Here is a 71,829-nt window from a genome sequence, read left to right as displayed (position 1 = left end):
TGTTTATCCATGTTTCTTAACTTTCTGTATAAAGTAAAAAGGTACATCACCTACCCCTTTTTGCTTCTTTTTACATTGACTCATGTGGAACAGAGGATTAGGGAAGTGATAAGTTGATGCCTGAGATTTAGAAAAAAAATCAGCTGATATCCTCCTGTTAGAATATGTCTTGAATAGTTTTTATTGGAAAACTGCCATGTGTTGTATGTACCTATCTCTGTACCTAGGACTCTGGTTTTGTCTTTTCATTTTTACTCTTCCCTTTACTCGTTGTATCAGAAAACTATCAATATAAATATGTGAACATAAGAGAGGTGATTCAAGCTCTCTAAAATATAGTCTCTTTTATTTATCTTAAGTCCCCTCTAATTGTAATTATTATTGATTTATCTTTGATGGTACAGAATGGACATTTTTGTAGATATCATCCCGTTGAAGAAATCTGGGAAGGATGTCCCAATGCTGTCTCTTATTGATGACGGTCAAGGGATGAACCATGATGAGGTTATGAAAATGGTATCTTTTGGACATAAGCAATCTGATAAAGTTGACAAGGATCACATTGGCAAATTTGGTGTTGGTTTCAAAGTAGTTTTCTCTCTTATCTTCTCTTTCCTCTCTCTGCCTTGGGATTTATCAACTTTGTAACTTATATCTGGTCTTTCATGACAGAGGATTGGATAAATGGCTTATTTCTTTTATGTCTGAGGCTAACTAATGGTCTTTTAGGACGGGATTGGATAAATCTCTTCTATCTTTAATATCTGGGGTTTATTTAGGTTAACTGCCAGGGCTTGCCTTTTGATGCATTCTAAGAGTTGGATGGACTCACATGCTTTGTAAATTTCAATTTACGACTTTGTTCTGTTCCATGCTAATTTTGAAGAAAATATAAATTATAGTATCTTTTCAAACTTAATTAGTGAATTCTGAAGTGTTGTTCTTTTTGCCTTGCTTCCATAGACAGGAGCAATGAGACTTGGGAGAGATGTTCTGGTTCTAACACAAACAACTAATTCCAGATCACTAGCTTTTCTTTCACAATCATTGAATGAAGGCAAAGATGTAAGTTACACCATATTAAAAAAAATCACCATATTAAAAAAATTGACCCTGTAAATATACCCTGTGTTGATTGGAATTAATTGACTCCTCCAAAAGTTGATTCCATTCTTTTAATTTTTGTTCTGTTTAAAAATTTTATTTGAGTGCAGAATATTGAAATTCCCGTAGTTAGCTATTGTCGACAAGGACAACGTATGGAGGTTGACCTAAGCATGCAGTCTGAAGCTTTGGCAAAATACAATTTGAAAGCTATCAAGAATTTTTCACCATTTAACAAGTATCTTATTGGTGAAAAGGCAGCCTTGTTTGGTACCGGTACAGGAACACAAATATACATATGGAACTTGGATGAATGGGGATCAAAGTATTGTTTAGAATGGCATGATGGATTGAAAGGTGGGAGTTCTTTTCACCAAGGTGACATTGTTATCCGCAGCAAAAGGACTCGTTCTCGTCAAGGGCAGATTAGTCAAAAGGTTTGACATCTCTTATACTAATGATTTCTTCAATTGATAATATGTTGCTTTTGTCATGTTTTCTATTTCCTGCAGGTTCCATTGGATTACTCACTACGAGCTTATTTAGAAATTATATTTTTAGTTCCTCGAATGAAGATAAGTGTACAAAGAACATTGGTAATAGAATCCTTGTGTTCCAATTTGTTTGTAGAGGGAAAGATTGTATTTCAGCCTTCAAAGTCTATAATATAATTATTTCTTTTGTTTTTGCTCAGGTTAAAAGTCGACCATTATCAAAATTCCTTACTCAAACTGTTATTGAAACTGGTGACATATTAGGAAGGCCAGTTGAATTAATCCTTGGATTTAGTCAATTAGAGTGGGAGCGGGCAAACTGTGGAATGTTTTTGTATTGGCATGGTCGCCTAATTGAGGTGAGGAGTTGGCTTGTTGGCTATTGTTGATTATAGGCATTAAAATAGTCGCTGAATACCCTAAAATATGGAGGTCTTGGATTTTCTGATGTTATATGTCCTTGTATGGCTAGGAATTTCAAATTTACGAATATTGCATAGTGGGGAGAGTCACATGCTGTTTTGAAAATGTTGGATGGCCCAAATTGCCTGGTAGCGGGTTTAATACTCCTGTAGTCAATAGTTCTCTGTGTATTCTTTCCGTCATGAGTTTCAGAAGTTCACATTCATAACTGCTCATTGTGTAGACATCTCAGTACAAACATGCAATGTAATGTGGGTTTGCTTGTTCTTTGTATTATATACAATCTTCATCGTGTAGAACTTTTAGTCATTATATTTGCTTCTGTGTTGTGCTTTAGAAATCCTTTATAAGAGCTTCATGCACTCTTAGTTTTAGTAATCAAGAAGAGACAACATTTTGCTTTGAATGAACTTTTATTAGGTGATCCTTGCATTATGATGGAGCTAACTATGTATGCTGAACTTGAATATTTTTCATAAGTAAGCCTAATTTTGTTTATTTTTCTCAGGCTTACAAGAGAGTTGGTGGAATGGCTCATAGTGCAGATGTTGGCCGGGGTGTAATTGGTGTTGTAGATTTGACCACTTTAATGGTATTTATTTTCCGATTTCATGTTGTTTAATATTTCTTTGCATTGGTTTGCTTGTACTCCATCGAGTGAAACTTTGTTGGACTGATGAGTGTATGCTTGCTTCTTGGTTTGTTTCATTCATTTGAGGAGTTGGCATTGGCAACACACTCTTTCAAATATTATTATTTGGTGGAATTCAATTTCTACATGAATTTCGCTTAATGAAAGTGTTTAGAAAGAGTATTGGAACTTTTTGACAAATATATTTGTGTTTGTACAATCTGCCATAATGATAGACAGAGTACTTTTCAATTTTGAGTTACAGGTCACCATGTTAGAGTTGGTCACTTGAATTCTCAGCCTAACTTGAAAAGCTTGTGGTGTGACCAATTTGGAGAAGAGGTGTTTTTGAGAATTCATGTTTTTGGGCTAGGTCTTTTATATGCACTAATATAATATTGCTACAATACAGTTACTTTTTGTTTCAACTTTGGACATTGTGAATTGCTTTACCCCTTGTGGTTTCTTCTGGAAAGCGTGAGAAGTTAAATCTAGGTGCTCGTCATTGTACCTTTATCTAGTGTTTTTCATCATTTCTAATGGATGATTAATAATTTAGTTCGTCTTTTCACAATTAAACAGGCTAAGTTTTCCTATATAACTTTTTCTGATGATCTGTTTTCAAATTTTGATAAAACTTGTTATGTCATTGCAATCAATTGTTCAACAAATTATTCACTTAAATTTTTATTATGTTTGTTGTTATTTTCATTTGAATTTTTTTCGCTCCGTACAACACCTAAATTCTTGTACATTTTTCTTTCTTTTTTGCATAGGATGATGAAGATGGTCGGGTGTGGGTACATAATAACAAGCAGGGATTCCAAGACTCAGAACAATATGCATGTCTTGAGCAGTGGCTGGGTAGAAAAGCAGATGAATACTGGGACATCAATTTTGATGCACTTAAGTTGGTAAAACTCTTCTTTTAAATTCTATCAAAACTACTCTTCTTTTTAAAGTTCTTGTTATTATTCTATCAAAATAAGCCATCATCTGAGGTTGTTTAAATTAATTGAATTTGGTACAAGTATTCAATTTAATTTGTACAATGTCCTCTTAACACAATATGTGTCGTAAGAATGGCACTTGTTTCTTTGTAAGACGTTGATTCCAATATTGTTACGTCTTATTGTTAAACAGGATATTAGATGAAGTAGATGTACACTTCTGTCCTTGCATGAGAAAAATCAGAACTTGGATATGCTATCTTCCTTCCCTGGGTCTTATACTAACTGTTACTTTTATTACTTTCCCAGAACAAAGAAAATTGTGTCTTCAAACCTGATCATGAGTGGGTTCAATGTGACAAGTGCAGAAAGTGGAGAATTTTACCTACAGATTTTGATAGCAGAAAATTGCCTTTGCAATGGTATGTTAAAAGATGTTTCACACAAAAAGTCTGATGTTTGTTTGCCTTTTCCAATGTATGCTTGTTTGTAAATTGGAGTGAAATAAAAAAAAAAGTTTGTTTGCATTTGTTGTGCTATAATCTTTTGTGATTTCTGTTCGCTATTTCAGGTTTTGTTTTATGGAGCCTTTCAAAGGTCAATGTGCATATTCTGAACAGAAGATGGCGCCGGGCATAGTTAATGTTTCCACAAAGAGGTCGGGTTATGCTTGCTTGTTGAAGGATTCCAGTGATGAAAAGGTAGAAGGTGTTATGAAAACCTCTGGCACAGGTTAGACTGTCTATCAGAATAAAGGAAATCTTTTATTTTTCTGATTATTTTTTATAGTACAACACGAAATCATATTAACTTAATTTGATGTCTCATCTGTTCAAATGGAAAAACACGTAATAAAAAAAAGTTAAAAATATTTTAATATTTGACAAATTTAATCATGTCTTTATTGTTGTTTAAATTAGACAAAATTTAACGTAAATAATCATGTTGAGATAAATTTATAATTTAATCTCACGCATATGTCTGAGTGTGAGAAAGTTTTATTGAGAGGCAAGAATTAATAATAAACAAAATAAATTTTTTAGTTAAAAATATTTCTAAATTTATTAGAAAATAGTTTGTACTTATTGTCATTAATTTTCTTCATGATTATATTTAACTCATCACTATGTTGTTGTTACTATCATCATAAACCCTTAAATCACCCATTGACATCACGTCATGACAACTAGAAAACCTCCATGATCATTACTTCTTGAAGTCTCTGGCATGGAAATAGCAATGAAGACGGTGGTGATTGCGGTGTCAAGGGTGATGGAGAGAATACAACGGTTAATGGTGGTGATGATGAGTAGTTAATCACAATCTTTAAGAAAAGTAATATGATAATGGAGATATTTTAAAGTGAATAACTGAGATACGTAACCACTGACAACATACAAGGATACTTGCTACAATAGAAACTGAAATGTTGTGCGAAGTAACACTAAACATACAAAGATAATTGTTAACACATGTCTATCTGTTAAATTGTCTAAAATTTCTGATTGAAGTTGCATGCATAAATGAATTTATATTATTTATTTATTATTTAAAATGCATGTTTAAGTAGGGCAAAGGTTTTTTATGTTATTGTTGTGATAAAATTTAGCATGCAGTATTTTGTTCACAGTTTGTTCAAAATAATTAATTGAAGTTATATGCATGAATTTATATTATTCAATATACTTATTATTCAGGTTTGATGCTCTAAATACATATTTATTTAGCTAAATACTTTAGGTTATGTTGAGATATGATTGAACATTATAACTTGTTAAGTGTGGTCGGTCCAAATTTGACCACATCTTGTATTTAGGTCTGGATGTGACACATCTCACGTATAAAAAATATTATTTTTGTTAGGTTTAAAAGTTAATTAAACGAATTTATAAAAATAAAATAATAACTCAATTATATAGAAATCCATCAAATTTTAAAAAATTGAAAATATTGCGTTACATGTCACGAAACTTTCTAAGATATAAAGGTAGAAAAAAACTTTTATTATATAAAATAAAATACTGTTGTACATAAACATCAATATAAAGAGTCAAAGAGAAGATATTTATCTACAACTACCCTTGCTACGTAATCTTAAATTATTTCTTAATTTGAAAAGTAAATAGCAAAAACAAATTAAAATTTGCTATTAAATTGGTCCATTATAAACAAAATTATAAAACATAATTTTACAAAAACCATACGTAACCTGAAGACTTTGGAATATATGTCATAATTAAAGTATTGTAAATATGATTTCTCTTTTAAATTATATGCATAATCATCTAACTATATGCCATAAAATATGATGTACACTTTGACATCAGTATTGATAAACTATTTTCTTTCCTCAAAACAAATTTGCATGTTTCGAAGTTATCAAAATCTCAATTTAACACTTTTGAGATAAGAAGCGAGTTAAATAACATTGAAGTCAATGTAATCTTCACCCTTCATTTTGATTAGAGTCGATGTTTTATAAGCACTTTAACTATTTGAAGAAATTAGCTCTAATTTGAAATGTTTTCACTTTAAAACTGTTTTTTTAGAATCTTTTTTTTTCTCTGTGAATTTATATGATTAAGTCATTTATGTTAATTTATTTTTATTTTTATTTTTATTTAACACTAATGTAGTATTGTGTTTTATTATGTGTTTTTTTTCTTTATTTTGAAGATCAAATATTGAAGTATTGTTCTGTTTAAAAAATTATGTTTTACGTATATATTATTAATAATTTTTTTCAATATTATTTATTTTTTATATTAGGTTACTCTTGCAAGTTTACAAGTATGGAAATTTCACGAGTTTGAGTTTCATAGTCTTAATCACTATATCTAGTGTATTGTGTGTGACATTGTATATATAATATTTTAAAAAAAATAATAACGAAAAAAAATAAGAAGTTTTTATACAAAATGGAAAGTTTTCATTATAATTTTTTAAGAACTACCTTAAAACTCAGCAATCATTTCTGATTCATTGTCTGTGACATTAAGGTAAACTATTATTATATGTTGATGACATATAAATTAAATTCGTCCAACAATTGAAATCATACAATTTTAATAAAGAAGATACATTATCTTATTATTAAAATTAAATTACCTCTATCATGCTTTTTGTCGCCTTGTTCGTGGTATATGTCAATTGCTGATCTTCTATATAATTGGGTATATAAAAATAGATGCATTAGGCTATTTAAATTATGATCATTCAATATCATGACATGGTATGCTGGTCTTATGTGTTACTTCAGAGGGTAACACTCCTTTATTTTCGCCTCTAATTATTGCTGTACCTTCCACTTGCAGATGATAAATTAATCAATCATGAGAATACCAAATTTCCAGCATTAAAGCGGTTGAGAAAGGGGCAGTTGAAAAATTAATCAATTCTGATGATGCCAAATTTCCAGCATTATAGCTGTTGAGAAAAAGTCATGTGTTTTTAGTTTCGGGTTGGTCTTTTGTTCTTTCTTTAGCCTTAGCTGCCAATTCCTATAAATAGAAATTCCTAATGTAAATCTGATTCCTTTTAGGGGCGTGTCTTCACTAACTCTCTATTGTTCCTCGATTTCTCTATTTTTTGATGCAAACCCTTGAAGTATTTTCTTATCAAGTGGTATTAGTTTTGGTTGATTCTTGATGGCTGATTCAACATGCAATGCTGTTGTTTCTTGCTTCACGATTAGACGCTCGCTTAGCTGAATTGGTGGGATCTATTCAACGTATGTCGGCTGATTCTTTGAAAGATATTGTCCAAGAACTTGTTACACAATCTTCTTTCACGATGTCAACTCTTCTGATGAAAGAACGGTTCACACAACTCTAGTGGAACACAATGACAAACAACCATGCCCAAATACACTAATTGTTCTTTACTTTCATAGAAAGCACATAGCGTGATGGTTCGGTAACAGTTTGGATATGTCTGTATTGATCCTATGATTTACTTGATGAAGTTGTGTCAGATATCTTATGATGCATTTGACATCATCAGATATCTTATGAGTTGTTTTTTTGGGAGGGTTAAAGAAAGATATACAAATGTTTTAACTCACCATTGTCTAGAGACCTTTTTTATTGGCCATAATGTATGAATCCACTAATATCTCTACTACCTCGGATCCTTCTTGGTACCTCGCCAAGAATAAAAGAATTTTAGGGTCTAAACTTGTGTATTTGGAGAAAACATGATTGCCTAAATATGTTGATTGGAGTGGAGCACAACAACTGCTACCTACACGAACTTTAACACCAATATTTATGAATGAAAGAACAAAAGATCTTTGTTATTTTTGTGATGAATCTTATCCGACAAAACAAAGTTTGACTCACTTCAAGTCCATGTTATGGAAGTTTAAGAACTCCCTTCGGATCAAGAAATGGCATAGAAGACCAGTTTGAGCCACAAATTTCATTTAGCGCATTGACAGAGGTGCCTAATTTTTGAACTGAGAGTCATTGGATATTTTAATAAACATCTTCTACATATCTTGTTGGGTAGTGGTAACGCTTTGAAAGAAGTTTGGATGTTTGATAGAAGAACGTGATCCGAATTTAGGCAACAAAATCACAATTTCTTCAATGGTGAAAAATCTTTCTTGGCCAATCTAGCAAACAACTTTCACATCTCATGTGTTTCATACTTTAGGTTGTTGTGACTTAGTTCTCGGAGTAGAATGGTTGGTCACCTTAGAAATATGTAAGGAGTTCATTTTTCTATGTTGCAACTTTGTAATACCAACATTGAAATTTTACAAGCTATTACAGTACAGGCAGAACCACCACCAATTCCACCATCTATTCAAAAATTGCTCAATACATTTGAAGATATTTTTTAGATTGCTATGGAGTTACCCCTTTCAAACTTAGTTTTGATCAGATCATTCTTAGAGTCCTTATATTTTGACAACTGCACAGAATAATGCGCCACTTCACAACTGTTGGTAAAAAAAGTCATTATTTTAATGGAAAATGTTGGTTGAACAACCGGTTATGCAATTGCTCCAGTGTACAACTGCCCAGGTGGCAAAAAAATTAATATTAAAATGTTGTGCGGGGCCCACTATTTTTTTAAATTTTTTAATATTTGGTTAAAATTTTCATTAGGGTTAGGATTTACATTTACCCAAAGTCTCCCTCTATCAATTTCTTCTTTTGGTTTACCTGAACTGTCCCTCTTTCAATTTCTTCTTGTTTTGGTCTACCTGAACTATCTCTCTTTCATTTTCTTCTTGTTTTGGTGTCGTGGTTCAAGACGACACCGTTCCCTCTTTCAATTTCTTCTTCGCAAAGTTGTGGATGTTCTGCAGCTGTTTTGTGGTGTTGTTCGTCGTCGGTGTCGTCATTCGGTGTGAGCTCGGTGGACGCCCTCCATCTCTTTTCACGGTGGTTAGGTGATAAAGGGTTTAGGGTTACCCGAAGTCTCCCTCTTTCAATTTCTTCTTCGCAAAGGTGTCGTGGTTCTGCAGTGGTTTCGTGGTGTTGTTTGTCGTCGTCGTCATTCGGTGTGAGCTCGGTGGACGCCCTATATCTCTTTTCACGGTGGTTAGGTGATAAAGGTAATATATTTTTGATTAAGTGGGTTTTAATTAAAATTGATGATTCAATTTTAGTTTGAGTTTCTTGAAGCTTTTCTTCCTTAAATGCTGAACTGTTGGTTTTTTTGTGTTATTAGTAGAGACATTAATATAAAATTGTTAAATGTTTTTCACAGTGATGAAGTTAGAGCATATAAATTGTATGGTGTAATTGTTGAACAAATTTATTTGTTGGTTTAGGGTTTAGTAGGAATATATGGTTAGGGTGGTTATAGTCCATGAGGTTATTGATTGTGATTGTATAAGTTAGTAGACCATCAACATTTGCCATGTGCTCCATTTCTTGCATGTATTGCATCTTGAGCTTTGAAGCTATTATTAGTAGAGGATAATTGTTTGAAAGACTTTGCAGGCAAGGCCAATGGGCAATGTAAGAATATAATTCCAAAAAGCTTCGTACAAGTAGATTAATTGAAAACAGAACACGATAGGGTAACCTCATCAGAAAAACTACATGCGAATTACTTATTACCCCAACTTTGTGTTGTGCACAGATATGTATTATGTCTTTCATGTTGTTGACAACCTCCGAAATCTGTCAAGGTTTGTAGTAAGTAATATATTGTTGAGAAAATACATAGCATAGCATATGAAATAAGAGGTTTTGTCTATAGTACTAAACACTGTACATACACTTTGAGGTAGTATTTAATATCATACCTGCAAACATCTCACATATCTTTTAGAAAAACCCAAGTGATTAAGCGATTGCAACTCCAAAATCTGTGGAAGCTGCCACCATGCTGTCAATACCCTGATGCAAAATAAACATTACATTAGGCTTTGAAGCTTGAGTAGTGTAATTGTAATTGTTTGTTACCTAGATGTGATATAGACTGTTCTAAGCAGCAGATACTTTTTAAGCAGTCATTGTTATAAAATGCTAAAAAAGAGAGTGTGGTTGACAAAAAGGAATGAGAATATGAATTTGTATATTTAAGAAATTACCATGACATGGTCTTAATTTTGTATAACATCATTGTAAAAATATGAATGTGTGACTTTGCATCTGTGTATGTATAAAACATGTTATTTCTTTGAAGCAAGGCACCAGAATGCAACCAAACATGCCCATGGGGTAAACTGTCATACTACAATAAAATGTTTTTGTTTCCAATTTAACGGTTCATGATTTCTAGCAATACTTTATTCTAGCAATACCCAATAAATATGAAGAAACATAGTTTGCACCATATCCTTTGTGTTGAGCTGTTTTTATCCATCTATATACTGAAATCACAGTATGCAACATGAGTGTAGGGCAGTGCGTAGTGATCACAAATTGACTGAATTTACAGGTTAGTTGTATGTGGTGACCGTAGTAAGAATATGTGGTGACCACATTAGACTTCCTGCACAGTCCCTTTGCAAACTTATTCTGTGAAGTGGTTGTTGGTGTTGCTTTGGGTAGGCATGATGCCGACAGAAAAGGCGTTACATCATATTTTAGATCACAAATTCACTCAACTTAGGGAATTGTTGTATGTGGTGACCTTAGTAGGAATATGTGGTGACCACATTATGTAAATTTGAAGAGCGTGTTAGTGTTGGTTGGGTTGGGCATGATGTGGGCAAAAAGTGTGTTATATCAGGTTTTGAGAGTCTATTAGTGTAGGGCAGTGTCCAATGATAAGAAATTCACCCAACTTAGAGGATTGCATTATGTGGTGACCCAAGTAGGAACATGTGGTGACCCACATTAGACTTCCTGTACACACCCAGTGCAAACTTCTTTTGGAAATGTGAAGTGCGTGTTGGTTGGGTTTAGGGTTTAGGGTGATGTTAGATCAGGTCTTTAGAGGGTATGAGTGCAAGGCATTGTGAAGTGAGCAATTATTCACTCAACTTAGAGGATTGCAGTAGGTGGTGACCCAAGTAGGAACATGTGGTGACCCACATTAGACTTGCTGTACAGACCCAAGTGCAAAGTTATTCTGGAAATGTGAAGTGCATGTTGCTTGGGATGGGCATGATATGGGCAGAATTTGAGTTAGATCAGGTTTTGAGAGTCCATGAGTGTAGAGGATTGCAGTAGGTGGTGACCCAAGTAGGAACATGTGGTGACCCACATTAGACTTGCTGTACAGACCCAAGTGCAAAGTTATTTTGGAAATGTGAAGTGCATGTTGCTTGGGATGGGCATGATACGGGCAAAATTTGAGTTAGATCAGGTTTTGAGAGTCCATGAGTGTAGAGGATTGCAGTAGGTGGTGACCCAAGTAGGAACATGTGGTGACCCACATTAGACTTCCCGTACACACGCAATGGAACTTTATTTTGGAAATGTGAAGTGCGTGTTGGTTGGGTGGGCATGATGTGGGCAGAAAGTGAGTGACATGAAGTCTTTAGAGGGCATGAGTGCAAGGCAGTGTGAAGTGAGCAATCATTCATTCAAATTAGAGGATTTCAGTATGTGGTGACCCATGTAGGAACATCTGGTGACCCACATTACAGTTGTTGCACATACTCAGGGAAATTGTTCTTGAAAATGTCAAGTGAGTGTTCGTCTTGGTTGGGTAGGGGCATTCGGTGGGGATAAACTGAATTAAATTAGATGTTCTTGCACACACACATTTTCAGAATTTGTGGTCTCTTAATTTGTTTATTTTCTTTTGGACAGTTTTGAAAAGGCTTATCCTGGTTGGATGGGGAAGTATGACGGTGAAAGGGATCATGAAGGTTTGATTTACTATATTACTAGGTTGATAGTTGATAGTTAATTATGAAATTGTGTAATTATATTGAATTTAAACATTTCCCTTGCACGTTTATTTTGTAGATTCGAGTAAGACACAAAGTGCAACCTGAACATATTGTTAACATCAATAGAAATTTAACTTCATTGCAGCGGCAAAGAATAGAGGCAACCCCCTTTAAGTGGATGCTCCACTTAGAAGAAGAATTTGACATATCAAGTCCCCTTCTTCACGAATTGATTAGTGGGTGGAGTGTTGATGATAATTGTTTTAGGATCAGACAACATTTAGTACCTTTTAAGGTTGTTGATGTGTGTTTTGCATTGGGGTTGCGAGTGGTGGGTGAAGAATTATGTTTGCAAGATGGTCTTTGGAGGAGAGGATATAAAGATAGATATTCTTTTGGAAAAATTGAGAAACAAAGTTTATAGGAAAAAAAAATGTTGATGAATTCTGCTGATTGTACATACTTCTTTTATTATATGTTTTCTTTTTGCCTAGGACTTCTAGAACTTTTTCTTCATTTCCTTTTAAGGTTTTAGATAATTTAGATGCATTGGATGGGTACAATTGGGGTGGTGCAGTGTATGAGTTAATAGTTTCCAGTTTAACCCGGTCATCCGAGGTATATTATTTTGTAGATTCGAGTAAGACACAAAGTGCAACCTGAACATATTGTTAACATCAATAGAAATTTAACTTCATTGCAGCGGCAAAGAATAGAGGCAACCCCCTTTAAGTGGATGCTCCACTTAGAAGAAGAATTTGACATATCAAGTCCCCTTCTTCACGAATTGATTAGTGGGTGGAGTGTTGATGATAATTGTTTTAGGATCAGACAACATTTAGTACCTTTTAAGGTTGTTGATGTGTGTTTTGCATTGGGGTTGCGAGTGGTGGGTGAAGAATTATGTTTGCAAGATGGTCTTTGGAGGAGAGGATATAAAGATAGATATTCTTTTGGAAAAATTGAGAAACAAAGTTTATAGGAAAAAAAAATGTTGATGAATTCTGCTGATTGTACATACTTCTTTTATTATATGTTTTCTTTTTGCCTAGGACTTCTAGAACTTTTTCTTCATTTCCTTTTAAGGTTTTAGATAATTTAGATGCATTGGATGGGTACAATTGGGGTGGTGCAGTGTATGAGTTAATAGTTTCCAGTTTAACCCGGTCATCCGAGGTATATTATTTTGTAGATTCGAGTAAGACACAAAGTGCAACCTGAACATATTGTTAACATCAATAGAAATTTAACTTCATTGCAGCGGCAAAGAATAGAGGCAACCCCCTTTAAGTGGATGCTCCACTTAGAAGAAGAATTTGACATATCAAGTCCCCTTCTTCACGAATTGATTAGTGGGTGGAGTGTTGATGATAATTGTTTTAGGATCAGACAACATTTAGTACCTTTTAAGGTTGTTGATGTGTGTTTTGCATTGGGGTTGCGAGTGGTGGGTGAAGAATTATGTTTGCAAGATGGTCTTTGGAGGAGAGGATATAAAGATAGATATTCTTTTGGAAAAATTGAGAAACAAAGTTTATAGGAAAAAAAAATGTTGATGAATTCTGCTGATTGTACATACTTCTTTTATTATATGTTTTCTTTTTGCCTAGGACTTCTAGAACTTTTTCTTCATTTCCTTTTAAGGTTTTAGATAATTTAGATGCATTGGATGGGTACAATTGGGGTGGTGCAGTGTATGAGTTAATAGTTTCCAGTTTAACCCGGTCATCCGAGGTATATAACAACCAAACGAATGGCCATGAAATTTGGCAGGTTGCGTTCCTGTTTTGCAGGTTAGTGGTAATTATGAGAAATAATTATGTACTTGAACTTTATTACATTTATTTTGTTTTAAATGAATAACATTAATTTTTTGGGAGCAGCTTTGGGTTGTTCAACATGTTGGCCTTGGCATCCCTGTAGAAAGCCAAGCAATATCTTTTCCGAGGTTTTTGCAGTGGCCGTGTGTAAAGATTCGATCAAGCAGTTTAAATGAAGCGTTCTCCGTTGCTGAGGTATTTAATTGTGTGTTTAAGACCTTGACTAACATTCGTGTATTTTTATATGTTGATCATAACAAAGAAGTTGTTATTGTAGATTGTATGGGATTGGCCAGTGACTGAAGTCGAGCAAGGACTAAACATTGTTAAAGAAGCCCTCGAAATTGGAGAGGAACATCATCAATATACTGCCTATTCTCCAAGTTCGCGGGAGAAAGTTTGTAACGAGCATAATATGTGTGAATTTGTACTTCTTCAGAACAACAAGAGAATACGTGATGTTGAGGACCAATTACGAGTGCTAAAAGAACTAGTGGACAAACAAAACCATTCGTCATGTTCCAGAGCTGTACCTAAGGACAGTACTAGGTCACGTCCTCGAAGGTCACCTCCTTCAGACTCAGGTGGTCGAAGCCCACATCCTATTGACATGTTGAAGATGTATACAATGTTGTGTTCGTTGGTAGGAATTGCTAGAAACCGGTAAGTTAATATACTGAATAACCATTCATTTTCAATTTTTTTTGTATATTGAAGAATTTATGTTCTTGTTATAGTGTTGTTGTTAACATTGAAGGCAACATATTGACCGGTTCAGACCTGCAATCTTTATCTCCGGAAGCCAGAGTTGACAACATGGTATAATTGCAAGTGATAGTTGTTTGTTGTATTATGTAATTGTTTGAAAACTTCATTCGTTGGAATCTGTTTTTAGGTGATGCTCTTTGCAACGGGGTTGTTCATGGTTGATCAACTTCAAAAGAATGGAAGGGTCCAACGTTTTTGCTTTAACCCTTTTTTTGTTGTGAGTGGATTGTGGAATTTAAGTTTTTGTTTTGATATGTATAGTTTCTATTAATAGCACTACATTTTTTGTTTAATAAAGGATCGTGTTATTCAAGAAATGAAAACAACTTCGGAAAAGAAAGAGTGGGACACGAAGGATTACTGTTCGTTTGCAAAAGATTTGATTCCATTTGAATCACTATCATATTGCGATTTTGTAAGTTTGTATTATATAATTTTGTAATGGTTTTGGTGCATATTTATGTGTTTAATTAAGTTATATTATTCACTTTTAGGTATTCATCCCAACGGTGCACAAAATTGGTGGGTGTATGCGTTTAATTTTCTTAGTAAGGAATTGCATGTCTTGGACCCCCTCGGCCATAGAAGGGGACAACACAACAAAATTGATAAAGCCATGGTAATATGATGTTTAGTAAGGAATGAAGCGATGAATTTGGTAATTGATTTCTCATTTCTTGTATTGTACGGTGTAGGCTGTGCAAGTTGACCATGTGTACAAAATTCTTGACAAGTTTGGTGGAGTGAATAGTCCTCCCATCAAAGTAGTCAAACAAAAACTTCCTATACAGCCAAACGGGTTAGTATTGAAATGAAAACTTTTGTTATTTTTATTCATATTCATATGTAATTAATTTTATGTGCTTTCCTTATGTAGTTATGATTGTGGAGTATTGGTTTTGAAATATATTGAGGTGTGGAATGGTATGGTTGAGTATGAGGGGAAGACGATGCCTGAATACAACAGTGTACGTATTTGTTCCTTTGAGTAGTAGAGTACACGTTATGAGTTTTATTTTGCACTCAAAATTGATTTTCAAAAATAATTTCAGGAGGAGCTTCAAACATTCCGTAAGGAAATGGTTTGTAATTGGGTCCTTGATGCACGTAATGCAGAACGAGAAAATGTGTTGAGGGAGTTCAACTTTCGTGGAACTTCAAAATGATGGTGGTTGAAAGTGCGTTGGATGTGAAGCTGCATGTTCTGCAATTGTGTAGTTATTCATTACATCTTTTAGTGTATCCTACAAGCATTGATAAGTGTAGAAACATAATGGATTACATACACTTCCATTGACTTGAAGAATGTGCGAACTTTTTAATGCTGACCATTTATGAATATTGTTGTACCATATGATGCAGCAAACATTCTAATTTGACAATTTTTTTACCAAGTCTTTGTAGTCAATGTTTGTGAAAAATTTATGATACAATTTTAAAATAGCAAACACAAGAAAATTGTGGTCAAGTGTTACAGAATAAGTGGTGATCCATGAAGGAAAATGTGGTCAACTGTAACAAAGTTTCTGCACACAAACTACAATAAAAATGTGATGATGTTCGTGTGAAGTAAGTGAGGACGAGGCCACCTATAGTAAATAAATTTAGAAATTTAACACTCACTCAATTCAAGAGTGTTTTGAATTGAAGAATATGGAGGAGTAAAATACCTCAAAGTATCAATACAAGTAAATCATGTAATAAATAACCACAAGTACAAAGTGTAATAAAGAATCATAAGTGCACAACATGTTCATACATCGCAAGAATAAATTATGACATATGATTGACGCTATAATAATATTATTACACATGTAAAATAAAGAATATAGGTACAAAAAAAATAACATGTAATATATTATAGAATGAAAAAAAAAATTCAAACCACAAAGCATAGAAGGTGAATATGTTATTAATTAGTCTACATTTATATGCTTTTACTTCACATCTTTCATTCTGATTTAAGTTGCCGAAACACTTAGAGTAATAGAAATAAAAAAAGTGGAACAAAATAAATTTTGAAATTTAACCTTCATTCAATTAAAGAGTGTTCTGAATTCAACAATTTTGAGGAGTCAACATACATCAAAGCATAGGTAGAAGTAAAACATGTAATAAATAAGCACAAGTTCAAAATGTAATAAAGAAGAAGAAGTGCATATGCTATTAAGCAAGATGAAATTAATCTTGTCAAGGAAATTCATCCAACAATGGTCTTGTAGGTGTCATCTTAATCATCATGAATTTCTTCATGACTTTCTTCTGATTGTGCAGCGAGAACAGTTTCGTCACCAGGCCATTTAACCAAATGGTCAAATTCTTCAGCGTACCATTTGCTTTCAGCCGAGTGATGTAAAGCATATGAGTGGAAGGAGGCATTCAGGCTGACCATTGCTTTGTGGTTTGCTGCTTGTTGCATTTGAACATGTTTCATGTGAGACTCTAAATTTTTGATGTAATCAAGCATATTCATTTCAGGAACAATGGGTGAATGCAATTGGTTTATTGGGGGTTCAACCGGTTGGTCCTGACCTTGTTGACTTTGTTGTCTTTGCAATTGTTGTTGGTCCTTCTCTAAGCAGTTCCTCTGTATGAATTTTGTGTCAATTGGAGGTCTGATTCTGGTGGAAAGGTTTACTTGTATACCATTTGCTGCACATAACGAAGTAATAAGAGATGGAAACCCCAAGCCTTTTCGATGAAGATGATTAGTCCCACCTTGTTGAAGAACAAAGTGATGAATAGAGTCAGATATCAGGGTTGCGACATCCACGTCATACTGTTTCAGTAAACAGAACACAATATGGCACTTTGCCATACTCAAGTTTGAAATGTGCTTGTTTGGGATTACATTGGACAATAACAACGATGTCCATATCTGAGTCAAAGTTGTCATACTGGACCGAATAATTTTGAGTGGCTTTCCATTGTTGTTAGTCTCATAGGTCCGCCCAGGAATGCATAATAGGTCTGATGTTTCCTTGTTACTCAACGAAGTAAAGTTAGTTCCCCGTTTCAGCATACCATATGTACACAACTCATCTTGATCCAGTTGAAGGGGATTTCCCAAAAAGTCATTGATGGTATTCCTATCGTATGGAATCCACTTGCCTCTTACTTTGGATCTCAGATTCGTGTCACCTTCTTTCACAGGCCACGCATTCGCATAAAATTCAAGAACAACATCTGGATCGTATTTGTCAACCGGCATAGCTAGTTGTCCCCATTTCCTCTGTGTTAGTTCTTCAGCAAATTCAGAGTATTCTCCTTCCTGTAGTTGAACTTGTCTTTCTGCAATAATCGTCCAATGCTTTATGGCTTCATATCGCTCCTTGCGGAAGTCATCCCTGAACAATTTATGTCTGGAGGGTTCGACCATTGGTTGCTTTCCTTCAACGTGTGATGTGGACCCCTTCTGTGTGCGCTTTACTGTTTTTGGAGCCATCTGTGACAAGTTTCTTCATCAAACAAAGCACATTTTTCGAACTAGAAAACATTATAAAGCCATAATCAATATATGAAACAGTTACTGTGGATTCAAATTTGGCACATATAAAAGGCATCCATATGTATGTCAGTTATAAAAACCATCCATAACAATGGCTGCTTATTTTCCTAAATAAAGAACGTTTTAAAGCCATAACCAATATATGAAACAGTTACTGTTGATTCAAATTTGGCACATATAAAAGGCATCCATATGTATGTCAGTTATAAAAACCATCCATAACAATGGCTGCTTATTTTCATAAATAAAGAACGTTTTAAAGCCATAACCAATATATGAAACAGTTACTGTTGATTCAAATTTGGCACATATAAAAGGCATCCATATGTATGTCAGTTATAAAAACCATCCATAACAATGGCTGCTTATTTTCCTAAATAAAGAACGTTTTAAAGACATAACCAATATATGAAACAGTTAGTGTGGATTCAAATTTGGCACATATAAAAGGCATCCATAACAATGGATGCATATTTTCCTAAATAAACAACGTTTTAAACACATAAGCAATATAACAAACACTTAGTGTACAAAATAGGATAGCAACACAGTTATGTTCATGCACACATGGATGTATAAATTACCTCGTCCTATTGTAGGGTTAATAGTGTGGAAAAGGATAGAATTGGTTGGGGGGGGGGAACGATCCTTCAGGAAGAATGTCCTTGGCCAAATTCTTTGGTGAACCCTAAATTTAACTTTCCACTGTATGCATGTGGGAGACTTTGGTGAGAGACCTTGTGAGAGAGAAGAAACTGTTACCTTATTCTCAAATATTGCCTCAGTCTAAAACTGCATATTTTGAATCATTTGAATTTTTGTATTGCAGCCTAAAGTGACCCGTTCCATGACTGCACCTATTTCGTGTAATCCATAGATTTTGGTTTAACCTAAACTGGACCCATTAACCACTGGCCCATTTAAGGTCAATCCAAATATTTTTCGTGCAACCTAAAATTGGCCCATTTCAACACTGGCGCATTTTCGCTCAACCCAAGTTATTTTCGTGCAACCGAAAATTGACCCGTTAACCACTGGCCCATTTAAGGTCAATCCAAATATTTTTCGTGCAAGCTAAAATGGCCCTTTCAGTACTGTCCTATTTTCGCTCAACCCAAGTTATTTTCGTGCAACCGAAAATTGGCCCATTTCAGCACTGTCCCATTTTCGCTCAACCCATGTTATTTTCGTGCAAGCTAAAATGGCCCTTTCAGCACTGTCTTATTTTCGGTCAACCCATGTTATTTTCGTGCAAGCTAAAATTGGCCATTCCCACTGTCCTATTTTCGCTCAACCGAAGTTATTTTCGTGCAACCTAAAATTGGCCCATTTCAGCACTGTCCTATTTTCGCTCAACCCAAGTTATTTTCGTGCAACCGAAAATTGGTCCATTTCAGCACTGTCCCATTTTCGCTCAACCCATGTTATTTTCGTGCAAGCTAAAATGGCCCTTTCAGCACTGTCCTATTTTCGCTCAACCGAAGTTATTTTCGTGCAACCTAAAATTGGCCCATTTCAGCACTGTCCTATTTTCGCTCAACCCAAGTTATTTTCGTGCAACCGAAAATTGGTCCATTTCAGCACTGTCCTATTTTCGCTCAACCCATGTTATTTTCGTGCAAGCTAAAATTGGCCCTTCACCACTGTCCTATTTTCGCTCAACCCAAGTTATTTTCGTGCAACCTAAAATTGGCCCATTTCAGCACTGTCCTATTTTCGCTCAACCCAAGTTATTTTCGTGCAAACTAAAATTGTCCCCTTCAGCACTGACCCGTTTTCGCTCAATAAATTTTTTTGCAGTTCAACAAATAGTGCAAGCATTGAGGGAAAATGCATGACTGCTAACACTACGCACATCATTGATCGATTAAGAATCAATTTTTAATACGGTCAAAACTCTTTTATACAAATATACAACCAGTGATTGCATGTGGGTGCATGAACATGTACCACAATTGTTCAAGATTACATAACAAAATTGTACATGTACATGTGTGATTAATAAACTTCATCCTAATACATTGTTCACATCCATCAAAAATTGACTGAGTGCCTTGTTTTGCACCTGCAACTGAATAACAAACATGACTTCAAAACATCTTCATGTATAAAAAATTAACTGAATAAAAAATTCAAATAAGTTATAGTAGAATTAACCGAATGACCTGACCTGCACTTTAGTGGTGTCAAATATTCAAATTACTATGTAATGATGTCAATAGCGAAACACAAAGGACTGTTTGAGACCTGACAATGGATAGAATAGCATTACTTGTTTGTACATATTATTCAGAGATATACATCATATGCAAGAGTTCAGTTCTTCAACAACATTCATATTTTGTACATACCCCCTGATTTGAATAACGTATGTCATTCAGTGTATTTAGGTTCACTTCACTTTCAGCCATGACCCTAGAACACATAACTTCTGAATTTGCAGCCTCGTCTGTGGCCTATAGCAAGTACAACTTAGTTCAATTTAAAAAATATTTTGCATAGTTGTAAGGATAACAATTGTTATAAGAAATGAAAATTAAGTTCAAGGTCAAATATGTTATGCATTTCACTAACCGTAGTGCGATCAATAGGAATTTGGCATGCCATACAAGATTTTTTCTGTTTTCCGCCCTTTTCAGAGCATGATTTCTTTCGTGTTGAGCGTGGTCTTCCCTTTCGTTTGACAATGATTGGGCTACGCACTTCATTCACTGGGTTATTCAAACTTGTACGGATAGGTGACATTGGTTGTTCATTAACATCACGCCCGCTTGGCTGACCAACATTTTTCTTTGTTGTCCAATTAGGGTGTGTTGGTTGAACATGTATGACGACAAAATCATCAAGATGCTTGTGCAAAAGTTCTGTTGTATCAGTTGTCCCACTAGCACTTTCAGCTATATCATAGAATTTCTTACACAACCCATCATATCGTTGAACTTGTGGATCTTTGTCCTTGCTCCCATATGAAGCTCTTATATATGTGTGCTTGCGGCGAACATTTTTACTCCACCTAGTCAAAATATACTTAGTCGGCAATTTTATCACTTTTTCTTGTGCAAGGACAACCAAGCAATGTCGACACAAGATCCCCCCAAATTCAAATAATAAACATGTGCAACAAACATCAAGGTTTTCGCGGTCAAATAACACTACCCAATTTGAGTGGTTTGTTCGGCCATCCCGTAGTGACTCTTCCATAACATTGAATCGACAGGTATGTCCGTCAACAAAAAAATTATTAACAGCACAATTCATCTTCCCTCTAAATTCAGCTTGGACTTCGTTGAATTTTGCATGGGTGTATTCTGCTTGAAACTGTCTTTTAATGTCTGATTGTGAGCTACAAGGAATAACTTTGTTGAGAGAAGCAAACTCGGCTTCACACTCCAATTCTGCCTAATGTTGCAATGCATTATCATATTGGTGCACAAATTGTTGGAGACATGTCATCGAATTAATATACCCATCGAAAAATGCATTCATGCTCTCACTTCGTTGTGTTGTGGACATGCCTGCCCAGAAAAACCCTTTAAGGTAACAAGGAACCCACCGTGCCCGTTCTTCAAATAACGTGTTCAACCAATCATTGTTGCATAAGTCATACTCACTTATGAAATTCCCCCACGAGGACATAAAAACATCAACATTTGTCGACTCATACACTACACTTTTTAAAACACGTTTCATATCTTTATATTGCGTATATCCTTGAAGTTTTTCGGGTATTTTCTTCATTATGTGCCATAAGCACCACCTGTGTCGCACATTGGGAAAGACAACTTCAACAACATTTTTCATTGCCCTACATTGATCTGTGACAATGCCTTGGGGTGGTTTGTGTGACATACAACGAAGCCAACTTTGAAATAACCACACGAATGCTTCGGTGTCTTCTGAAGAAAGGAGTCCACATCCTAACAAAATTGACTGCCCGTGGTGATTAACACCGACAAATGGTGCAAATGGCATATCATACTTATTCGTCAAATATGTCGTATCAAAACACAAAACATCTCCAAAACCATCCCATGCTGCACGACTTCTTGCATCTGCCCAAAATACATGACGTATGCGATTATCATCATCTAAATCAATGTCAAAGTAAAATTGGGGGTTAAGTTCCCTCATATGATAAAAATGGTTTAAGAGTGCTTTGCCATCTCCTTCCTTCCCCAACGCTCTTCTACTTTTGGCAACATAGTTACGGACATCTCGTTCAACAAATTCCATATTCTCATACCCACTCGCTGCAGAAACAAAAGATCGAAAAGTCTTATTTATCCGAACTCCAGCGTCGTTATTTATATCAACCACTCTTTTTGCGTGTAAACTTATTCTTCTATTTCCTCTAAACAACCTAGACTTGGTTGGGCTCATGTCGTGTGAATGTTCTTCGTGCACTGACATGATATACCACTTATTGTCTTTGATGCCTACAGTAATACGAGCTGGACATTCATGCTTCTGAGTTGGAAGGGTGTTCACTTCTGTGGGAATGGTTGACGTATATTTACCTGCTCTTGCACAAACCAACATGAAATATCTTAATTCTTTGTCTTTTCCTCTCTTTGAACTTCTTGTTCTAATTCCAAAACCTTTTCTGATGGCATATTCTCTATAGAAATTTTTAACAGCATCTGCATTGTCAAATGACATGCCAACGGTAGGAACTATTTCACTAACATCATTAACATCAGGACCTATGTTATCAATTTGTTGTGAAGGTTGACCGTCTTCAGACAAGGAAATGTCATCAAGAGAAATATTATCCATGTCTATCCAAAGCTGCAATATGTCCAAATTTGTATCAAAACTAGGGTTATTTTTTTGACTTTGGAACTAAAATATGTAATAAGGTCCCACAATATTTGGTGCAAAAAATTACACATTTAAGAGGTTTAACACAGCTCATGCAACCATATTGCACATTGTCATGACATTTTACATATTATTGATAAAAAGAACACATTGTTCAAAAATTATACTTTTTGGAAATAGAATGAGAACTACAGTTTTTTTTCCTTGTACAAGTGAAATGTCCAAATATTGCATGTTTTGGCATAAAAAAATGAAGGTTCATGTATGAAGTCCATCCAAAAAATGAAAACTTTAATTACAATGCCCAAACATTCTGTATAACTGTAATAGGAATGCATGTGTATTAAATATGTGCCCTAACCTGTGGGTCCTGCAGTCATTGGAGTACATGGAATGAAGGAGGTCAATGGAAACTGAATGTATTAATAGCTGTGGGTGCCACCTTCAACAGCACTTCAGAAAAATTAATTTTTCACGCTGCAAGAGGCCAAATGTTGCTGCTGGAAGATGAGAATGGAAGCTGGTAGGTGTTATACACAATAAAGCCACCAAAATGGTGCTACTTGTGGGAAAGGAGTTCCATTAATGCAACTCACATACCACTGGCCTGAAGTGACAATTGGGGTAGAATAATAAAGGGTTCTGCTGTCATAATTAATTAAAGTGGTTCAAATTAATGTTTTCATAAAAGGTGCTTCAATTAAATGCTGTCAAACAAAACTTGTTCAAATTAATGCTATAAATATGTAAAAGGGTCCCGAGCAATTACATAACCGGTTGTTCAACCAACATTTTCCATGCTATAAATATGTAAAATTGAACACTGCACCATCGTATGAATGGTTGTTTCTTAGACAAAGAAGAAACACTATTTCGTCATACTTTAGTTTTGCTGGGTTCAATATCACTTTCAATGGAGCAATGGGAAAACCTTGACATTGACACCAGTGACCTTGCAAGCTTCGTGCGTCGTTGTAACACCAACAAAAGTCTCATTCCAGGCCCAGCCGGTAATGTGCAAGCAGTTATCCTTAATCGCAACTCCAAAGAACCAGTCAACACTCAAGAATTTATAAACAATATAGCTGACGAAAATCATAGGCGTGATTTTGATTCCAACCCATGGAATTGGGCACAACATTTTCTTCACTTTCATGGTAATGTTTATGACAATCATTTTCATTTTAACAGTTATTGGTGTGCAACAACTAATTTTGTATTTTTTTGTTTTAAGGACAAATTGATGGACATGATTGTGAGCAGATATCTTCTTTGGCTAACATTAAGCAACATTCTGTTTTTCCCTTGCTTACTTGTGTTGAGAAAGAATGCCAACCAAATGGTTTAAGAGACATGTTAATAACTATTAAGGTAATATATGGCTTATGTACTGTTTCGATCATTTCACTTTATGCAACACAAAAATGACTATTATACACATCTTTATTACAGGATCCAACTGCAATAGTTAGAGCAAGTGTACACGCAAAGGTGTTAAAAGATCCGGAATTTGGATCACAAATTACAGTAGGATCAGTCTTGGTGCTAAAGAATGTATTTATCTTTCATAAAACTTTTCTTTCAAATAAGTCCATATCATATTTCATTAAAGCATTGATGTTGTTATAGGTAGCCATATTTAGTCCAAATCAAAGAGCATTCTACCTTAATATAACCGTAAAAAACATTGTTAAGGTATGTGGCTTTCATTATAACTATAGTACAAAGAAGTGTGTCTTTCGTTACAATATGCATGCATATACGTTTAAAAATTTGACATATGTACACCATCTAATTCATGCCTATAGGTTTTCAAATTTGACATATGTCCACCATCTGGAGAGGAAGTTCGTTCTTGTCATCCAGTAATACGCGATCCACCGACTTTAGGTACACTTTAAAAAAATTTCTATACTTAAAAAACAATGTCCTATATCCAATATTGTAATTCACATTTCAATATCCAAAATATATTCAGATGCAAAGCAATTGGAGTTATTGAATAAGATGGAGGAAGATAGAATCCGACGTTCTAAGATGGTTTAAACTTCCACATCTTACAAGCATGCCTATATGCACAATGAAGACTATTATTGTATAATTGAGGATACAAAATTCTATTTATAATTTATAAGCATATGTTTGAACAATGCTTATTACATGTGTTAAGTGAATTGTTTGGTTACTTGTCCTTCTTAGCTTCTATGAACTTAGTTTATGTGTGTTCACACTGCCATACATTCAAATTTTAAAAAAATCTTCAATTCAACAACATAAATGGAAGACAATTAAAATTAAAATAAAAACTTCAAAAAGTCCAACTAAATTACAATTACTAAAATTACAACGCAGTTGCTAAATACATGTGTTAAATTCTCTAACAACATTACACCCAATGAAATAAACATGTATAATTTCTAACAACTACTTCGTAATAAACATACTTAAGTCCTAAACACATCATATACGAACCCTGATTCAATTATGACAAACAAAATCATTTTTTCCCCTACCATACCTAGTCCATGGTGATTTCATCACAGCTGACTTCACACGTTTCCTTGCTCTATGCTTCACTCGGGTGAATATGTTACTTTTTTCTTCTCCCTCATCTTGGTATTCGGGTACGTCTTGTTCTTGGGGTACGTCTTGCTCTTCAACTACGTCTTGCTCTTGCTCTTTAGGTAAGCCTTGCTCTTCGGGTAACCCTTGCCCTTCAGGTATGCCTTCCTCATCGGGTTCATCTTTATCATCAACATAAGACGTCTGCAGATGTTCGTCATCATCTACAAAAGGACTATCACGCACATAAGATTTTGCACGTGCACTTAAAAATTCTTGTAACTCTTTCAACTCCTTCTCCAAATTGTTGATGACAACCTCTTGTTCCTTTGCTTGGCGAAGCATATCAACTACTTTGACCTTCATTTTACCATAATCCTTTCTTTTTGACATGTCAGATGTAAATCCACGTCGAACTACCTCAAATGCTTGAACAACAAATTCTTTTTCCAACTCTTCATTGGACGCAGATAAGTCCACAATAACCTGTTCAGGCAGACAACAAATACCAACATAAATGAAAAAAAAATTAAGTATTGTAGATTAGATAAAAAATTTCAATGTATTGAACACACCACATTCTGTTGCAGTCCAGATGCAATTTCAATGTCACCCAGCCTAACAGCCATCCAATGTCTGATACGAGGATATCTATTTCCAATCCTCGGCATTTGTCGCTTGTAAGAGAACAAATGTTCAAGAGCCCATATCTACACAATTCATGTCAAATTAATGTCAGTAACCAGAAAATGTATGGGAATCATTACACATACGAAGTAAACATTTTAAATTACCTGCATTAAGTACACACAACCACGAACATGGATATATGTAGCATTAGTTTTCCTCCTCATACACATTGAAGCTGAACACAAACTCTGAACCAAAAAGTCATAAACTAAACCTCCCCAATTAAACCTACCCAATTCGCCCAGATCATCCACAACCCTAAACAACCCACCAGGAACTAAACCCATTCTACTTGGAAATTAAAACTCTGACATTCCTAACAAGATGTACAACCTGCAAAAGTCATCTATGGAACATTCGTTGCGACATTTAACAATTTCATCATAAATCATTTTCACAGTTACATGACTACTTTTGAAAAAACTCCTACTCTTACAATTGTTTTCTATTTTCTCTAAGTCAAATTTGTCTCCCACAACTCTAAGACCTATACCTAAACAAACATCTAACAAACTAAATGGGACAACTCTAGAGCTGACTACAAAACCATGACTTCTCTCCACCCACCTGCTACATAACTCCCTTAAAAGGCAGCGACTCAATTTTAGCTTCCCATCCAACACAATTAGCCAACCAAAGGGGGTTGACTCAATAATAAACTTTTCTTCAGCATTTAAGGTTTTGTTCAAACTTCCCAAAAATTTAGGCCTGCAATAATGCCTAAACACCTGCATTTATAAAAACATGTACACTTTACTAAGAATGTCATGTCATCGTACGCCTAACAAAATTAAGCATATTCTAAATCAAACCTTATCATCCACTAAAGATTTTGCATGACTACTTTCTTGAGTTGTCATTATATCCTACAAAACAAAACAAATCCACAATGAATACGTTACTCAAAACCAAACAACAATGAAAGAACATCAATGTTTATAAAATCAAACAATTCACAGATACTGTATTCTGTAAATGTGCTTATGCAATCAACTGACTTTGGGTCAACACAAAGAACATAAGAAGGGAAAAAACCTTACATTATTCCCCTTCCCCACCCTAACTAATAACAGAACAAACCTCAGATTTTAAGAAAAAGTTACCCTGCCTCTGTCATACAACTATAATGTGGGTCACCAGATATTCCCTCTAGGGTCACCACATTCTGCAACTGTCTAAGTTGAGTGAATTTTGTGGTTATTTGGCACTTTCCTACTCTCATGGGTTCTAAAGAAGCCCACCCTTCACCAACACGAACACTCACTTCTCATATCTAGGAAAAAGTTTGACTAGGTCTGTGCACTAAGTGTAATGTGGGTCACCACATCTTCCCTATAGGGTCACCATTTCATGATATTCTTAGTTGAGTGAATTTTGTGCCCACTTCACAATGCTCTAAACTCATGGCCTTTAAAGACCTCAACTAAACTACTTTATCCCCAGCTCATGCCCCACTACAACCAAGACGAACACTCAATTCCCATTAGGGTCACCACATATTCCCTATAAGGTCACCATTTCATATATTCACTTAGTTGAATGAATTTTCTGCCCAGTTCACACTGGTCTACACTTCAATTAAACACTTCATGCCCCACTACAACCAACATGAACACTCACTTCCCATTTTTACAAAAAGTTTCCCCACGTCATGGCCATCCGAACAAACATGAACCCTGACTTCATATTTTCATAACAAGTTTCACTGGGTTTGTACAGGAAATGTAAAGTGGGTCACCACATATTCCCTGAAGGGTCACTACATATTGTCACTCTCTAACTAACTCAATTTTGTGGTTAATTCACATGATCATACTCTCACAACCTCTAAATAACTCATTTAACCCACTTTCTCCCCACCTTCTGTGCCTCCCTAACCAACACGAACACAATTGACATTTCAAGAAAAAGTTCCTCTTTTAGGTCTATGCAGGAAGTGTAATGTGGGTCACCACATACTGCTACTGGGGTCACGACATACTGCAACCCTCTAAGTTTACTCGATTTCTGCTCACTTCAAACTGTCTTACACTAATGCCCTCTAAAGTTCTGATCTAACACACTTTCTCCCCACATCATGCCCATCCCAACAAACATGAACACTCAGTTTATATTTCCATAACAAGTTTCACTGGGTTTGTGCAGGAAGTGTAAATTGGGTCACCACATATTCCCTGAAGGGTCACCACATACTGTCACTCTCTAACTTTACTAAATTTTGTGGTTAATTCACAACGTCCTACTCTCACAACCTCTAAATAACTCATTTAACCCACTTTCTCCCCACCTCTTGTCCCTCCCTAACCAACACGAACACAATTGACATTTAAAAAAAAAAGTTCCCCTGTTAGGACTGTGCAGGAATTCAAATATGGGTCACCACATACTCCTACTAGGGTCACCATATACTGTGAACTGTGAACATTGTGGTTACTTCACACTATCCTACTTTGGTGGCCTATAAAAACCTGATTTAACCCACTTTCTCCCCACCTCTGCCCCTCCCCAACCAACGTCTACAATAACACTAATACTCTCTTTTAACCTTTTTTATCCATGTCAACATTACAAGATTTCCTTAAAAAAAATTGTACCTAATGAACCTAACATTTCAAACAATCATTCTGCATTATTTATACACCAAGACACATATTTCCAACAACAATACTTTCCACAAAAAATGAAGTCATATTCCAGAAAAATGGGTCACGATTTTTGGACAACTCTAACTGAGTTGCTCCACCAATCCCTTTTCTTTGTGTATCCTAACATGGAACTATGAAATAAAATACTACAATAATAGTGAAATACAGACCCACAAAGTAAACCCAACATGAAATACGAATATCAAATTCAGCTTTGGCTCATACAAGGGTGACCACAGGACAAATAACAGGAATGACCCAACAACAAAAATCACACAACATCAAGGTTTCACTTAATAAACAAATGAAATAGATGCACCTACAACAACCACAAACGTCCTTGAACATAAAGGTTGCGTAGAACTTCGAACAAATACCTTGCAGAGAGGACGATGTGGTGGAGAAGACGATGTGCTGGAGAAGACGATGTGCTGGAGAAGACGATGTGCTGGAGAAGACGATGTGCTGGAGAAGACGAAGTGGTGGAGAAGACGAGTTCGTGGAGAAGAAACCTAAATTCAGCCCCTTTCTAAAAACCTAATTTCACATTCTACTAATTTCACATTCTACTGCTAAACACTCAATTTCAGATTTTTCGTGGACCCCACAATCCAAATAAAATAATATTTTCTTGTGCCACGTTGGCAGTTGTATGGTGGAGCAACCCATTTAGGGTTGTCCAAAAATCGGGAACCTATTTTAATTTACATGGAAATGAATGAAATTGCTAAAATTTAGTTGAAAATTTGGGGTGTGTTCATTTTTGAATTCTAATTTCTATTGTCTTTTTTGCATTCTCCTTTCCTGTTTTCTGGTTAGTTTCTATTCTCCTCCCATGTTTTTGTTTGTTTATTATTGTTTTGCACTTACTCATGTGGTGCGTTTGATTGTCTCTCTAGTGTGGGTTTGGATTCGTTGATTGTGTATTTTTTACCAATTGAAAGGTGTTTCAGTGTGGTGCGGTGTTGTGGTGGTTGATGGGAGTTTGTGGTGGTGAGGGGTCGTGTTAGTGAAGAGTGAAGAGGTAGACTGAGTTTGAGTTTTTGTTGGCACATAGGTTGTGGCCTCCAATTGCGTTATATTTTATTACAAGAAAGGTAAGTTTTTTTTCTCCTATTTCTTCATTTTGTTTTGTATAGTTTTCTCCAATAATGACGGTATTACCCTCGACCACATAATCACGCACTACCAGCTCACGGTTGTCAAATGAGTGTTATTCCCCTCACGATTGTCAAAGCAACGCTTTAATTCCTCTTATCTAGGGAGCAAACCCTAAATAAGAGGCCCTACAAATATGAAAAATTGCATAAGGATATTATAGGTAAGTTTGTGCAAGATAATCTTAAGAATGATATTATCTAGAACACTAATAGTTCCTATGCTAGCTCTGTTATTTTGGTAGGAAAAATGGATGGTACTTAACAAAAACACGGTTAAGAATAAATTTCTTATACCTCTCATGGATAACCTCTTAGACGAGTAACACAGTTCTTCAATTTTTTTCTAAAATTGACTTGAAAGTTAAATATAAACATGTTAGGACGGATCTTGATTATAGTTACAAGACCATATTTAAAATATATGCCAGTCATTATGAGTATATAGTCATGTCATTTGGTCTAACGACCGCACCAACCACCTTTCAAGGGTTAATGAATTTGGTTTTTCAACAATTTCTAAGGAAATTTCTACTAGTCTTGTTTGGATCTTAATATATAATAGAAATTTGGAGGATCACCTACATGATTTGAGACAAGTCTTTCTCACCCTATGTGTTAATTCCTTATATTTGCTAAGAAGTCAAAGTGTTTCTTTGTTGTCAATAGGGTGGAATATTTGGGATACTTCATATCTAAACAAGGAGTATCAACCGATCCTATAAAGATAGAATCTATGTTGAATTGGAAAAATATAAAGCAGCTGAGGAGTTTCTTGGACCTAGCACCAAACTATAAAAATATTTGTGAACAAGTTTGGATGGATAGTTAAACCATTTGTGGATAGATGCAACAAAACAATTCTTCAATCAGTTGAAGGAAGCTTTAACAAAAGCACTGATGCTAGCCTTACCAGATTTTTTGAGAATCCATTTGTGGTGGAGGTGGACACATTTGGTATGGACATATTAGATTTTTAATGCAGGACCAATATCCTATAACATTTATTAACAGGGACCTTAACCTGCAACAACAATCTTTGTCCACATATGAGAAAGAATTGTTGATCATGGCCTTTGTGTTCAAAAGTGAAGGCACTACTCATTTCCAACTCAATTTGTGGTGAAGATTGATCATTACAATTTAAAACACCTCCTTGACCCAAAATTAACAATATTTTTTCAACAAAAATGCTTAGTCAAGTTAATGAGGTTTCACAATTGAATATAAGCAAGGAAAGGAAAATATAGTGGTTGGTGCATTATTAAGAATGGGCAAATTGGATTGTAATCCCTTGATCATACATCAAATGTGTTAGCATTAAACTCAAAGTCGTCATCAGTTTTATTTTAGCATTTGAATAGCCAATAATTATTATCTTTAAATTTAAATTATAGTATAGGTTTTATGAGAGAGAAGGTAGAATTTGAGAAGTCTATTGTAAGACTATTTAGAGAGATTGTATTTTATTTGAAAAGTAGCAGTGAAATAAAATATATATTTTCTGTTCACAAATATCCTGCTTTGTTTTATTCCTCAACACCAACAATTGGTATCAGAGTTATCTTCTTGAGGGATTTGTGAGGTTAGTAGAGTGCACCAATGGAAGGAGAGTCCAATTTTTTTGTAATGACACCACCAATCTTCGATGGAGACAATTATCAGATGTGGGTTGTTCGTATGGAGACCTACCTAGAAGCATTGGATATATGGGAAGCTATAAAAGAGGACTATGAAATTGAGTCCCTTCCAAAAAACCCAACTGTGGCACAAATAAAATCACAGAAGTTAAAGAAGATGAAGAGATCAAAGGCAAAAGCATGCCTATTTGCAGTTGTATCTCTTATGGTATTCACAAGGATAATGTCATTGAAGTCAACAAAAGCAATCGAGGATTACCTCAAGGCAGAATATGAAGGTGATGAGAGAATTCGTGGAATGCAAGTGTTGAATCTAATTAGGGAGTTTGAATTGCAGAGAATGAAGGAGTCAGAATCCGTAAAAGAGTACTCTGACAGACTTCTAAGCATTGCTAACAAAGTGAGGTTGCTTAGATCTGTGTTAAATGATTCAAGAATTGTGGAAAAATTGCTTGTAACAGTTCCATAGAGGTTTGAAGCCACGATAACAACCATGGAGAACACAAAGGACCTATCAAAGATTTCTCTTGCAGAGCTCTTAAATGCTTTACAAGCACAAGAACAAAGGAGAGCCATGAGACAAGATGGAGCAGTAGAAGGAGCCTTGCAAGCATTGCAACAAGTTAGGTCATCCACCGTTTAAGTGTTGGAGAAGACCTGATGCTAAGTGCAACAAGTGCAATCAACTTGGGCATGAAGCAACCATTTGTAGAGACCAAAGTGAGCAACAAGATGTAGATGCTTAAATATCAAATGAGGAGAAGGATGTACTTTTCGTTGCAACTGTTTTTTGCAGCAATATTTCAAGTGCATCTTGGCTAATTGACAATGGTTGCACCAACCACATGACAAGGAGTTCTTCAAGGAATTGAGAACTACTGAGATTAAAAGGGTGAGGATTGGAAATGGTGAACACCTAGTAGTAAAAGGAAAATGCACAATAGCTATCACAAACTATAAAGGTATAAAAATCATTACAGATGTTCTTTTTGTGCTAGAGATTGATCAAAATCTTTTGAGTGTTGGTCAATTGTTGGAAAAAGGCTATAAAGTGATGTTTGAAAATAAACATTGCTTGATCAAAGATGTTGATGACAGAGATTTGTTTAAAGTTGAAATGAAGGGAAAAAGTTTTGCTCTCAATCCAATGGAGGAGGAGCACATGACCTTTAAATCCAAAGAAAGTGTCACTAAAATTTATGTACCTGACTTAAAGAGTAGTATTCTCAGTATGGGACAATTATTGGAAAGTTTTGAAGCAAAAGCAAAATTTGATAATCTGGAAAAAAGGTTTACAAAATTGGAAGAAAAATATGTTTATATGGAGAAAGACAAGGAAAGTATAGTCAATCAAGTTGAAGAACTCCATTTGTGGCTTTTGGCACAAAAATGAAAGGTGAATGAATTACAATTCAAATTAAAAGCCCATTTTGGTTCAAGTGTTTTACTTGAAAATAGTGTTTTTGATTTAGGAGAAGACCATAAATGGAATGGTGTTGAGACATCATCTGAAAGGGATATATGGTTTAATCATTATGTTCAAAGCTCATTGAAGTCAGAGTCTTTCTTAAATCCTTTTAATTCAAAGGGTGAAAGTGGAGAAGATTTTGTTTGGAAAATTAAAAGTAATTCAATTCAAAATTCTGCATGGATTGGTGAGCGATGACAATCAGAAAAGCAATCTGAATGAATAATATGAAAGATTTGAGTTTAAGGGGAAATTTGTTAGCATTAAACTCAAAATCGTCATCAGTTTTATTTTAGCATTTGAATAGCTAATTATCTTTAATTCTAGTTTTGAATGTCATTTATACTATAATTTAAATGTAAATTATAGTATATGTTTTATGAGAGAGAAGGTAGAATTTGAAAAGTCTATTGTAAGACTATTTAGAGAGATTGTATTTTATTTGAAAAGTAGCAGTGAAATAAAATATATATTTTTTGTTCACAAATATCTTACTTTGTTTTATTCCTCAACACCAACAAAAATGTAACTGTGGAAAGTCACAAAAAATTCATCAAGCATACTTGGTGGATGTAAACCTACAACAATGGGTTCATGATTTAACAATTGATACTAACTCTCACAAACACTATTGTTGGATTAATGATGAATTGAGAAGAAAATGATGTTTGGTGGAGGAAAATGATTCGAAAACAAATATGTATATCATGTGTCCCCTGAAAAGTCATGACTAAAGATATAAAAGAGTTTGTTAAACAATGTGAGGTATACCAACAATCAAAACATGAAAGCGTAACTTTACTAGGTTTCCTACAACCGTTACCTATTCCAGGACCAGATAATATCTCTATGGGATTCATAGAGAGATTGTCACTCTAAGAATATTGTTTACACTTGTCACGACTTCGGCTAGCATTAAAAAAATTATTATACTAAAAAAAATCATTTGAACCTCTTACAACTTTTTCTTTCACTTAAATAAAATTATGTAAACTTGAGACAATTTCATAAGAAATTTGAATGACACAACTTATTTATATACATAATATTTTTTTACCTATTTTAATAATAAATAAGGAGAATTACACTCTTCACTTAAATTTTCCAAAAACACATATATCATTGTGATAAATGTTTTATAATGTATCATCAATTTTAATATTTTATAGAATCAGCACGCATTTAAATTACTGCTTGTTTTAATTATGACCTTCATAATTAGTTGTCCTTAATTGAATATTTTCCTCTTTTGGATATATACTTTTAACCAAAGAGATCAGATATAAAATAAGAACAAAAAGTAATGGTTGATTTGCTTCTATAAAAAAGAATAACCGAAGAGTCATTCTGATAAACTAACATTAAGATTTAAGAGAGTGAACAATATTGAATCATAAGATGGCACAACCGAGTGGTGAGGTTTTTCCGCCGTTAACTTCAACCGCCACCACCAGCAATTCAAGGATTCCGGCAGCTATGGAAATGATTGATGATATACTGCCACAGCCTTTGGAGCAGGGTGAGGAGTGCATGAATGCATCCTTCTTTTCTTGCTTTTAATTTTACAATATATATATTAGTACTCTTCCTATTAATTTGTTCAATTTGTGCACTACTTTTACACAAATTTTAAGTATTTATAAATTGTGTTTGTTTTTATTCCCTAAGTAATGTGAGATTATAAACAATTAATTTTAAATTATAATGAAATATTTTCTCTTACTTTTTTCAAACTCCTAAAAATAATCCATTGGACTGTGTTCACAAGTAAAAAAGGTTTAATTAATTGAACATTGGTAGAAGTACAATGGCTGCTGGTTGCAGTAAAGGTTGGATGATAAGAACTTGTTTTTTCTTTTTGCAGGATTAAAGAATTCCTTTATGGCAACAGTGGTGGAAGTTGATACTAGTGAGGTTAGTATTACTGTTATTTTTTCTTTTCTCCTTCTTTTCACTGCTCTTCTAAACCAATTCATAAGATAACTGCACCATATGTTATTATAAACTTATATCTAGAGTAAAACTTTGAGATTGATAGAGTATAATCAAATTATTTCAAGAATAATTTTAAAAGTTGTTTTCATTTAACTTTTTTTGTTTCAAGAGAAAGTTCACACGCTTATATGAATGCAGCAATTATAAAATTGATTTATGTTTTTTCAGGATATTTTAGAGGAATTATTACCATATGCTGCAGAGGATGAGATTTTTATCTTGGCAGGGATTGGTAAAGTATCATACATTGAACTTGCCAATCCATATAAAGATCCAGTACCAAACACTGTTTTACGAGTTTGTCTTCACTTTTTTTTTCTCTACTCTTTACAAATATCCATCCTTTTGCCGTTTTCTGCATTATTTCCTTGTTCTACTGAAGTGAAACTAATTAAGAAAATTTGTCACTGATTAATATTTAATATACACTTGAACAGCAACTTTGTGTCCTAACAGAAAGTTGAATTTGACTTATCGACCAATAAACATGCAGGGAAATTTCGAGATTTCGTCAATAGAGGGTAACATTGTTTGGCCAAAACACCATGAAAAGAACAAAAAGAGTGAGGTGAGTGTTTTAGTGGTTGGAAATGATGGTCTGATTCGAGGAGGACCTGTGCGAACCTTAATTGCTAAATCTCCTGTTAAGGTTTGTTTACTTCTGTTCTGTGGTTGTTCTTTAAGATTAATGAGAAAGAAACATTATAAAATAAAAATGAACTTGCAGGTGATGATTAGCACAACCAATAAAAATGTTATACAGAACATGGCGAGCAAAGAATACGAGAAGGAAAATGAGGTTTCATTATTCCAATTTCTGGACCAAGCTAAACGTATGGAAGAAGTAAAGGATCAGATCTATAAGACTACTTTGAAGGAGCTGAATCAAACAAATTAGCTATGCCATTATTCATCTCTTATCAATTTACTTCATATTTTCATGCTTTATTTCACAAAAATGTTTGCAACTTCCATTTCTTGAGAAAAGGGACAATATCAAATTTTATAATACACTTCTTCATGTCTCCTAATAATATTAGGGTTTTATGATAACATTTTTATTTGAGGGCAAAGATGAGTGGGTGGATAAGAGTGGGGCATGGAAAATGTACCTGCTTCATCATCTTTTTGATTTGGGCCATGTTATTTGAAATCCATTTTTTGTGTTCCTAAAATACCCATTTTTTCTCTCTCCTTCACATCTTCACTTTTTCATGCTCTTACAAAACTTACTTTTCTTAATATAGTTATGTTCTGAAATTTACTACTTTTTGGTGGTCCTTTTTTCTGTTTCTTTCCCTTCATTTTTCTTTAATCTCTGAAGACTCAGAAGAGGAAAAGTGACGTGTGATATAGAAAATGGTGTAGGTCGGTTCATGATGAAGAATTTTAAATGTAATTTTAAACAAATAGCCTTAAATTCCATAAATTTTAAACTTTTAGCAGCTCCAGCATCCAGTTTTTTCAACTGTTTATGTATTAACACAACTTGTGCCAAAAATTAAAAATATGCTTCAGAGACTATGTTTTTTTAAAAGAAAAAACTAAACATGAAAGGGGAGTGTATAAATAAATAAATAAACGAAACAATTGTCAAATTAGAGATGTGGATATGTATGAGTTTCAGTTTATGTGAGCTAATTTCATCCTACCCAACTCATGCTATAAAAATATTTGCTCACTTTTTCATGGGTTAACTATTCTTCTTAGGAACATGTGATTGAGGTGAATAAAGACACTTTTTTTTGTTATAAACTTTTTATTTTCATTCTAGTTTGAGATTATGTTGCTGGTTCTTTTTATTCAGAATTTTTATATTTTATACAACTCATTTAATAAGGTAAGTCAACTTACTCAGCTCAATAATTCCCATTAGACTGAGGAAAGTTGTGTATTTTTTTTAGCTCATTCACGGGTAAATTAGATTAATTTTTTGAACAACCCATAATGAATAACAACAATGAGGTGTGAGGTGTTTCACCATCAAACATCCAAAAAAATATAGTAACAGTGATTAAGCTTGACTACAAATAAGGAATGTGTTCGTGGAAGATTCCATCTTTACTAAAAAAAATGGAAGTCATTAAAAAGAAGGTCCCCTTCACGAACAATGCAATGAATGCGCGTCTAATAGAAATGTACAGTTTGAATAGTGTTGAACAGGTAGATTTATATTTGATTGTGCAATGGAATGGAAAGGTGGAAAATTTGAAAAGGGTAGGAGGAGAAAAAGAAAGAAAAAGTAGAATTTACAGAAGGGGTAAAAGAAAGAGAAAGAAGAAAATGAGAGTGAGAGTGGATGAGGATAATGCATTATGGTGGTTGGTTGGTTATATAGATAGTAAATAGGTGTAGGAGGAAGATGGTAACATGTACACGGGGTTGGGCTGAAGTTAAGGGGACAGCTAAAGGCAGAGCACGTGAGGGTGAAGGAGAGAGATGGATGGAGATCATGGGAGGAGTATGATATCACATCATGTCAACCATTGATCTAAGAGTTTGAAAGAGGCCCATGAACACACAACACAACAATGGTAACACTAAAAAACAAGGATAATAAGGATGAGGGGTTGGGAAAAAGTGACCGAGTCCATGAATCCAGTGTTCTATCTACCTGTTTCGTCATCAGTTGCAGTCTTCTGTTGGGTTAGCCGCAGAAAAGGGTTATGGCATTGCCACTGCCAGCTGGATACACCTTTCGACGTGTCCCCCCTCCCCCCTTCCCTTTCCTACAACCTTATTTATTATTTTTTTTTTTTTTATATCACATTTTTGTTTCTATCACATAACTGGATGTCACTGTTACATCGGATAACTGGAGCAAATTATGATGAATTAATTTCAAATTGTTGGGTATAAATAGGTAGGAATGAACAAAATAACAGAGGGTGAGGGTGGTTTGACGAAGGCGTTAATAAAACCGCGGGCGGGGAGAGAGCCTGTGGTCCTTCTGTTATTTAAGGAAAGGGAGGAGGGTAAAGGGGGAAACAAAAAAAGTGGCGCATAAGACAAAAGAGAGAGGGAAGTAGAAGAACAAGGAGAAGTAGTAGAAGAAGAAGAAGAAGAAGAATAAGCAGCAGCAGAAGAGTGGGAGATGTTTTGTTCATACTGAAACCACAATCCTTTTCCTTCTGGCCTTTCAGATCTCTTTCTCTCTAATGAGGTGGGAAGGTTTGTGAAATTGTGAAGTGGATTGGGAAGATGGAGTGTTGGACGTCGGTGGATGGGGTGGTGGAGGAGATTATGAGGATTCACAGATCTCTGCCGCCGCGTCCTGCGATTGAAGAGGTGGAAGTGGCCAGAGGTTTGATCGTCAATGTCGAGAAGGAGGACCAGGGCAGGCTTGACTCCATAGCGCGACAGAGCAAGGGCGTGGATGTGCCGGAAGAGCTCTTTATGGTGCTCCAAGAGATGCAGAGGAACGTCGTGTATTACCAGAGCAAGGAGCAGAAGAGGGAGGCTCTCAAACTTCTCGATCTCGACAACGTTCATTCTCTGTTCGATGAATTGATTCAGAGAGCTTCCAAGTGCGTGGCCTCTCCCTCTGCCCCCGCTTCTCGCAAAACGACCTACTCTAACGGTCCCGCTTCCTCGGTTTCCATGAATTCGGTTTCTGCTTCGGTTTCCGTTGGCGGTTTTGATATGCCCCCACTTCCCCCTGCTTCCGCCGCCGCCGCTGCCACTACTTCTAGAATGTTCCACGCGGATAAAGAACGTTCTGAATTGGTCACGCGAGATGACAGTTACGTCAAGAAGGTAAAGTCCTCGTTTTACTCCAATGGGTATGGAGTTGAACCCACGATCCCTTCCAAAGCCAGTATATTGAATCCATCGTTAAAACCCACAGCTTCTGAAGGTAATCTATCGTATATGATATGGTGCTCAACGTTCAATTTTGTTTTTATTGGCTTTGTTATCTAGTTACTGGGTGGTGGAATTAGGTTTTTTCGTTGGTATTTGGTATTGGATTGCTTGTGTTGGAAGTTGGAAGTTAAAGTGTGGGAAATCTTGTTTGTTAATGCTGTTTTGCAGGTAAAGATGGGGATAAGTTGAGTTTGATAAAGCTTGCTAGCTTGATTGAAGTGTCTGCGAAGAAAGGGACTCGTGATCTCAAACTGCAGAACAAGTTGGCGGACCAGGTTGATTGGCTGCCTGATTCGATAGGGAAGTTGTCGAGTTTGGTTACTCTTGATTTGTCAGAGAATCGGATTATGGCCCTACCTGCTACAATTGGAGGGCTTTCATCATTGACCAGATTGGACTTGCATTCTAATAGAATCTCGGAGCTTCCTGATTCTGTTGGAAATCTTCTCAGTCTGGTTTATCTTGATCTGCGGGGAAACCACTTAACTCTTCTGCCTGCTTCTTTTACCAGGTTGATACGTTTAGAGGAGCTTGATTTGAGTTCAAATCAGATTTCAGCGCTTCCCGACTCTCTAGGGTCGCTTGTTAGACTAAAAGTATTGAATGTGGAAACAAATGATGTAGAGGAACTTCCTCACTCTGTTGGTAATTGTTCTTCCCTTAGGGAGCTTCGCCTTGACTACAACCGTCTTAAGGCCCTGCCTGAAGCTGTTGGAAAGATTCAGAGCCTTGAGATTTTGACTGTGCGGTACAATAACATCAAACAACTACCTACAACGATGTCATCTCTAACAAACCTCAAGGAACTTAATGTGAGTTTCAATGAGCTTGAGGCTGTGCCTGAGAGCTTGTGTTTTGCCACCTCGCTTGTCAAGATGAACATAGGGAACAATTTTGCTGACATGAGATACTTACCGAGATCCATTGGGAATCTTGAAATGCTTGAGGAATTGGATATCAGCAATAATCAGATACGTGTGCTTCCTGACTCGTTTAAGATGCTCACTCGACTGCGCATCCTGCGAGCGGAAGAGAATCCTCTTGAGGTTCCACCAAGAGATATAGCTGAGAAGGGAGCTCAGGTAACTTCCCTTTTTTTGATTGTCTGGTTTAATATTGTTCCTTTGATATTTCAATCTGTTGTTACCTTTACCATAATTTTCATGTGTTGGTGCCTCCTAGGCTGTTGTTCAATACATGGCTGAACTTGTTGAGAAGAGGGAAAAGAAGGATGTTAAATCACAGCCTCTTAAGCAGAAAAAGAGTTGGGCTCAGATCTGCTTCTTTTCAAAGTCTAACAAGAGAAAGCGTGATGGGGTTGATTATGTGAAAACCTGATTTCATTCAGCGACACCGTTGTTGGCAAGCAATAGATTCCATGTGTAAGTTGAGTTGTTTTCTAGTTCTATACACATCAACTTCAAAATTGATATTTGGGTATTAATCATGAAGTAGTTGTTCTAGGCTTAACTTGTAAGTGTTTATCCCCCTGATTATTTTAGGGTGCATTTGGGTAAAAGCAGTTTAATTAAGCATTTATTCAATATGTTCGTATCATGTCATAAATTTAACTCAGAAACTTCTTGAAATAAACTAAAAATAACTTGTTTTGATAACCTTAATCATGATGGTAATTAAAATAAGCTAAAAAAAGAGCTTATGTAGAGAGTGATATATGCTCATTTTCATTAGTTCAACCTTCACAGAGGCTCATCTAAACACCTTCAATACTTGCATGGTTGGATTTCTGTAGAGGGAACGATAGCAGAGAGGGAAGGCATGGCTGCTGATGTTTACTATTTTCCTACTTGACAGGGATATGCATTTAAAAATAGAGACAGATATCGCTCTCCGTGTGCGGTCAATAATATGCAGAGATATGGATCGTGCAAGCATGAATTGACAGCCTTCGTAGGCAGTTATAATTTGCTTTGACTTGACGGCACAACTTGTAGATTTCTTGTTCAATATTTTCTGATTTTCTTTCACTGTATAATTTGAATTTTCTATTTATTTCATTTGTATTCTGTTGCCTTGAAAGTGGAAAGAAGTGTACACAATCCAAAAGGCAAACAGCGACGGACAGTGGGGGAGAAACCGAAGATGATTATGTACTATCGTTATGTATGTACAATTGTAACTTCACTCTATTGTTAAACGAATCACAGTTACCCTTTGTACCAGTTCCACATAATGTCTTCTTTCACTGAATTTTACCATTTCCTTAGCTTTGTTACTATTGCTAATTTACATTGGTAGAAGTTTCAAATGGGAAGAAAATGAAAATATTGGAGGCACTGATAATAACACTGAATAAGAGGTAAATACAAAACCATGATCATCATGTTTTCATAGTTCATCACATGGCAGCCATTTTGGTTCATTTAATCACATGGGCAGCTGGATACTGATAACATATGTTTCGTAAATAACCTTTCAAGGAGATATATTAATGAGGGCCAAAGTCAGAAAACCAGGTCAATACAATTTATAAAGACTAAGGTGGGCAAGTTTTAGATCTTTCGCCAGTTGTATTAACCTACTTCTAACCAAACTTTTGCTCTGGAAGCTATTATTTTGGTTGGAGTCTGTATACAGCATCACACCTTGGCTGCTATAGACGTTCATGATGCAAAAGTTATAACCAAAGCTCATAGCAAAAGAATTCGTCATACTAACCAGTGTTCTATGAACCCTCATTAAAATTAAAACCTTCTGTTATTAATTTAATATTTTTAAAAAATGAATTTTCTGACACTATTATTTTATCTTCAAAACCTTTACATTTTCTTGATAATTTGCATCCTTGATTGCCACCCAATGTTTTAGAATGGACTATTTTAACAATTTGGCATTATGGAATACAGTTAGGCCAATGTAAGATCTGCCTAAATGATTGATCAAGTGTTTTTTTTATGCCATATAAATTCTTTATTCACATTCTTCTATTTTACATGTGTATTTCAGAAAATACATTGTAGAATAAAAAAAGTTAGATCAATACTTTTGTAGAATGCAGAAATTGGGTCAGATTGATTACTGTTATGAATTTAAATAATTTTTATTTTTTTCATTAAGATTTTTCCTCAGCCGATAAATTCAAAACATCTCTTTTAAAACATTAAAAATCACCCAAATTAAAAATGTCTCTTTTGTTAAAATATCTGCATATAGTATTCATATGTAATAGAGCACCTAATTATCATATTTAAGTGTTGAGAGAATTTGTCAGCAGTGTCAAGTTTCATTAGCATGTATTTACAGAAATCTTGAACATAATATCTTAGTTCTCTAAAATCTCTTCCACCTCTGAGTTTATTAAAAGGGTCCACAAGTTGATGTAATCTTGAAGATAATACTAAAGATTGAAGACAGGTTTTTCTCCAATCCTAGCAGGTAGGATGGGATAGCAGCCATAAATTCTTTCTTCGAACCAGATAAATGACAGACACTGGTGGGGATTCAACTATGGCTTCTTTGACTAAAGTCTCACTTGAAAGTTACAGCATTGCTTGCAAATGCGTGGCACAATTAGATATTCAAGTGTTGCTTTCTACATGTTTAATTACGATTAATGAGTGATGTTATTTAATTTCTTCGTAATCATACTGCACAAAATCATTTTTCTTCTCTATAATTTCCTACTTTTTTTTCTTGCACTTTGATTTTTATAACCTCTTCAATCCTTTAAAAAGTAAATGAAATATTTCTCTCTTTTTTTATCCACCAGAAATAGAGCACCAAGTTCTTAACTTCTAACAACCCTTCTTCTGGTCATTAGTCATTTAAAAAAAACACTTAGGTGGCGATTCGATCCCTACACAATGAGAAGTACCAAGAAGATGAAAAAAATAATCTGCTAAAGAGAGATTTGATATTAATGATAGTTATTTGTAAAGACTTAAAGTTAACAAAGCAGATCGTGAGGGAAAATATTTTTAAAAAAATGTAATAGGAAACATTGAGATCTAGAAGCTTGCGGATAACATTATTTAGTTTGAAAAGTTTGAAGATTAGGCCTGCTTAAGTCTTAATTAATTGAGTTGCAGGTGGATTATTGTGTACCTCTTGAAGCTGTATCTTCCCAGTTGGTTGCCAGAAGATTATATGCAAATGTATAACTGTTAATCACTTTTTTATTCCCTCTCACTAAATCACTTTGTGCAATATGCTTATTTAATGAATAAAGCCACAATACTAACAACTACTTTTCTGACATTAATTAACAAATTAAAAGTGGGAGTAATATGATTATGGAAAAGTGTTATTGATACACTTTTATCCTGATTTTTTAATGAAATAAATACATTCTTTGTCCTTCGTAAAAATAGTTTATTTCTGATCTCTCTTTTGTAGAAATAAATATATATTATTCAATAAATTTATAATACGACTTAAGGTTGAAAATCTGAACATCATTAATATTTGGTCGTGCCCTTAATCCAAGTAAAACTATGATGATTTACATTTTTCTGTTTCTCTTTTTATTTTTGTAACTTATGAAATTAGCATTTTTTCTTCTTCTTTCCATTCCAAAGCTCTCATTTGAGTGTGTAGCATCAGAGAGACAACGTGGTAAGATTGTGGCCTGTTTGGTTTTTGTTTCCGCAGAAGGATATGATGATATTATGTTTCAAAGGGTTATCAATAGAAAGTTGCCGTGATTCAAGAACAACCCTGATACAGATTCATAACTGTTTTGTTGTAACAATTTCGTGAGAAAGTTATTAAAATAAAGTAAACAGAAAAAACTTTACAATGAATCCCGTGAATGCCCTTGAGTGCACACCTCATACTTCTAGTAATACTATGCATCTTTTCAATAATATGATGTGAAAGCATGAATATACGTGTAATTGTAATTGGAATGTTATCCCCCAAAAACCACACTAATTCGATTCCTTTTTACCTTCAAAGCTCACAGATTTAACTTACAAGCATAGCAGAAAAAACAGACATATCAGGTATTTTTTATATCTCATATCATACCATGCAAATCTTAATGAAGAGATTTTATAAGGTTGAGTTATACTTAAAGTTCATTCTTCAATATGATATCAAAGTCATTTAGAATTTATCATAACGATATTAGACTTATCCACTACCGGTCATTATCGGACCACCCATAAATATATAGTCTCACATACAAGTTCACAAGTCTCATGGAAATCCACAAAATAAGAATATGTTTTATAGTATATAAATTTGGATGCAAATCTCACTTTATGATTGAGTTAACTAAAAATTCAATCCTCTTAGTAACTAATACTTTTAATTTTTTTTAAGTAAATTGAACATATTTAACAGAAAGTTAAAGATATCTCTCAACATAATCAAATACCTGACTAAATGCTTAAAGAATAAAGTTATCTATCAACTATGTTGTATCATGTACACACTTATGGTAAGGCACACTAGATAACACCATCCTGCTTTTGTTAGTGGTTGAACTACCTTAAAAATTATCCCCTTCGTTGTGTGATCACCAAGTCCTCCTCTGTTCATTCACGTCACACCAACGAGTTTACCTTAAAAGTTTTACTAAGCAATCTTATAAGTTACTACTGTTTTTGGGCCACAATAGAATATTACATAAAGTTTGTACAGTGAACTTCCTCATTTGGTAGTTCACCCTTCAGTTATTTGTTTTTGTCTGGAGAGTTGAGAGTGATAGACCATCATCCAATATTCTGGCTACTACATGGCAGGACATTATCAGGAATCTAGAGTTAAAAAATATGGTAGCTAAGGGGGGCCAACCCAACGTGTTCTTGAAGGTGTATCTGATAGTGACAGAATAGTGAAGATAGTGAAACTGCCCCTTCAATAACAAACCATATCATGTCGAGCTTTGAAGGACATCTGACGAATGGTGACAGTACAACGCGCTTCCTCATTTATCTGCTGGCTACTGCTTATTCTTCTCGTGAACCATGAGCTTGCACTTTCTTACACCCTCGATAATAGTGTCCTTTATGATTCAGTTGCTCATAGTTTCACAGACAAATTTGACAGTTGTATTAAAAGATTATGACAAATGATTCTGCCCCCGCTAACTGTTGAAGTGGTGAAATACTTCTTTCCTTAGACGTTGATACTTGAAAACAACCTCCCCAAATCTTATAATTTGAACTTTGTCCCTTACCCAACTTATAAAGTTACTTCTAGAGCTAGACATCTGCAGGTAATTCAATAATACATTGATAATGGTGGTAATTAAACAACCACAAGGATTAACTGATAACATCTTATAGTTGGATTTTTGGACATGAATCCAAATACTAGCTCATTAGATCAGAATTGTTCCCCACTTCAATACATTATTTTGATCACATTACTTGTCAATATAATCTCCAACACCTAATAATATCAAAACATGAGAGAAAAATTGGAACCACTTACAAAAAAATGTTGATAAGTAGTTGGTAGAATCCAAGGTTAGATAAAATGGTTTGGCACGCTATGAGGGATGGATAAATAAAGCCTTAAATGGTAAATTGCCAGCAGAAGCATTGGTAGTAAATCTGTGTTTTCTCTTTTTATTGCACAACTCCCAGTATGCTAGTACAACTAAGAATATAAATGAGCTCGTTATTTTTGGAAAGCAAATATCAAAGACATCAGTGAAAACCTATGATGAAAAATTAAAAGAGACTAAATGGTGGTAGAAAGCAAAAGCTACCACAAAACTAATCCTATATATAGTATAAAATGACTTGCAATCATACAAGTCAGCCTGAAAAATGTGAAATTTCCATTTTTTTCTGAATCTTAGCCTCTCCCACCTCCTTTCATATCGGTTGTAACTTCACCACTAGTTGGCCTGCAAAGTTAAACAAAAGCAAATTTCAGAAAAATAGAGAATTCAAGTTCATGTTTAGTTCAGAACATCATTGCTTTCAGATCCGCAAGATGCATCAACATAGTAATAGACAGCTAAAGTCTTAAGTGCTTGGGTAGGTTCTGATCTTATGAAACAGAACAATGTAAAAACCACCACTGGACAGAATAAAAACAAGGATTAAGTTAGAAAATCTCTATAATATTAAAGCACGGCAGTTGATGACTTCCAAATTTATCAGATAACATTCTTCTCGATTAAGCAGTATCAGCAGAGGCCAGTGCAGAAAATGACGAGCCCATTAATGCTATTTTTTATGGCATTGTTTTTAAAACTTTTGCTTTATGTTTCACACTACATTTAGACACTTGTACCCATGTAGCTACTGGTGTTAAAGATTATGTTTACTTCTCTCTAAAGCAAAACCATTAACCCAACAATTCAATCATTCTAGCAAAATAGCAGGACCATGTGGTTATGTCAAAACCCAAAGGCATAGAAAACCAAATATAGGGAGATACAAATATAATACAAATGCATGCACAAGCAAGAACATGATTCCCCATGTCAAATGCGAACATTTCATTATTGACAACGGAAATTTCATATAGTCAACCCTCCCCCAAAGTTGGACTCCTATACCAGGTCCAAGAATAGGAAATGACGGTTTGTAACAATATCAAGATCCAAACTTATGAAGGCTTCTTATATTGTGACTATCTTGAACAAAAGAATCAAAATCTGAAACTTTGTGAGCAGAAATTATTTACAGATACTTAAGACAAATTTGCTTCCTTTAGTTATAATAAATTATGTTTTTCAAAATTAGTTAATAATGATATCATAAAACAGAAGAAACTATGGAACAAACTATTAAGTATTAAAAGTATAGGGAGTAGTACACTTACAGTCCACCTAAAATTTTGATGGTGTCATAGAAAAACCATTGCAGAGTTATAGAAGGACCAACCAACAGCATTCTAATGGGAAGACTCCTGGTAAATAGATTGGCTAGCCCAATATTTTTAATAGCCTGCACACCGAACAAGTGGAGCAAATTAGGTTTGATATATCCTATCTTTCAAGGAAGTATCATAAACTAAATTGAAAAGAAACAAATACCAGTGCAAGACTATCAGCCTTTCTGTTATAAAGGGAAGATACAATATTGTCAGCAGGATTAGAAATGAAGCTACCAACAGATCCCGCTGCATATCCAGCTAAACATGTCACACCAAGTTGTTGACCTATTGAACAGTCCTCCTTTTTTCTTTTGACCATATTTCGATACAAAAAATCAACAGAATGCTCGAATGTTGAGAACATAACCATGGAAACTGCTCAAAAGAAAAGGAAGCAGAATACTTATTATTCAGTTCATTTACGAACAAGAGGTAGAATTAAATGCTACTCATTTCACGTATTTCATTGTCATGCTACTCCATGAGAACATTAATTATTGCAAGATCATGGCCCCAGTGCATACTTCAATACTCAGCATGGTTAGCATGAAAGAAGTCCATTGTTATTTTTTTAAATCAACTATGCATCTCTCATACTATTAATCAACCGGCAACTAATGCATATAGCCAGACCAGTCAAATAGTTAATTGAACCTCAATGTACATAATAATATGATTTAACAAAAGAAAAGGATTTTTTTTTTGGTCGAAAGGAATGATAAAGATACAGGAACCTCACCACAGAGAAAAGCAAGGTGTTGAAATTTTAGTAATTTTCTGGAAGATAGCTATATGCTAAAAGACTACACAAGGCAGAATGACATCCAAAATATCAATGTGAAAATATTACTGATGTCTCTCTGATTTCTATATATAGTTAAACTACCCTAACTAGCGTAGAATTAACCAAACAAGAGATTATGAAAATTACATGGAATGTTTCGACCCAAAAGTGGAATTAGTCCACGGTAGAATCTGCAAGTAGTAGATAGAATTGAAGATAAATAATCACAATCATCTCCTAAATTCAGTGTCCAAGCAGGTAAAAACTAAGTATGGAAATTTTCTTTACCCTCGTGTGCCTTCTGACGCATATAACTTTGGAAAGCCATCAGACAAGCCCTTAGCATAACAGGGTTGTGCTTGAACCCTCACTTTAATAGCTTCAAATGGACATAGAGCTACATTGGCAAACACTTCGGCAGACGCGCTACTGAGAAAGAAAACAAAACTCTTGTTCTGGCCTACAAATACGTTTGAATAAATCCCTTTAAAATACTCATAGAGACCAAATCTGCACCCTCCTTGAGCACCATAGCCAAAGAACTTGCCGGTCCAACCTTTCCAAAGGACTGCAGGCCCTTGTTCCCTCAATAAGGTAGTAAAGCAAGAGGAAATACTGTAATACTTAATTGGGTGCACCTACATTTAACATCACTTCCCATCAACAAATATGATCAAATCAACAACTATTATTCTACACACTATGGTGAGAAAACAATTCATAACTCATCCTACTATCATCCCAAACGGGCAGCCAAAAAATTCAATCTTTCAGTATTTTTTTCTATGATGGAACAAAAGTGATACAAAAACGGTAAAGTGATTCCCACTTCAACTTTTCAAATTCCCCCATTTGTTTTGGGTGCTCAGTATGTGCCAAGAATCAGAGGCCAATTTATTGAGATATCTGAGCATAAAACATAAGATACTAATCACTTCACTAATTTCAATCCCATAATAAAACATGGCAAAACATTATTTGTGGAACGAGTGAGCGAACAAAACGATTTGAACAGCACCTGCATGTTGACTTTCAATACATCAAGAGGAGTGATGGCAAGATGGGTGGTGCCAGCACTGAGCATTCCTCCAATGGCACAAAGGGCATAATACCTGGGCGTTAAATCCTCACAGACTCTTCCCTCCATGACCATGACACTCTCTCAAAGCCCCCCAAAAAGACGAAAGCTGTTAACTTTAGTATAAAACCCACACCCCAACTCCATTTTTTCTTCTACACGTGTTATAAAAAACAGCCGCTAAAGAGAAAAAGGGCAGCCATTTCTACCCTTCATGCGTTCCTGGCAGAGAAAGAAACAAAATTTAAGGTTGTCAGAGCGACACGCAGCAGTTTGAATCTGATTCTAACGAAATGAAAAACCCCTAAGAAAACCTTATTACCTTGTTTAGTTGGAACTTCTTCGACCTTTCCGAAGAATAGGAATTTTTCGAAAAAGTCATATTTAATTCGTAATCATATTATTCTCTCGTTTCTTTTTAATTTTTTTATTAAATTCTTTCTTATCTGTTATTTATTTCAAATTTAAATAATATTTTTTAATTATATCTTTACTTTAATTGACGTAAAAAGTTTAACAAAGATAAAAAAAACATAATAATAAATAAATATATATTAACATAATATATATACATAATAAACAAATCACTTAAAATTATATTAAAAATGAAAAAAATTAAATGATTTATTGCTTCATTAAAACACTATTAGTATATAACTATTAAAATCTTTATCGACGTTATTAAATAAATAAATGAAAGTATCATTACAATACAAGTCTTTACTTGTTCACCTTGAATAAGTCAAAAATTCAAAATGCTTAAATAAACTTTATGTCTTCAGCATAAATAAGTTTTAAATTGGTCTTCATTTAAATTACTTAATAAATAATAATTTATATTTGACATTTAGTAATTTAAATATTTTCTATTATAGATGTATATCAACTTTATTTCTCACATATTTGTCAAATTGAAACACATATATTATTAAGACAGTTGAAGAATGAAGTATTGAGTTTCTTTCATTATGATGATATTTCATTGTATAATAAATTCTTAGCATGGTTTTCAAGATAGTAAAACAAAATGAAAATCAAAGCATTTTATATACATGTACTCAACTTGTAGATACTTGTAACAATAACTTGTAGATTTTTTTAACTATAATTGTTTCAGACTATTTTATAATTAGTTTTAAGAACTCCTTGGAGTTGTGTGGTCTATATCATCAATTACATGGTTTAAAGGAATGAGCTAGAATCATGCATGAATAAGTCTCTCCATCAAAACACAAAACAGGGATACATAAATAGTTTCACTTATACAAGGTGACAATGACATGTAAGTCTCTTTATGTGTCTAGCAACAATGCATAACAATGAAGTGGGCCCATGATATTAATGTTTGTGTTTACCTCCCAAAATGTTCATTTTTATACATGAATTGTCTATAATAAAGGCATGATAAATGATACTAAAGATTTGATTGGATCCAAGGATGTAAGGTGGATAAAGAAAAGAAGACCCAAAAAAATAAGGGTAGTATACATATTTGAATTAAAGGGTTTAAATTATCATAGGACTACAGATGTATGAATTCATAAAAATTCAAATGGTGGAAAAGGTGATATCCCTATGTTATTAATTCTATGAGCGTAGTCATAATTTTTTTATAAAAGAGATCCCTAATAGATTATGTATCTAGGGATAATCTATTAAGTAAATTTATATTTATGATTAATTAAATTTTATTATTTAATATAACTAATTTATAATTATAATAATTCATTAAAGTTGGAATTTCAAAAATTTAAATGTTTTATTACACCAATTTAAAGACGGTAATGTATTTTTATTATAAATTAATTATAGTTTATAATTACATAAAAAGTAATAGTACTAGAAGTTTAATTATCATAAGAATCTTATCTTTACTACTTGACTTTGGTGTTTTCTCATGGTCTCTAAATGTACACGCTTGAAATGATAGCCAACAAGTTGTAGCAATAGAGGTTTTGAGTCATAAACTATTCTTGCAAACTTGTTTTAAACTTTAACATTTATAATGTTATTAATGTGCATAAATTGAATTGATTAAACCAGTCTTTCAAGTTTTCAATGCATTGTTATGTGGTGAGTAAGGACTATCTCAAATGTAGATAAGAAATGCACAATTATTTCTTACATTAACCTTGTTGCATAATCTGAATTCTTGTCTAGTAAACACATCTGGCTCACGACAACTAATTGAATTTAAACTAAATAGATAACATGACAAACAATAAAGTACATCACTAGATATGAGGAATGCTCTAGCTAAGAAGGAAATAGTTTAAGCAAAGTAGATTGAAATCTCCTTAGATGTTTCTTCTTTGACCCATTTTAAATTAGTTCTTATAATTTCATTTTTTTAACTCATTAGATATTCCCATATTTGAGGACATTTTTAGGGATAATGTTTTAATGAATTAATATAAAATTCATCATTTGTAATTCTTTGAATCTTGAAAAGAGATATCTAATTGAATAATTGGATCATTAGTATCATGCTTTAGAATAGGTGGAGAGACTGAATAATTGTTGTTTTCATCTTCACAAGTCGTTTTCGTTTTATCGCTCATACAAATGAATCTATTATATTATTCTTCATCAATAAAAAAATAAAATAAAGTTACAAACTAAAAAATAAACTATAGGAATCTAATTAGATATTGAGAGACATAAATACCAAAAATATATGATAATAAGTCACCATTTAAAATTGATTACAAAAAAAACACATAATAGATACTATTTCATTTTATGTTCCTAAAAAAAATTCATACAAATGGCTCATGTGATTAGATATATTGTACTATGAAATTAATATTTCATTGTCAAGTAGGGTTGAAAGAGTTATATTTTTTCTTCAAAAGTGGAATAGAACAAGTGAGAGATGATTATAAATAATGATTTTCTTTGAAAACATAATAGAACATGTCAGAGTGGAACATGAGCAAACAAAAATGAATAACAGAACAAACAAGGAGGGAGAAAATAAATAAAAAATTTATAAAGGACCATAAAAAAAGCATATGTATATCGTGCATACATCGTTATGCATCTCGTCATTAATCATATATTTTTCATAGCTAATACAAGTAAGCATATTTTTTATACATCATATCATCCATTAAATGTTGAGCACGTGTATAAAAGCATCCAACTTAACATGAAATCATTATTCCATCATATATTGTTTGGGTGCCTCTCTGCCATAAACACCAAATCCATTGTTCGAACAATATTTCACTCAAAAACAACCAAGACAACCAAAAATAACTTATTTACATCAATCTCAACCTTCACACACCCTTCAATATTCCCTAATACACCAAAATATATTCTTTCATACTTATGTCTTAGCTAAACAACAAATTCAAAATTTCTCATAAACCATATTGTTAATATGCACAATTCTACAATTTGATACACATACATTACATAGAGCATTCATCACGTTATAATACCTAGATTAAAATGTGATGGAATAGGCCCCAACACCAATCCATTGAGAGGCCACCAAAATGTCACATTGAGGCAACCACTAGAGTTATGGTCAAAGAGGGGTCAAGAGGACATATTTTACATGTCTTAAACTCTAGTGTACAATAGTTTTTACATTTTTGTCAAAAGTAGCATAGTTTAATTCTTTTGTATTTTTGTTGAAACATGCAAAGTGGTACCTAAAATGCTAACCTATGTTTAATTAAAGTGGTACCTACTCCTAATTAAACTTAGGTCCAACCCACATTTAGCCTAAGTGGAGCGTAAGGTTCTAGAACTCCTAGCACATGGAAGAATTCTAGAACCTACCTCACATGAGCTGAATTTAGGAGCCACCTTCCCATGTGCCAACATTTGAATTTCCCTCCAATTCTCTTTTCATTTTCAGCCCACTCTTGTTATCTATAGAGGAGTATGGGTCATGTAAATTCAAGATTAATTGAATAGTGAAATGCTGCCAAAATTGTGTCATTCTCACTTCTTGCCTAAACTCTCTTAGGAATAGGCTTTTAATCTTCAAACCTTCACCTACAAAGGGAGTTGGTCGAACCACTCCTATTCTTCCTACTTCTCATGCACCTCCAAGGCTATCACAACTCTTAGGAGAGCCTTGTTCCACCATCAATCCATGGAGCTTCCGCATTCATAAAAAAAAACCACAAGAAAGGAGACACAAATCCATCATTTGGTATCAGAGCATAGGTTCTACAAGAGCTAAGTGTCTTCTCTTATTTTTGTGTTTGTGTTCTTCTTATTTCCGTGTTGTTCATCACTTGTTCATGTTGTCTTGCTGTTTTTTGCTTTTTAATTTGATTTAGTTGTTGTTTTAAGCAATTCAATTGGTGCAAAATGTTCAAATTGTTCTTGAGCTTCTTATTTTCATATTTTGTGTAGGAATCTATATAAAATTGTGATGTTGTTTTGATTTTAGGTTGTTTGAGTCTTGTTTGAAATTTTGTTCGGTTCATATGATTTGTCTTGAGTCATTTTATTTTCTGAATCCTTTGATGTTTTGTCTAGTCATGTATTTCCTAATTTGTCATCAAATCCTTGTTGTGTTGAATTTGTTGATAATTTTGGTTTCTTGATTTGATTTGAGTCCAGAATTATATTTCTGTGTTTGTTGATCCTTTGGTGCATTTTTATTTTAGTTTGAGTTCATATTTCTATGCTAGTTCCATACAAATTCATATACATCTAGTCCATTGTGTTTTTGAAGTTTCTTATTCTGTTTTTGAAGTTTCTTATTCTATTTTTAAATTCCAGAATTAGGACTCCTTTGTTTTTCAAATTATGCATTGGCTGTTTTTTGTTATGAAATTTTAATACGTTTAAGAAAAATTCTGAAAATATGGATTAATACAGTTTGATGTGTTAGAAAATCAAGAAAAAAAGAATCAGATGAAAAGAAAAAATAGAGAAAAAATGATAAATAAATAAATAAGTGCATCCTGGCGCCAAAATATACTGTAGTTGGACAGTGACTTTGAAAACTTTATCACAATTATTTGGTGCATGTTTTTGGTGTGATTCCAACGCCAAAAGTTTGCTAAGACATTGAATCGTTTGTGGTTAAATTTTCATAAGCAAATTCAAAATAACCAGCTCAGCATAAATATTTTAAGTCACGCTTTCTGAACCTGAATTTTCCAGTAGTGCTGTTTTGGTTTTTCAAATCAATTCTAGTGTCTTTCTTTAGGTTCCTTTTGTGTGTCATCCTTAATTGAGTGTCTATTTTTATTTGTTTGTCCAATATCATTCTAAACTCTTTCTAAGTTGTGTCACATAATTCAAATCCATTTGTTGTGGTACTGTTTTAAAATTTAATTTATCTCTTGCTTTCTTTTCTTAACCTCTAAATTGTTGGTGGATAAATTCAATTGGTGCTTGTTAAGTGGAATTGATTTTGTGGTGAGTCTACCTCTACTTAGTAGGTACTGTTTTGGAGAATTTAATTGTCTATTCATAAGAGGTTAAGGCAAGGAGCAGCAGCAAACACAAATACAAATACCAAACACATACACTTTGAAGGACACAACAAAGAAGAGCAATTACAAGCCAAGGAGTGCATAGTATAGAAATCTGAAATTTAATTTGTGTAATTCAATTTCTTTCACTACAAGAAAATCATGAAATAGAAACTAAATTGTAGAAACCAAAATAATTAGTTGCAATAGTAACTAAATTAGAGACCATTTTAGAAACTAAAAAGAAATTTGGTTTCTAAATTAGTTTCTATTATCTTTTATTATTGTTAAATAGTTTCTAAATTGGTATCTAATTAGCAACCAAGGTTTTTGATACCAAATTTAGAAAATAAATAATTGGTAGTTAAAACCTTATTTGATAATTAGATACCAATTTAGAAACTATTTAACAATAATAGAAACTAATTTAGAAACCAATTTTTTTTTTTTAGTTTCTAAAATGGTATCTATTTTAGTTTCTATTGTAACTAATTATTTTGGTTTCTAAAAATTGGTTTCTATTTCATGATTTTCTTGTAGTGTTTGTATTTCTTTGAGTTGTAATTACATTCAACCTTTGTTTAATTAGTGGATTAATCACGTGTAGACGGTGAGTGTGTCTTCAAAGGCTCAAAGTGTCTAGAAGCCTCACCTAGGAAACGTCTAGTTTAAAGCTTTGTAGATTAGCAATCTTTAATTGTGCTTAGCTAGTTTACTTTACGGTAATTACTTGTTTAGCTTTGTTTAATTGCTTTGTTTGTTAATTGCTTTGCATTGTTTTCCTTTGCATAAAATTTGACTTTTCATTCCTCATTGTGGTCTAAGTAATTTACTTAGAAAAAGAATTATGTGAAGTTTTTGAGGGATAGGTTTTGGCAAGGAAAGACTTGGTACTTAAGAAGTCCTAGTGACTCACCTCTCTTTCCTGAAAAGCTATCTTCACTACTTTCCTTTTCTTTCTTGAAGTAAAATACTTTTAAACACAAATCTTTAGCCATGTCAACTCACTCTTATAAATCTAATGAAAGTGATATAAAGTTCATCAAATCTCTTTTAAAACAATTAGCCAAGGACTTTAAATCATTCTCATATAGACAATTGGAAAATGAGGTACAAATCAAAGAGTTGAAAATGACTAAAGAAAAGGGTGAAAACTCTCAAAAATCTAAAAAAATATGTTCACATGCATCTAGTTCTCAAAATCATGATTCTTTTGGGGAAGAAAGCCTTAGGATAAATGAAAATTATCAACCACCCCCTAGGAGAACTAGAAGAGATAGAAGAGAACAAGAGAGCCCAAGAGAGGTTAGGGTAGACCTACCCCATTTCCAAGGAAAAGAAAACATAGAAATCTATTTAGATTGGGAAATGAAGGTAGAACAATTATTTGCTTGCCATAGAGTAAGTGAAAAGAGAAAAGTACCCTTAGCCACTCTTAGTTTCCAAGGGAATGCTATGTATTGGTGAACGGCTTTAGAAAGAGATAGGCGTCTTCATAGGGAACCTCTCATAGAGTATTGGATTGATCTTAGGGGAGCCCTAAGACGCTGCCATATTCCCTCCTATTATAATAGGGAGTTGATGGACAAGCTCCAAAGACTCCAACAAAGATCCATGAGTGTAGAGGAGTATAGGCAAAAGATGGAACTCTATATGATGAGAGCCTCCATTAGGGAGAATGAGTCCACCACCATAGCTAGATTCTTAAGTGGGCTAAATCTTGAGATAAGAGATAGAGTTGAACTTCTACCTTACCAAGACTTGAATGATTTGGTTCAACTATGTATCAAAGTTGAACAACAAAATTTAAGGAAAACTTCAAGTTGTAAGGAAGGTTCATACTCCAACTCCTATCCAAGAAGAGAATTTAAAGGGGAGAAGAGTACATTTAAGGAAACACCAAAAGAGACTCCCAAAAATATAAGTAAAGATATGCTCACTCCACCCATTCGCACTAGGGATGTTAAATGCTTTAAATGCTTTGGAAGAGGACATGTGCAAAGCTCAATGCCCAAACCAAAGAACCTTGTTCTTAAAAGGTATAGATGGGTATACAAGTGGTGATGAAACACCTAGTGGGAAAGAAGAGGGGGAGGATAATGAGAGAGTATATCATTTAGAGGGGGAGCTAATGATGATCCAAAGATCCATCAACAACCAATCTAGTGTGAACCAAGAGACACAAAGAGAGAACATTTTTTTATACAAGATGCAAAGTTTTTGGAAATGTTTGTTCTCTCATTGTGGATAGTGGCTCGTGCTGCAATTGTTGTAGCACTAGAATGGTTGAAAAGCTAAATCTACAATTAATACCTCATCCTAAACCTTATAAACTTCAATGGATTAATGAAGATGGGGAATTAGTTGTAGATAAGCAAGTGAAAGTCGAGTTGTCCATGGGAAACTATAAAGACAAAATTTTATGTGATATAGTTTCCATGGAAGCTTGTCATATTTTGTTGGGTAGACCTTGGCAATTTGATAAAAAAAACTATGCACAATGGTCTTACCAACGAGATTACTTTCACTCACAAAGAAAAGAAGTTTATACTTAATCCTTTATCACCTTCACAAGTGGTAGATGATCAAGTGCAAATGAAAAAAAAAAAAAGAGAGGAAGAAAAAATAGTAGAAAAAGCCCTTAGGGAGAAAAGGGAGTGGGAGAAGAGTGTTCCTTCCCACAAGGTTAGTCAACAAGAAGAAACAATTAAAAGCACATTTGAAAATATGATTCTTGTTGAAAAACCTTCAAGTCTTATAAAAGGAACACATAGAAAAATTCTTAAAGAGGTTAACTTAAGACAAGGGAGGCAAAACTTAGAAAAGAAAATTATGTACTCCTCTCTAAAGAAACCATGTGATAAGTTGCCAAAAACAAAAGAAAAACAAGAAGGGCAACTTAAATTTGATTTTTATACAACTGCTCAAACTAAGACATTTGCTTTGTTTGATAATTCCCATAGATGGACGTTTGATCCGGGAGGACGAGCATAGTTGTCAAAGCAAGAGGCTGCTATCCGAGATTGACCTTGTTGATCTGAGGATAGATTTTCTCAAGACAGAGGAGATGATGGACACCATCCAGCCACATACATCCCCCTACTAATAACGAGGACGAAGCCTTGGATTTGAGGACAAATCCTTTTCAAGAGGGAGGGGATGATGGAAGAGGCCCCAACACCAATCCATTGAGAGGCCACCAAAATGTCACATTGAGGCAACCACTAGAGTTATGGTCAAAGAGGGGTCAAGAGGACACATTTTACATGTCTTAAACTCTAATATACAATAGTTTTTACATTTTTGTCAAAAGTAGCATAGTTTAATTCTTTTGTATTTTTGTTGAAACATGCAAAGTGGTACCTAAAATGCTAACCTAAGTTTAATTAGAGTTTCCTACTCCTAATTAAACTTAGGTCCAACCCACATTTAGCCTAAGTGGAACGTAAGGTTCTAGAACTCCTAACACATGGAAGAATTCTAGAACCTACCTCACATGTGCTGAATTTAGGAGCCACCTTCCCATGTGCCAACATTTGAATTTCCCTCCAATTCTCTTTTCATTTTCAGCCCACTCTTGTTATCTATAGAGGAGTTTGGGTCATGTAAATTCAAGATTAATTGAATAGTGAAATGCTGCCAAAATTGTGTCATTCTCACTCCTTGCCTAAACTCTCTTAGGAATAGGCTTTTAATCTTCAAACCTTCACCTACAAAGGGAGTTGGCCGAACCACTCATACTCTTCCTACTTCTCATGCACCTCCAAGGCTATCACAACTCTTAGGAGAGTCTTGTTCCACCATCAATCCATGGAACTTCCGCATTCATCAACAAAAACCGCAAGAAAGGAGACACAAATCCATCAAAATGTGTTTTTATTTAACAATCTCTTTAGTTTATTCCAATAACTCAACCAATACATATACTTACTAAGTCCATGTTTTTATCGGTCAAACAAAATCAATCTTTACTCCTCTAATTCCTCAAGATATTGATATGATAGATTTTTCACAATTAAAATATTTTTTATTATAGAAAAAATACAGAGATAAATTTTATTTCACAAAACTAAAAAATTTATAACAAAATATAACTTCTATTTATAAACTTTCATTTTCTATTGATTTTAAATATATTATTAAAATAATACATAATATAACAATGAATAATTAAGAGAAATTAGTTATTTATTTGCAAGGAAACAAATTAATAATTTTTCCCAAACTAAAAAAAAATATTGGCATATTCATAAGTTTGTACACTCTAGTAATATAAACTTTAAGATAATTAATAAGCTAATTTTGAAAACAAATCTTTAAAATTAATGAGATCCTTATTAGGCTTCTTCTTCCTGCACCCCTACATTTTTCTTCCTGCACCCCCACAATTTTCTAAATCCCGAAATTGGCCTTAATATTTTATTTGAAAAAGGACACCGTGGTTACCGGAAATAGAAATCTGGGAGTGTGCTACGGATTCAGCAATCCGAAACTGAATATTTTTTTTTTCCGGATGAGGGGGTGTTCCGGAAGCAATTTTTGCATAAATTATTGATTTTTGGATTGCTGAATTCAGAAGTCTAATTCTATTACGAATTCATGAATCTGGAATGATTTGTTTTAAGTTACGGATTTTTGAATCTGGAATGCATATTTCTGTTACAGATTGGTGGATCCGGAATGTTTTTTTTAATGATGCATTTTTTGAATTACGGATTGGTGGATCCGAAATTTTACCGGAAGTGCCAATCCAAAAATTTATCTGGATTCCATAATCCATAATGCAAAAAATAAATACAGTTCAAGTACATCTTAGGGTTTTTAAAGAATAATAGGGATAATTTGATCTTTGCATAACATTGTGGGGTGCAGGAAGAAAAATATAGGGGTGCAGGAAGAAACTGCCTCCTTATTATCATATAAATTAAGCGTGTCATTGGTATCATCACTTCCATTGTCTTTCACATTCCGATTTGAAGCCCATCCTAACCCCTTACTGTTTTGAGAGGGGGATTATAAGGCCCAATATGAAAAGGCCGAAAAACATTGGCAAATTCTTCCTACACCCAATATTTTGGAACCTGCACCCAACACAATTTTAAAATTCTAAAACTATCCTTAATTCTGGAACTGAAAATTCAGAATTAAAAATAATACATTCCAGAAAAATAGATCCAGAAGATATTTTTGTGTTTCAGAAACAAAAATCAAAAGCCCATTCCGAATAAAAATATTCGCAATAGGACATTTTCGTCTTTCCACTGAAATTGGGTGCAGTGATATAGGAAGCAATTGCCTTTAAATAAAGAGAATATGGCTATTGCATTCTGCACCCCATAAGAGGACAAGGCCCAACATTAAAAGGCCAAAACACACTCAAATCAAGAGAATATAACCATTGCATTATGTACCCCCCTAAAAATTAAAATTTTAATTTTAACCTTTAAAAATATATTATGAAATGTAATTTTAAGTTTGAAAATACATTAAGCGTGCAACCTAAAATATATTAATAATATGCATATTATGAAATACATTTCATAATATTATTTTAGAATGTATTAATATATTTTGGATTGTAAATTTTGAAATGTATTTCCATAATGTAATCCAAAACCTTCCACATTATTATCCAATTCGGAATATACTTGTGTTTATAACATGAGTATTCTTAACATTTCATTATCTTTAAATATGGCACATTACAATAAAATTATTAAATATAAATTAATTTTAGATATAAAATTATTAAATATAAATTAATGTTAGAGATAAAAATAATTAGTTGTTATATTGACTAAATTAGATACTATTTTAGATATTAGAAAAAATATTGGTATCCAAATTAGTTTTTATAATAGATAAATAGTTTTTAAATTGACATCTAATTAACTATAAAGATTTTAGATAGTTAATTGATAGGTAAAATCTTAATAGCTAATTAGATATCAATTTAATTATTTTAACTATCAAGTAAATTGATATCTAATTAACTATTAATATTTACCTACCAATTAACTATCTAAAACCTTTATAATTAATTATATATTAATTTAAAATTTATTTATAAAATATAAATTAATTTATATACCAATTCTTTTAGTTTATAAAATAGTATATTATTTAGTAAACCTACATTACGAATGACAAGAGAATATTGATTTGAAGATTTTATGTTTACAAGACTGCTTCCAAAAAATAGAAGAGTAACAAAATATGATTCAAAACAATAATTATTGCATGTATTATATTTTCATGGATAAACCATTTGTTACTTTTATTAAAAATATTGTACAAAAATATATTTATACGACTGGCCAAAGTGCACGTGTAGATATATGCATGGTAGAACTGACTTTGCATAATTGATTTGAAGTAAACATTAGTTTAAAGTAACGTGATCTTGATTGAATAATCAATATTAAAAAAAATCATTTTAACATACATGGTTGTTTACAAATTAACAATCAGATTGATATTAAATATATAATCAAGTTTTAATGTCCACGTACATTTTCTATAGTTTTTTAATAAATCACTCATCATAGTTTAGAAAAAAAAAACTAAATAACATTAAATATTATAATGTTCCAATACATGCAATTATATACCATTTTAAGTATACTGTTTCAATTCATTCTAAATATAAAAAAAGTACTTGTACCGGTACCGGGCGAGACTGGGACCCATCTGGCTGCCCGATGCCCAGTCAATCTGCCCGAGTGACCGAAGGTCAAGACCCCTCGAGGACTTGGCCGAGAGACCGAAGGTCAAGACCCTTGAGGACTTGGCTGAGTGACCGAAGGTCAAGACCCCTTGAGGACTTGGCCGAGAGACCGAAGGTCAAGACCCCTTGAGAACTTGGCCGAGAGACCGAAGGTCAAGACCCCTTGGAGACTTGGCCGAGGGACCGAGACCGTTGAAGACTCAACCAAGACGGCCGAAGGCCACGGATATTTGGCCGGTGGCCGATCCTCACTCTGAGAATTTGGCCGATGGCCGAGCCCCATTACAATTAACGCTCAAACCAAGATCAGTGAAGCTAATCCATCACCAAGAATTAGGTAATGCAACCCTAAGCGGTATCCACCTCGATAAACGGGCCCAACAAGGTAGGCCCACTAGAATAATATAAATAGCACGCATTTCAAGGAGTAAGGTATGTCATTATTACTGTTCACCTACCTGAGAGCTAACCACCCGCTTTACTGACTTGAGCGTCGGAGTGCCTTCGCAGGTACCCCCACCATCCGGTGTTCACCCGACGACCGAGTCCCGAGTGCCGAAGGATAAGCAGAAAGACGAGAAGGATCCCAGTCCATCATCCAGCCACCTGTCCGACTGAAGGAAGGAGAAGAAGACTTCAACAGTTCTCTAGGTCCCATCTCCCTAGCAGGAACAGTACTGATTAAAATCTATGCAGAAAAAAATATATTTTGGAATGCAAATCGGATTTAATTAATAATAATAGGTTCTTCGGACAGAACAAACGAGTTAATTTAAAATATAGAAAGATATTGTGATTTATTTTAGCAATTAGACATGAGACAATTATTCAAATAAAGTATGATAGTATGTCCAAAAAATAAATGTTATAATTATAGATTAGTTTTTTCCTTGTCTTAGATTAAGGTATCATTTTTTTTTCTGGAATTTAACATATAAAAAGGAGACATGTGAGCAAAGGATTGGGAGGGACAAATTAAGGGAAAAAATGTTATGTAATGGATACATAAACTGCAAAATCTGTGTGCTGAAATTATTTATGCAAGAAAATGACAAGAAGAAGCAAAATTCGTTTTCATTATAAATACAGCAATTTCTATCAGAAAATGACACATTCACATGTTCAAGCATAATCCGTATTAGGTGCTCACTTCCTCCTCGACACTATCAACTTGGTTCAGTTCATAGTTTCTTTTCAAGTAATGAATATTATTATCAATCCTAATCTAACAGTATTTAAAAATATCCAATTTGATCTCCGTTCTTTAAAACTTTTTTGCCCTTTCACATTTTTTCTACTAATAATATAATAATTTCAAAATTTAATATTTACGATAAAAATTTATTTTATAGAGAGATATATAGATAGAGAGATATACAACGTCTCCAATAAAGTATTTTAAGTGTTACAAATAAAATATCAATAGTGTACTGGATTAGACTTCGGACATCGGTATCGACATATGACATCGGTACCGGCATCAGACATCGACACCTGTGGAGTAGGTCGATTTGGTGGTCTGGTCGCAATAGTGGGTCACGCAAGTGGGTCCCTAGAGATGCGTGTGTTAAAGTCCATATATATGAAAGGCTTAGTCAGCAAGAAAGAAATCGCATGCATGTGGTGTGTATAGTACATTCGGGTCTAGCACAAGTAAATTTTTCCTGAAGACGTCAAGGCCCAAGAGCGCTAGGGTTTTCGGGGAAAGCTACATGCATGATACGTTAAGGACTAGGGCACCTACAGAACAAATGGGCCTCGTGACGCTGGTACATGAGTTGGTACCCTGGCGGCCATGCTGTTAAGATTGTGCACTCCAAAGAGGAAGTTTCAGTGCAATTGTTGTGCTAAGATTGTGTAACAACGTAACAAAATGTCCTCCCAACAAACCTAATTTCACTAGAGATAAGGCTCTGATGAGAGAGGGGTTGTTACAATGAGGTAACCTAAAAGCAGTCTATGAAAGGGAGTTGAGATCCTTGATAAAGGTACACCATTTCTAAGACTGAAACTACTATCTTATTTACTCATTGTTTCTTAGCCCAATATTGACTTGATCGTCGGAGTGCAATCAACAAGTAGGACCCCCTCTGTTTCAACAGAGTCACTTTCCAACATCCAAGAAGAAGCACAGAATCCACCAAATGCAGGAGGAGCCATCGCTTGCATTTGAGGTCAACCGGCGACCAAGTCAACCGGCGAGAACAAATAATATTATTATTAGCTACATATTTTAAATTTTACACACCAAAAATATAAAAAGCTATATTATAAGGAGGAGAATGATTAAATTACCTTTTAATTTAACCGCTAAAAGTGTATTAACTTTTGAATCGTTAAATTAAAAAAAATGAAGATGAAACATAATTATTTAAAATTAATCTTAAAATAATTTGATTATTATTAGTGTATTCTCCTCATCACCATCGTCTACTTTTTTTAAATATTTTGGATTTTTCTTTGATTTAGAAATCTAAAATGATAATTGTACCTTCTTCAGCAAAGTTAATACAAAAATTGATAAGCTATTTTGGAAAATAAGAAGTAAGGAAGTAATAATAAGGGAGAGTGAAAGAAAGTAAGCCGTTTTGCAGGAGATGGTGGTAGAAAAGAATCCAATGTGATGTTGATCACAATAATTAAAGTGATGGAACTCATAATTGTAAATTTCACATTGAAAGAAATAAATAAAAATAAGAGAATTTTATTTGTGGTTAATAATTTATTTATATTTTAATTATTTATTATTATAATAAAAAGTGACAACAAAATAAATAATCATGATTGATTAGAGCGAAAAATATAAAAATTTGAAAAACACAATCAGTTATACGTATGAAAGGTAAGACAAGTTAAAAAAATATTTACAAGTTAATTTTTTATTCATGTTGTTATAATATTTATATATTTTTTTAAAAACTTACTTTTCATAAAGAATGATATATATATATATATATATATATATATATATATATTTCTCCTAAAATTCTCAACTTACATCTAGTAAAATTTTGATATTTTTTTTTATCAGCAATAAAAAATGAATAAATATGAACCACTTTAGGGGTGATTTAACCCTTATACATGAAACACAACCTTTACCCTCCCCCTCTTATCTAAATTCCGGAAAAAAAATCACCTAAGGTTTTTACTCATACACCTAAAAAGGTACATCATGAGATCAGAGGAGGAAAAATGCGCAGAATGTGACTTGGATGTAACCCAAGACCAAACCTTAAGTTGAACCAAAGCAAACACTTCCAATACATCTACTACCCCCTTTAAAAATTACATTGTTTTTATGCTTCCAAATCTCGTTGACAACTACATTACAAATCACTTCACAAACCTCATTTATCGAAGCAGGCACATTACACATCCTAAATTGGAAGAAATTTAGCAATAGATCGTTATAGGACACATTCTGCACGCCCAACCACAACATTGATTCCACAATACCCAAGTAAAATTTTGGTGTAACATAAGATCATCATAGTTAATAAACCTACATTAAAGGTAAACATCATTTATATCATACTTAATCAAAGAACACTTAAGATAAATTTATTTAAATAAAAAAATCAATCAATATATTAATCAGTGCAAGAATTTCAAAATAAAGACCATGTCACCTTTATATTCAGATTGTCTAATCTAGAGATGAAAAATAAACCCTAAACCCTAAAATAATTTCTATAATGTGACTCACATGACATAGAGTTTGGGCTTTGGGCTTTGGACGCGAATATGATTTAATAATAATAATAGATTAAAAGGCTCATTGGTTAACATGAGAAATATATATATGATGATGATGATGATGATACCTAATGAAAACCTACATTTGATGGAGATTGAGAAATAATAACAATAGGATTTTGTCTCTGCAAATAAAAGTTGTCTCACTATTAGCCATCAAGAAAGTGTGTGACAAGAACGGAATTGCCAAGAGATAGATTGGGACAAATGGAGGTAAAGGAACTGTTCACGTAGGATCTCTCGTGGATCAAGGTAAGTGCTCACGTAGGATCTCTTGTGGATCAAGGTAAGTGCTCACGTAGGATCTCTTGTGGATCAAGGTAAGTGTCTATCTCTATTATTATTGATGTATGGAATGTGAGAATCATAGTTTGTAAGATCCTTGTGATGATGATGTGCATTATTGTTCATTACTGTACACTTTTGATTTTACATGTGGTATCCGAGCCTAGTTGCTCTCAAATTTCTGATTCTCCATGAATGATGTTTTTCCCAATTTTATGAACCCTATCTTTTTAAATTATGAATGTTGTAAATAAAATAATATCATTTGAGAATAATTTTGATGGTTTAATTTATCCCTATATTTCAGTTGCATTACGAATTGATTTCAAATTGAAATAATGAAATATCAAGTCTTCCACTGCATCATAAAAGATAAATTGTAAGGTTTAATTTATATTTTTGTTGTATTATGAATTGATTTCAATTTGAAATAATGAAATCTCAAGTCTTTCGTTGCATCATAAATCATGAATTCTTGTTTTATTTTAATTGCAAGATGAAAAGATTATGAAAAATGAAAGTAAGGGCATATATATATTTGTGTATATATATATATATATTTATTTGTGTATATATATAAATATATTTGTATATATATATATATTTGTATATATATATATATTTGTATATATATATATATATATATATATATATATTTGTATATATACTTTTCATGAATGATATTATTTTTGGAATTATTTGTATGATAGATTTGTAGTCACCAAACTGATCAAATCTTTATGTTTAATATAATTTCAAATGATTGATTAATTTTATTTCAATTAACGATATTATTTTTGGAATTATTTGTATGATAGATTTGTAGTCACCAAAGTGATCAAATCTTTATGTTTAATATAATTTCAAATTACTGATGAATTTAATTTCAATTAACGATATTATTTTTTGAAATTATTTGTATGATAGATTTGTAATCACCAAAGTGATCAAATCTTTATGTTTAATATAATTCCAAATTAATGATAAATTTTATTTCAATTAACGATATTATTTCTGGAATTATTTGTATGATAGATTTGTAATCACCAAAGTGATCAAATCTTTATGTTTAATATAATTCCAAATTACTGATAAATTGTATTTCAATTAATGATATTATTTTTGGAATTATTTGTATGATAGATTTGTTAATCACCAAAGTGATCAAATCTTTATGTTTTATTTAATTCCAAATTACTGATGAATTTTATTTCGATTAATGACATTATTTATGGAATTATTTGTATGATAGATTTGTTAATCTCCAAAGTGATAAAATCTTTATGTTTTATTTAATTCCAAATTACTGATAAATTTTATTTCGATTAATGATATTATTTACGGAATTATTTGTATGATAGATTTGTTAATCACCCAATTGATCAAATCTTTATATTTTATTTAATTTCAAATTACTGATGAGTTTTATTTTGATTAATGATATTATTTATAGAATTATTTGTATGATAGATTTGTTAATCACCCAATTGATCAAATATTTATGTTTTATTTAATTCAAAATTACATATGAATTTCATTTCACTTACAAAATGGAAGTTAAATTATTTATTTATGGGTAAATTGAAACTCATTATTATAAGACATTTTGGATCACCCAAAGGTTGATTAGTTGTCCTTATAATTAATGGATATGATTGTTGGTAACGAGTATGTGTTATTAGTTGTGCTTGTATATCCAAAGATAGCAAATATTTATAGTTAATGCATATATCTTGCCAAATAATTTTAATATTATTAGCATCATTATGTTTTGTGTATTAATGTATCACCCAAAGGAAAACATTAGTATGCATAAAATGTTTGTTATCTGAATTTGTATTGTATGTTTAGTTTATGACTCAAAGTATTGATGTTAAGTATGTGCGATCAAGTATTTGTTCCTATATCTTTATGCAAATGAGCATAACAAGTAATATCAAGTCCGTTCTTCCCAAAACTGATAATGCAAAAGAATTTATGAAATTTGTGGAAGAGCGCTCCCAAACTACTGATAAGTCTCTTGTTAGGACATTAATGAGTACATTAACCACCATAAAATTTGATGGTTCTCTTACTATGCATGAACATGTCATTGAAATGACTAATATTGCAGCAAAACTTAAGTTTCTTGAAATGGCAGTGAATGAAAATTTTCTCATGCAGTTCATCTTGAACTTTTTACTGTCTGAGTATGGTCATTTCTAAATGAACTATAACACCATGTAAGATAAATGGAATGTGCATGAATTGCACAGTATGTTATTTCAGGAAGAGACTAGACTTAAGAATCAAAGAAACCATTCCATACATTATGTGAAGAATCAGGGAGTTGAAAAGAAAGTATCCAAGAAACATGGAAAGGGTAAAGGACCACTGAAGATAAATGAGTCCTCTACTAAGCTCCAGAAGAAAAATGACAAAGTCATTTTTGTGGGAAATCTGGACATTTCCAAAAGCATTGTCTGAAACGTAAGGCTTGGTTCGAAAAGAAAGGAAAACATAATGCTTATTATGTATGTTTTGAACCAAACTTAACTGAAGTTCCACATAATTCTTGGTGGATTGATTCTGGATGCACAACTCATGTTTCTAATATGATGCAAGGATTCCTTTCAACCCAAACCATAAAACCAAATGAAAAGTTTGTCTTTATGGGGAATAGAGTGAAGGTTCCAGTGGAAGCTGTCGGGACTTATTGTTTAATCCTCGACACTGGAATTTATTTAGACTTGATGGATACTTTTATGTACCTAATATATCTAGGAATTTAGTTTCTTTGTCTAAACTTGATGTTGCCGGATACTATTTTAAATTTGGGAATGGTACTTTCATCATAGTTTCCATACTATTCACCACCTCTATCTAACCTAACAATTTTTACCTTTCTGTCTGATTTCATTTCCACTTCATTTATATAAACTTCCAAGGCATTCACGACTTGCGATTTTTGATGCAATAAATAGACATAACCATAATGTGAAAAATCATCAATAAAGGTGATAAAATACCTTTCTTTATTGAAACAATTTACATCAAAAGGTCCACATATATCAATGTGTATAATTTTAAGAAGCTGAGTAATTCTTGTGGCTCCCTTCTTTGTGTGTTTTTGTTTGTTTGCCTTTAATACAATCCACACATACAATCACATCAGTAAAATCTAAATTTGGAAGTATTTCATTCTTTACTAATCTTTTCATCCTTTCTTTGGAAATATGTCCTAACATTTGTGCCACAAGGAAGCAGAACATTCATTCACTAAACTACGTTTAGTGCCAACATTATGATGCGAGGTTATAAGAGTTCCAACATTTAAATTATCGACATTCAATTTATATAAACCATCATAAAGAGTACCAGATCCAACCAAACAGGTATGCTTATATAAATTGAAACAATCATTCCCAAATTTAAAATAGTATCCAACAACATCAAGTTTAGACAAAGAAACTAAATTCCTAGATATACTAGGTACATAAAAGTATCCATCAAGTCTAAATAAATTCTAGTGTCGAGGATTAAACAATAAGTCCCGACAGCTTCCACTGGAACCTTCACTCTATTCCCCATAAAGACAAACTTTTCATTTGGTTTTATGGTTTGGGTTGAAAGGAATCATTGCATCATATTAGAAACATGAGTTGTGCATCCAGAATCAATCCACCAAGAATTATGTGGAACTTCAGTTAAGTTTGGTTCAAAACATACATAATAAGCATTATGTTTTCCTTTCTTTTCGAACCAAGCCTTATGTTTCAGACAATGCTTTTGAAAATGTCCAGATTTCCCAAAAAAATGACTTTGTCATTTTTCTTCTTGAGCTTATAGATGACTCATTTATCTTCAGTGGTCCTTCACCCTTTCCATGTTTCATGTAGACTTTCTTTTCAGCTCCCTGATTCTTCACATAATGTATGGAATGGTTTCTTTGATTCTTAAGTCTAGTCTATTCCTGAACTAACATACTGTGCAATTCATGCACATTCCATTTATCTTTCATGAGGTTATAGTTCATTTAGAAAGGACCATACTCAGATGGTAAAGAGTTCAAGATGAACTGCATGAGAAAATTCTCATTCACTGCCATTCCAAGAGACTTAAGTTTTGCTGTAATATTAGTCATTTCAATGACATGCTCATGCATAGTACGAGAACAATCAAATTTCATGGTGGTTAATGTACTCATTAATGTCCCAGCAAGAGACTTATGAGTAGTTTAGGAGCGCTCATCCACAAATTTCATAAATTCTTTTGCACTATCAGTTTTGGGAAGAACGAACTTGATATTACTTGTTATGCTCCTTCGCAAAAAAATACAGGAACACATACTTGATCACACATACTTAACATTAATACTTTGAGTCATAAACTAAACATACAATACAGATTCAGATAACAAACATTTTATGCATACTAATGTTTTCCTTTGGATGATACATTAATACACAAAACATAATGATCTAATAATATTAACATTATTTGGCAAAATATATGCATTAACTAGAAATACTTGCTATCTTTGGATATACAAGCAAAAATAATAACACATACTTGCTACCAACAATCATATCCATTAATTATAAGGACAACTAATCAACCTTTGGCTGGTCCAAAATGTCTTATAATAATGAGTTTCAATTTACCCATAAATAAATAATTTAGCATCCATTCTATAGGTAATTGAAATGAAATTCATCTGTAATTTGGAATTAAATAAAACATAAATATTTGATCACTTTGGTGATTAACAAATCTATCATACAAATAATTCCAGAAATAATATCATTAATCGAAATAAAATTCATCAGTAATTTGAAATCAAATAAAACATAAAGATTTGACCACTTTGGTGATTAACAAATATATCATACAAATAATTCTAGAAATAATATCATTAATGAAAATAAAATTTATCAGTAATTTGGAATTATATTAAACATAAAGATTTGATCACTTTGGTGATTACAAATCTATCATACAAATAATTCCAGAAATAATATCGTTAATTGAAATAAAATTTATCAGTAATTTGGAATTATATTAAACATAAAGATTTGATCACTTTGGTGATAACAAATCTATCATACAAATAATTCTAGAAATAATATCATTAATTGAAATAAAATTTATCAGTAATTTGAAATTATATTAAACATAAATATTTAATCACTTTGGTCATTACAAATCTATCATACAAATAATTTCAGAAAATAATATCGTTAATTGAAATAAAATTCATCAGTAATTTGAAATTATATTAAACATAAAGATTTGATCACTTTGGTGATTACAAATCTATTACACAAATAATTTCATAAATAATATCATTCATCAAAAATATATATACAAATATATATTTATGCCCTTACTTTGATTTAATATAATCTTTTCATCTTGCAATTAAATAAAAAAATAATTCATTATTTATGATGTAACAAAAGACTTGAGATTTCATTATTTCAATTTCAAGTCAATTCATAATGCTACTGAAATATAAATTAAACCTTACAATTCATCTTTTGTTATGCAACGGAAGACTTGATATTTCATTATTTCAATTTGAAATCAATTCATAATGCAACAAAAATAAAGGGATAAATTAAACCATCAAAATTATTCTCAAATGATATTATTTTATTTACAACATTCATAATTTAAAAAGATAGGGTTCATAAAATTGGAAAAAACATCCTGAAGAATCACAAATTTGAACAACCAGACTCTTATACCACATGTAAAATAATAAAAAATGTACAGTAATGAACAATAATGCACATCATCATAAGGATTTTACAAACTATGATTCTCACATTCCATACATCAATTATAATATAGATAGACACTTACATTGATCCATGAGAGATCCGATCCTACTGCAGTTTTTTTACCTCCTTTTGTTCCAATCAATTTCTTGACAATTTCGTTCTTGTCGCACACTTTCTTGATGAGACAACTCTTATTTGTAGAGACAAAACTCTATTGCTATTGTTTCCAAATCTCCATCAGATGTAAGTTTTCATTAGGTATTATCAGATATATATTTCTTATGTTAACCAATGGACCTTTTAATCTATTATTATTATTAAATTATATTCAAGTCCAAAACTCAAACTCTATATCATGTGAGTCACATTATAGAAATTATTTTACATAATTTCTTACCTAAAAACACAAAATATCAAATAAAAAAATAGATAATTAAATATGTAATATATCATAAACAAGTTTGAAACAGATTTTCTATAGAATATTCTCTCATATTCTTGAAATTGAAAATTCTCTACTAAACACAGAAAAAAATAAAATTCGTATATAAAATAACGTCACCTACAAATATTAATATTATTATATTATAATAATTATTAATAAGAAAAATAATATTAATAAAGTTATTAATATTAGTAATAATACTAATAATATTAATAATAATGTTATTATCATTATTAATATTAACATTAGTTTAGTATCAATAATAATAACATCAATAATATTGATAATAATAATATATTATTAATAATGTTAATAATAATATTATACTAATAATAGTATTTAAAATATTAATACTCATAACAAATATAATAATATTAATAATATTTAATATTTTTAAAAGTAATAATAATAAAATTAATATTACTAATAATAATAATATTTATAATAACAATAATAACAATATTTATAATATTAATAATAATATTTATAATATTAATAATAATAATTACATTAATTATATTAATAACATTACAAATATTATTAAATATGTTAATAATAATATTAATATTAATATTATAAATAATAATATTAATTATATTAGTAAAAATATTAATAATCGTGTTAATAGGAAGAGAAATAAAAATAATATTATCATCCAGTAATTATATATAAAATTTCTTTAAATGCTATGTAATCAGTTATTGATAAATCCGTAAATAATGTGGATAGGTAATGTTGATAGCCTGATAATGATATATTAAGTAACTAAAACAAAACGAATGAAAAAGAAGTCAAAATTTCCAAACGTTTTTCCAATAAAATCTATTAAAATATAAAATTAGTGACACTGAAAGACATAATTGTGGACTGCTCTTTCACACC

General features: G+C 33.1%; 7 protein-coding genes, 1 long non-coding RNA gene and 1 pseudogene across 15 annotated transcripts in view; 6 read left to right on the top strand and 3 right to left on the bottom strand.

Annotated features, from left to right (window-relative positions):
- Nucleotides 1-7,664, top strand: part of LOC137811053 (uncharacterized) — a 14,011-nt gene extending 6,347 nt beyond the window's left edge. For all 4 annotated transcript variants that reach the window (XM_068612629.2, XM_068612628.2, XM_068612626.2 and 1 more), the window contains 10 exons: nt 405-588; nt 964-1,065; nt 1,215-1,541; nt 1,617-1,700; nt 1,799-1,957; nt 2,530-2,613; nt 3,429-3,566; nt 3,912-4,024; nt 4,174-4,334; nt 6,917-7,664. In XM_068612629.2, the coding sequence (XP_068468730.2) occupies nt 405-588; nt 964-1,065; nt 1,215-1,541; nt 1,617-1,700; nt 1,799-1,957; nt 2,530-2,613; nt 3,429-3,566; nt 3,912-4,024; nt 4,174-4,334; nt 6,917-6,993 (1,429 nt within the window). In that variant the 3' untranslated portion in view covers nt 6,994-7,664. The remainder of the gene's footprint in view (nt 1-404; nt 589-963; nt 1,066-1,214; nt 1,542-1,616; nt 1,701-1,798; nt 1,958-2,529; nt 2,614-3,428; nt 3,567-3,911; nt 4,025-4,173; nt 4,335-6,916) is intronic.
- Nucleotides 7,665-15,016: 7,352 nt separating this feature from the next.
- On the top strand, nt 15,017-15,467 carry LOC150029070 (uncharacterized). The gene is made up of 3 exons (XR_016518692.1): nt 15,017-15,117; nt 15,194-15,297; nt 15,376-15,467. It is a non-coding gene; the product is annotated as an uncharacterized LOC150029070 (long non-coding RNA).
- A 4,547-nt stretch (nt 15,468-20,014) lies between these two features.
- On the bottom strand, nt 20,015-22,782 carry LOC137809256 (protein FAR-RED IMPAIRED RESPONSE 1-like; annotated as a pseudogene).
- A 958-nt stretch (nt 22,783-23,740) lies between these two features.
- Nucleotides 23,741-24,873, top strand: LOC137809255 (uncharacterized). Its single transcript, XM_090297916.1, has 6 exons — nt 23,741-23,984; nt 24,062-24,198; nt 24,280-24,381; nt 24,457-24,522; nt 24,636-24,717; nt 24,806-24,873. The coding sequence occupies exons 1-6, from the start codon at nt 23,741-23,743 to the stop codon at nt 24,871-24,873; spliced, it is 699 nt and encodes a 232-aa protein (XP_090154042.1).
- Nucleotides 24,874-25,305: 432 nt separating this feature from the next.
- Nucleotides 25,306-26,737, bottom strand: LOC150029069 (uncharacterized). The gene is made up of 3 exons (XM_090297915.1): nt 26,184-26,737; nt 25,965-26,099; nt 25,306-25,875 (listed from the first exon to the last, which is right to left on the bottom strand). The coding sequence occupies exons 1-3, from the start codon at nt 26,364-26,366 to the stop codon at nt 25,306-25,308; spliced, it is 888 nt and encodes a 295-aa protein (XP_090154041.1). The 5' UTR covers nt 26,367-26,737.
- Nucleotides 26,738-31,510: 4,773 nt separating this feature from the next.
- LOC137809254 (uncharacterized) lies at nt 31,511-31,990 on the top strand. The gene has a single exon (XM_068610389.2). It carries the CDS (start codon nt 31,511-31,513, stop codon nt 31,988-31,990), a length of 480 nt encoding a protein of 159 aa, XP_068466490.2.
- Nucleotides 31,991-34,373: 2,383 nt separating this feature from the next.
- On the top strand, nt 34,374-35,932 carry LOC150029068 (AT-hook motif nuclear-localized protein 26-like). Its single transcript, XM_090299416.1, has 5 exons — nt 34,374-34,508; nt 34,854-34,903; nt 35,153-35,281; nt 35,478-35,633; nt 35,712-35,932. Exons 1-5 carry the CDS (start codon nt 34,388-34,390, stop codon nt 35,880-35,882), a joined length of 627 nt encoding a protein of 208 aa, XP_090155542.1. The 5' UTR covers nt 34,374-34,387; the 3' UTR covers nt 35,883-35,932.
- A 1,822-nt stretch (nt 35,933-37,754) lies between these two features.
- On the top strand, nt 37,755-41,037 carry LOC137811052 (plant intracellular Ras-group-related LRR protein 4). 3 transcript variants are annotated; one of them, XM_068612623.2, is made up of 4 exons: nt 37,755-38,840; nt 39,017-39,930; nt 40,031-40,230; nt 40,664-41,037. In XM_068612623.2, exons 1-3 carry the CDS (start codon nt 38,186-38,188, stop codon nt 40,184-40,186), a joined length of 1,725 nt encoding a protein of 574 aa, XP_068468724.2. In that variant the 5' UTR covers nt 37,755-38,185; the 3' UTR covers nt 40,187-40,230; nt 40,664-41,037. The 3 variants fall into 3 exon arrangements, with proteins under 3 accessions (XP_068468724.2, XP_068468726.2, XP_068468725.2); XM_068612625.2 differs by having other exon boundaries at nt 40,602-41,037; XM_068612624.2 differs by having other exon boundaries at nt 40,555-41,037.
- A 4,323-nt stretch (nt 41,038-45,360) lies between these two features.
- PHT3;3 (phosphate transporter 3;3) lies at nt 45,361-48,902 on the bottom strand. Of its 3 annotated transcripts, XM_068612622.2 has the most exons (7): nt 48,836-48,902; nt 48,454-48,735; nt 47,724-48,073; nt 47,583-47,626; nt 46,812-47,026; nt 46,598-46,722; nt 45,361-45,671 (listed from the first exon to the last, which is right to left on the bottom strand). In XM_068612622.2, the coding sequence occupies exons 2-7, from the start codon at nt 48,586-48,588 to the stop codon at nt 45,620-45,622; spliced, it is 921 nt and encodes a 306-aa protein (XP_068468723.1). In that variant the 5' UTR covers nt 48,589-48,735; nt 48,836-48,902; the 3' UTR covers nt 45,361-45,619. The 3 variants fall into 3 exon arrangements, with proteins under 3 accessions (XP_068468723.1, XP_068468722.1, XP_090154549.1); XM_068612621.2 differs by lacking the exon at nt 48,836-48,902 and having other exon boundaries at nt 48,454-48,819; XM_090298423.1 differs by lacking the exons at nt 45,361-45,671; nt 46,598-46,722; nt 47,583-47,626; nt 48,836-48,902 and having other exon boundaries at nt 46,972-47,026; nt 48,454-48,803.
- Between the last annotated feature and the right edge of the window lie 22,927 nt (nt 48,903-71,829).

Source organism: Phaseolus vulgaris, chromosome 2, assembly GCF_051622355.1.
Source record: "Phaseolus vulgaris cultivar YP4 chromosome 2, ASM5162235v1, whole genome shotgun sequence".
Lineage (NCBI taxonomy): Eukaryota > Viridiplantae > Streptophyta > Magnoliopsida > Fabales > Fabaceae > Phaseolus > Phaseolus vulgaris.
This window is presented reverse-complemented; position numbering and strand designations above follow the sequence as displayed.

Coding starts and splice junctions, on each gene's coding strand:
- LOC137811052 (XM_068612623.2), top strand. CDS start 38,186: ATGGAGTGTTGGACGTCGGTGGATGGGGTGGTGGAGGAGATTATGAGG. Junction 38,841..39,016: donor AAAACCCACAGCTTCTGAAG/GTAATCTATCGT, acceptor GCTGTTTTGCAG/GTAAAGATGGGGATAAGTTG. Junction 39,931..40,030: donor TAGCTGAGAAGGGAGCTCAG/GTAACTTCCCTT, acceptor GGTGCCTCCTAG/GCTGTTGTTCAATACATGGC.
- LOC150029069 (XM_090297915.1), bottom strand. CDS start 26,366: ATGGGTTTAGTTCCTGGTGGGTTGTTTAGGGTTGTGGATGATCTGGGC. Junction 26,100..26,183: donor GTTGTGTGTACTTAATGCAG/GTAATTTAAAAT, acceptor TGAATTGTGTAG/ATATGGGCTCTTGAACATTT. Junction 25,876..25,964: donor CTGGACTGCAACAGAATGTG/GTGTGTTCAATA, acceptor CTGCCTGAACAG/GTTATTGTGGACTTATCTGC.
- LOC150029068 (XM_090299416.1), top strand. CDS start 34,388: ATGGCACAACCGAGTGGTGAGGTTTTTCCGCCGTTAACTTCAACCGCC. Junction 34,509..34,853: donor GCCACAGCCTTTGGAGCAGG/GTGAGGAGTGCA, acceptor TTCTTTTTGCAG/GATTAAAGAATTCCTTTATG. Junction 35,282..35,477: donor TACCAAACACTGTTTTACGA/GTTTGTCTTCAC, acceptor ATAAACATGCAG/GGAAATTTCGAGATTTCGTC.
- LOC137809255 (XM_090297916.1), top strand. CDS start 23,741: ATGGAGCAATGGGAAAACCTTGACATTGACACCAGTGACCTTGCAAGC. Junction 24,199..24,279: donor ACATGTTAATAACTATTAAG/GTAATATATGGC, acceptor TCTTTATTACAG/GATCCAACTGCAATAGTTAG. Junction 24,718..24,805: donor ACGCGATCCACCGACTTTAG/GTACACTTTAAA, acceptor AAATATATTCAG/ATGCAAAGCAATTGGAGTTA.
- LOC137809254 (XM_068610389.2), top strand. CDS start 31,511: ATGACACCACCAATCTTCGATGGAGACAATTATCAGATGTGGGTTGTT.